The following is a 67,500-nucleotide window of genomic DNA, read 5'->3' as shown; positions in this document are numbered from 1 at the left end:
ATGGATTTTGTGCCTAATGGTAATAGCAAAAGTCTACTGAGTGTAAAATTTAAAACTGAGAGAATTTTACAGCACATGCAATCAGTAACTGATATGTTTATTATTTGAGTGCCAAATGGGTAAATATATCAACTTCACTGACTTACTTGCAGAGTCAATATTTACCCATGCTATAGAAAATATTCCACAAGTCATTCTAAAATTAATTATAAAGATAAACCATGACATGCACATGACCTAGTATCTATATCTCTAAATTTTGTGTCCAGGAAATGCTTATCTACATCTTTACTTGACAAATTGCCCAATGAGTTGCACATACATTGCTACTGCATGTAGATCTAAACAATAGTAATTTGTGAAGTAAGAATTTAATCCATGCTTTTCCTTCTTTGCATTTGAGAGTCAGTAACTTCTGCCACCTCGATGCAATAATCACATACACACAAACATGTTTACCTAATACTACGCATAAATGACTTCCGCACTGTAGAGTATGCACCATCACACCCCACAACAAGATCAGCCATATCATGAATTTCACCATCAGGACTAAACAAATCCAACTTAGATATATCTAATTATGTTGTCTCAGATAGCATCACAAAAAGTTGCTAATTACCTGGAAAATACCATTTGGCAATCAGTAAGATCCACTTTTAATAGTTTATGTTTGAACTCCAACACTATATCATCTTCCTGCTCCGCTTCTACATATGTATTCATGTAATAGCCAAATGTTACCAGTATGTGAACCAAAAATATGTCTAATAAAGAAGATCACTCACTGGAAAGCAATAATTCATTTAGTTTTCGACGATCAACAGACAACAGAAACTGTAAATATCAAACAGTGTGCTATATATGCATATATGTTTGATGCACATGCACACAGACATCGCAATACCTCATTGGGCTTTCCATAAGGTACAATTGTAGTTTGTCCACTATGTGAATGAAGCATCCTTCCATGCATTGGAATGCCAAATTTATTTACCACCTGTAAAACAAGCCAGTGCCAATAAACAAAGGTATGTGCTCTTGTCTGTGCTTCTGTCTGTTCTGTTGCGTTGTTTTTATGCTAGGTTTTGTGCTTTATGCTTGTGTGTGTGTGTGTGTGTGTGTGTGTGTGTGTGTGTGTGTGTGCACGCGTGCTTTGTGTGCTCTGTGCTGTGCTGTGCTGTGCTGTGTGTGTGTGTGTGTGTGTGTGTGTGTGTGTGTGTGTGTGTGTGTGTGTGTGTGTGTGTGTGCACATGCACACATGTCTGCACGCGTGTAAGTGTAGGGTATAGTGGCTAGGTATTGGTGGAATTCCAGGTTCCAGGTGTGTGTGCAGTGTGTGTGTGTGTGTGTGTGTGTGTGTGTGTGTGTGTGTGTGTGTGTGTGTGTGTGTGTGTGTGTGTGTGTGTGTGTGTGTGTGTGTGTCAATACATGCTTGCGCACATATGAAACATAATTCATTTGGTAGCCCATTTAAGTTTCCACTTCACATAGCCAAGCAACGAAAGTACAGCTGTGGCCAAAAGTTCTCAGACACCTGTCATGTTTTATGTAAATTGGTCATATTTGGTTAGAAATGCAGTTATAGTTCAGTAATAAATCCAATATAACAATTATAATTTGAGATCACAATATTTTTATTATAAATATCAATTATGCCCCAAAACTAACAAAACAGGATCATTAAATATATGGAGTAACATGTAACATAGGAAAAGACATCATTTGAGATAAGAATAACAGCAACAAATTAGCAATATCTCAGTAATAATTGCTAGTATTTTGTACACAGTCCCTTGGCACGGATCAGAGATGATATCCTTGTCGGCATGCTGTTCACCAGGTTCTGGCACCTCTCAGGAGCTATCCTCTGCCACTCGTCCTGGAGTACAGCCTTCAGCTGGGCCTTGCTGGCCGGCTGGTGACGTCGGACAGCTATTTTCAGGTCGCCCCACAGGTTCTCAATTGGGTTCATGTCTGGTGATTGCGGCGGCCAGTCCATCACCCTAACATTGTTGGTCTGGAACCATCGTCTTGTTGAGACTAAGGTGTGGCATGGAGCATTATTCTGCTGGAATGTGTAGTTCTGGCCATTCCGGAACATCTCACAAGCTGAAGGTAACATTGTATCACAGAGAATAGCCTGATACTTCTCAGAGTTGATTGTTCCGTCACAGACAGTCAGCCTTCCAACTCCAGAACTTGACATGCACCCCCAGACCATAACAGATCCAGAGCCATGCTTCACTGTGGAAACGATGCAGTCTTTGTTCCACTCTTCTCTGGGCCTTCTTCGTACCCTCACATTCCCTGGAGTTGCAAACAACTGGAAACTGGATTCGTCAGACCATAACACACGGTTCCGCTGTCTTTGAGTCAATTTTTTGTGCCTACGAGCCCAAGCCAGCCTCTTCCTCTTCTGGTCAGGTTTGATGAGGGGCTTCTTTCGGGCCTTGCATGACCTCAGACCATGGTCTAGCAACCTTCTGCGAGTTGTCCTGACGGAAGCAGTCACAGCACCACCATTAGTCCATTCTTGGTGCAATTTTACTGCTGTTTTCTTCCTGTCTCGCAAGCTCATCCTGCACAGGTTCCTGTCGTCTCGAGTGGTGGTGACCCGTGGCCGTCCAGTGCGACGCCTGTCCCTTATACTACCGGTTTGACGGAGTTTCTGGAGCAAGGCTGCAACGCCAGCAGGGGATTTACAAATCCTGCGAGCAATCTGGCGGCAGCTGAGACCTTCCTCATGCAGCACCTGGATCCTGATCCTCTCCGCCTCGGTGTAGTTCCTTGTCTTGGCCATCATGAGCGTCATATAAGTCAAATTGCTCAGAAACTTCTGCTAGACTTATAGCTACACTTGTGCAATAAAAATGTGGTTTTTAAATATAGTTTCATAGGCTATTCTCTAAATGACGACAAACACATCTGTAATGGAATACGTAGCTATTGGTCAAGTAATTGCTATACCAGGTTAAAGTAATTTTGTCATCCCTAAATCTGCTTAAATATTGGTGTATTATACTCTCTTTGAGTAAACAGGTCATAATGTTCAGTGCAAGTCCTGGCAAGAACCATATTTTTCACTTTAACTATATTTTTTAAGGTGTTCGAGAACTTTTGGCCACAGCTGTAAGTGACCATGGGGCACATGCCCCCAAATCTTCGTCACTAGCTGTCTGTGATAAGGTATGTTAGCCTAGTGACTGTCGTTTCAGTGTTAATCGCCGCTCAGAGAAAGTCTCTAAGTGTTTGAAAAATCATGTGCCCTTCTCTCCGCAAGGCTTCCTGTGCCAATGCTACACTTAAGTCATTGTGCCTTTCTGATGTCAGCTTCCTCATTCTATTCCATGTTCTTCACTCTTCGTTGTTGTGTAGGTTAGGTTTCTGATTTACATTTTCAACTTCTACTTTCCATTTGCAGTTTCCTATTTCCTTAATTCTTTCTTATTTCCGTTTTTCATTCCTACCGAGTTTTTGCTGTTCTTTTTCCCTAAAATGCATATGAATTATAGCCCAACATAGGTATAACTAAGCACACCATATTTAATTAAACTAATTTCAAAATTTAAAGGCTTTGATGCAGTTTGATGCAAATGGATGATAAACATTTACTCATTTTACCCATACACAGAATAACTCATATCAACCTTCACCCATAGAAATTACTAATGCAATGAGAAGCAACACACTGTCACAAAATGCCAGTACATGACTTCATTGACCTCAAATAATGATAGTTAGTGCACAAAAATTAGAATATCAAATTGCAACATACCTACAAGTAACTTACGTATAGAAACCAAAACAAGTCCACAACTGAAAGGACAAATCATGTACTGAACTCAATTTCGCAACCACGCCCCTGACAAACTCCAAACGAGAGTTATTGTTATTCACCTCATCTTCTAATCCGACTGTTCTCAATGCCTTTCTTCCACGTTCTGACAACGCTAAGTTAATGCTTCTCCCTGCAATTTGCTCCTCTTGACGCATATCTGAAACAAGATGAGTGCGCATGATCATGCATGGTCATGATGCTGCGAATTCGTTGCTACTACAGTACAAACCTGAACGACTTTCGTACACAGCAACACTGTAACCATTCCTTGCAAAGAAAATTGCATTTAGTGAACCTACCTGAACGTAGAATCGAATTAGTTCTACAGAATTTGAAGTTTGATGAATCCGTTTTCAGAGCTTCTGAAAACGTGAAAAACTTACTAGACCACCTCCAATAACAGCTACTCTATGTTTCCTTTCTGTGTCTCGTAGTTGCGACATCATTCCTCCACAGAAACGTTGTGTAGTCTCGCGTAGCCAGACCCTACCGCCGCGTTTAACCGTATCAAATTGTTAGCGCGCGCAGACGGAGTACATTTTCCCGACGCCCGGATATCCGAGCTAAGGATATAGTAGTCGTGACCAACGACCGTACGACCGTATTTATACTCGATTAGCGCAGATGCAAATGAAGCAATTCCACAAATAGACGAGAAGTGGTAACGACCAATAGACGAACGTGACGTCTCCACTTCTCTTTCGGCCATCGGGCGTCCATTATGTACATGGTGTTTAGTCCTTTACTGTACATAATTATAAAGGTTTAGCACATGATAGAAACAACACCTAGTCTAACATTTGCACGAGCATGTTTTCCCAGCAACAACCAGGCGTTTAGAGAGCGAAGATGCTGGCTTCAGGAGCCATGCGGTACGTGTAGCTGTACCTGACTTGTAACATTTTGCTTGTTCCACAGTGTTTCTGCATAATGGTTCTGCAGTCTGACAGCTTGAATTTTCGGTGTGCGTGGCTGAGCGGCTGCGATGTTGTTGCAAAAATCACTAATTTATAGTGTCGTCTTCAACAGAAATTTGGCGCTCCACGGGAATTTGCGAGGGGGCGTGCATTGTCTATGACAGCGCGTCTGTTTGTCGGACGAAGCGTCTGATTTGTAAGTACTCGAGTCTGGAGACGCTTTACACTTTGTTTAGCTAAACGAATGCATTGGAAACCTCAGCTGAAACGAGTGGATGGGCTACAACCTGAGTCCTCAGTATGCAAAACATTATCACGTCACGAGATATGTGATTACATACACCGACCAAAGGTTTAGCACTGTAATGTGCTTCTCTAATCATTACCCAATTATGTACTGTAGTACAGTGTACTGCATACACGTGGACCTCAACTGGTATCATACCATGTAGATTATGGGCCGGTCATTATGTCCGGGGGTCCGCATAGTTTGATATGTGACCCCTGCAAAATATGCCTGCTACAAACTTCTGGCGCCACTGTCTGTCGGTTAACTTTAGATGACCCCCATATACTATGTGCATATACATGCAGTATACATAATCACATATAGGTATGTACAATAGAACGTAGTCTGTTTCAGGGTTCTAAAGTGCGGCCTGAGGGTACAATTACTAAAGTTGGTCATTTCCATTCAACCCGCTGACAAAACAAGTAAAGCAAGAATTGCAGCTTTCAGCAATGCAAGTGTGAAAGCCCTAGCATTTAGAAATAAAGATATACTGATTTTGCATACAATTCTATAGCATAGACAGATAAAAACCCTAAAAATTATAATCCCCCATCAAAAGATGACCCAAATGCTTGGTGACCCCTGCAAACCACTGAATTTCAAACTTATGGCTCCTACAGCAAATTTGCCACCCCCACTCCCACGTGCACCTCCCAAACACCTAGTAATGACCGCGGCCCCTTAAGTTAACTTAATTAATGAGTTTGCTGCTAGAAAGTAGCTACACGGTAGTGTCTTGTAACGTTTAACTAATGAATCTGTCAAAATACAATACTAAAATTTCGTCTTGTTTGCACTGGAAATGTGACGAATTTCTTCCAAACGGACAACTATCTCGTGAAAATTGGGCCTGGAGTCGGTGTTGCACGCCCAACACTCACGCATTAACTCGACGTACGCGTTGTGCTCGCCCTGTGGTACGCATGGCCGAAGTCCACCAAGAATGGCTGCCTTCAAGTCCAGAACAGATCGAAGACCGCAATTCTCGTACGGGATTTGTCTCGACCAAATTTCCCACATCACAATACTGAAACTAAAAACACAGCAAAATTAAGTAATTTTTAATTACGTAATTAATTATGTTACAGTATATTATGTTAATTAATTAGTACATATTATTACGTATTAATTACATTAATTACACATTAATCTATTATTACCTCTATTACACACCAATTACAATAATTACAATAAATTGCAAATTAATTACATTAATCACATTAATTATATATTAATTACATCATTTACATCAATTAAAACCCCACCCCAAAACCTCAATGGCCCAACTAGGTACATCTATTAAATCTAAAATATCAATTAAATTGATTCTTTACTAAAACGTAGCCATACACCTGTAGACATCTGCAGGTGTCCCGTATCCTTGTCCACTTAGTATTTCCGGGGCACACCAACTCGGTGTCCCAATACCTAGCGATAACTGATAATCTGCCCGAAGGAGACGAGTTCTGATATCGAGAGGTGAGGCTCCTCGTACTACCTCCTGACTGATTCCCTCTTCCTTCACCAATCGAGCAGATCCAAAATCAGCCACCTTGACCACCCACTGTTGACTAACCAACAGATTACTGCTCTTTAAGTCGCGATGAACTCGAGGTGGACGTTGACTGTGGAGAAACCTCATTCCCTTCGCGGCATCAAGAGTAAAACCTATTTTTCGACTTTCATCCAACACTATTCTCCTATTTCTTAGGATATTTGTTAGTGATCCTCTCGGCATGTACTCTACTACCAAGAACGGACAACCATCGTCATGGTAACGACCGCCTCCAAGGAATAAAACAATGCTTGGGTGTCTGATGGTTTTCATCACCTCGATCTCTCTCTCAAAATCCATCTCGATACGATCGAGATCCTGATGTATTCCTTGCAGCTTTTTTACTGCCACAACGATTTCTCTATACTCTGCTTTGTATACCTCGCCGTATCCGCCCGGACAATCTCTATCTATTCGTCCTCGCAGGCTCAACTCTCTGGAGTCGATGTGAAAAGTGTTGGTCAGTTCCATTAGCTCGTGTTCTTTGTTTCTCAGTATGACGTGGTGGCGTTTTCTTGCCTTTCTGAAATTGGCGATCAACACAACGACGAGTACGAGAAGTGCGATTCCTGATATAAAGCCCGAGGCGGCGATATAGTATGTGGCCACGGTGCAGAGTCCTTTGTTGTCTTTAGTAAAGCCAAAAGCGCACTCACATGTGGGAGCCGGACCCAGCAACGTGACGTTGCACTTGCCGTAGCCACAATAATCAGCTACGCATCGGCTGCAGTTGTATTGGCTGGTGGAAGCTACGTGTTCTGTCGTCAGTCCTTCCGGACACGAAAAGCAAGGACGCCCAGTGGCAGAGAACTCACCGACAGAACAATTGTAGCACATTTGGGTTTTGAGATTTCCGCTCGTCGTGCCTGCAGGGCATCCCAGTTTCATAAGCAGGAAACCGTTCCAATCACCAGGAACTTGACCTGCTGCAATTGCTTGAGGTGGAAGTCCACCGAAAGACAGAATGAGGTCTCTCCAAATCAGACTGAAAGATCCCAATATGCTCGTATGATAGAGAGGTCGAGTGGTCAACTGTAACCAAACAGTCGAATTGGGATCATAAATCCATACACCGGACGCAACCGGATCCTCCTGGCATTCAATCTTGACAAGAAGAGTGTGCAGAATAATCCGTAATCTAAACCTATGACTGCAACCGCCTGTTAACACCATCTTGTCGCCAAACGCATATGCGTGATGAAAGCAGCGCCCTAACGGACCCTTGCCTTTGTACTGCGTTTGCGTCCACCCGCTGCCGTCTACGAGGTTGTACGTCCAAAACGAGTCTAGACAGCTGACGGATGTTTCAACTGCAATCGCTTTAGAAACGATGCCATTCCAAGATAGCTCTGTCTGCGACCCACCGTACATGTAGAGTCTGTTGCCGATAGCTACTAGTGACATTGCGTAAGATGTGTTGGGACTAGATCCGTTTACCACGTTCCACTTTGCTCCGTACCGTTGCTCCCTCAAGTTTATAACCGAATCGTTATTCAAGAGTGGTAAAGTGAAACTCCACATATCATGGAGAAGTTTCAACTTAGGTCGAAACCAGTGTCTAATTTCGCACTCGATTCCTCCGTAAACCACCATCGTTTGTGAATCGACGACCGCCGCTGCATGAAGCAATCTTGCTCGCGGCCGACGTTCTTCAGTCGAGTACTTCAACCACAACCTAGCAGTCTCCTGGTTGTAGTAACCCCAAGTGTCTTCCACGGTCGATAGTATGGAGTCTGAGAGGAAGCTCAGCTTGCTGGGAAACTTCACTCCTCCATAGACGACCAAAACAGAATCCAACAGCACGGTTGCCGTCGAGAATTCGGCAAAATGCAGAGTAGCTTCAGCACTGCTGCCAAGAATATCCTTCGACCATTGTAACGTTTTCAAATCTAATCGATGAAGGAAGTTGTCTGCATCAGACGTGTGGCTGTCTTCCAAGATGGTCACTCCGCCGTGAACGAGAATCTCTTGCTGCTTGCTCATCAGTCCACCGACGCTGAAATAGCGAGATTTGATGAGAGTCAACTTGGGTGGTAGAATTGGTGAAAAGTTCCAGAGAGATTCGTCCGACATATTGACGTACCACATTCGGTTTGGGGCCGCCATGGCTATGTATTGTCTGCCAAACACAATAGCTTTGTTTCCTACCTTGGTTACGATTATGTGCGATTCGACAAGTTCAGGTACACTCGTGCTGATGCTCGGTTGAAACCACACGTTTTCAGTCAGATTAAAGACATCGAGATGCCCAGAACAACACAAAACCAAAAAGTGTTGTGATCTCTCAGAATTTGAGAAGTAGATTGTTTGTCCACTACGTAGTTTGTGATTACTAGAGTTAGCGTGCCTCTTCCACGTCGCATTCGCCAAGCAGTAAGACCACACTTCGCCAGTGGCCCATCGCGAGGGCCCTCTGGTAAGAGAAAAACCATAAAAATAGACAATTGTGTTATTGAAAGCCGACGTGAGCGAGGGATAATAGAGTTTCGGTGGTGTGGGATCGAGGCGAAGCCACTCGTAGAGGCGTGAAGTGTCGTTTTTGCAAGTCAACAGCCACAAGTCGCCGAGAGGATGGCTCCTCCTCAATGTCCCCATGCTATGACGGTCTTCAAACCCGCTGTACATAATCATCGAGTCCTTACAAACGCACGAGCTGTTGTCTGAGCGGACGACGGTGGCGACGTGTCCGCAGCGAGGAGTAACGTAGACGTCGCCGTTTCGAGAATGAATTGTTGTGTCGACCCGCCGCCATTCCATCCGTGTCATTTCAAACATCCAAGTTTCGTTGCTGCAGACGTCGTTTCGTGATGACGTCGAATTTGAAAACCCGCCAAAGAGTAGAACCCGCGTTTTGCAGAGAGACACGAGCGTGTGATGAATTATACCTTCGGGTCCCGATCGTCTTCGGACAGCCTCCCACGAATTGGCTTCTGCGTCGTAAATCCACGTTCTATGGTCGGAGCTCGTGTCGTCTCCTCCGTAAATCAACATCATTTCTCTCCTCGTGCCGTCGAGCTTTGTGTAAAGTATTTCGGTCGCTGCTGCGTATTGTCTGGCTGGTGGACTGTTGGTGCTCCAACCATAGAACGGTTGCCATTTATTGGCAACTGATGTCTCCCAAGTAGAGGCGCTCTTGGCTTCCAATGGAGACGTGATGGCGTGGGCTCTATCAGTTCGGGAGGACACAGTCGTATATATAGGCAATATCAGTGTATAGCATATTGTTGCAGCAAAAGCAAAGGTCATCGTCTTGTATTCTGTCTCTATAACCACGCACTGCCAGTTTATCAGCGGAATTGATCCTAGGAAATGTAACTGACTCTTTGGCATTTGGCTCATTATCTCTGGTTTTATAAGTTAGTATCTGTTACCGGTATCTCTTTCCTACATCTTTGGCAGTGATGTATAGTCAAATTTCCTTTGATAAAGAGACGGAATGGAAACCGAAGTGCACTAAAATAGCGATTTCAATATATACTGCTACAGTGTATATACTGTAACACTACACACGTCTGCATAATGCTGACAAAAATCACATTCAGTGTAGTCGCAAACGCATGCAGTCAAAGAAATGAACAGACCATAATTCAATACTATACTGTACATAAAACAGGGTACATTCTTTCGAGATTTTATCGTATTGCATGTAAGGCCATGCACGTTCATGATCATATTCAAGCATAGCAGTCAGCTGATTCACATGCGTATGTTTAGATAGATGAACAATTAATACACGAACTCCGTACCTTGTCAATCACGCCGTAGTGTAACCTCAAGCGTCAACTAACGTTTGAAATCAAAAGTCAGACTACAGAAATGTTGCCAGGGGTGTTGTACACCTGATAATGATAACACATCTTCTCATTCAGTTTCCACAAGATTATTGTCGATCTCATGAATTATTAAGGACCGCCGAAACAAGATTTTGTCAATTTTCTGTTTCCGTTTTACCAGACGAAAAGATATTTAGACAACATGTAGCTTAATTAATTCATCATTTTAGAGTCCGTTCTGTGCTGTTTGATTGCTTTAGTTTTTTTAAATTTATCAATTTAGTAAGAAAAACTGTCCTAAGCACTTTCTTGAACGAATGATTTAGAACTAGGATGTACCCACTCAACAGCAGCACGCAGACAATCTGTACAATCAAGACACATCAAATATATTCGCAGCCATAGGTTTCAGTATCAGCTTGGTAGCTAGACAACTACATGCAGACATCTCTTGCAACGGTATAGTTATTATTGTTTATAGCTATAGTTACTTTGCCAATGCAGTGTCCTACACAGAAACGCTACAATACAAACATGCTGAAGCGTGGTTTTCGTTATCGATAATCGGTCACACCGACCGTTTGCCTCGAGCGTCCAGATCGTTAGTTGCGGGTACAGTACGCACCGACTAGACTATTGCCTGGTTCACAATATGACGCCGACGCTCAGTTGAGCGTCAAACTTCAAAGAAACCGCCTCGACGTCGGCGGCATCCTTTGATGTTGACGCCGACGTTGACGTCGGCGTCAATATTGTGAACCAGGCTTATCACTAGTACAGTACTAGCAATTTTCAGAGAATATGATCTAAAACAAATCCTCACGAATGCCAAAAGTTTTATGACACTGGCAAATGTAAAGGCCTAGTAAGCATGTGGCATCTCAGAAAGTCTCGTTACAAACAATAATTCTGTGTAGAATAGACTCAATCGATCGACAGGATCAGATCTGAATGACGTTGCAGGACCGGATCCAGAGGGAGTTAAGGGGGTTCAACCTCCTCTTTTCCAATAGGCGTGGTTCAATAATTTTATATAATTTCACTAGAAAGAGAAAATTAGTAATGCTATAAATAACTGCTACCAGGTGAACCCCCTCTTTCAAAACTTCCTGGATCCGGCCCTGCGTTGGGTATCGACAGACACTTTGCACTGACTCTGATATCATCAAAGAAAATGTAACCATACCAGCTATTTATAACGACACCTCACACGTCCTGTTTGTACATTAGAAGATGCTAGAAATTTCCAGACGTCTTGCAGCCTCGGAGTCTCAAACCATTGTCTTAACGCGCGTTAGCAACGATTCGGGTAACACGTAGCACATGGCCGACGAGGAGGTACCAGCAGTCGAAACAAATCAGCAGGAAGGCGAACAAGTCGTTGATGATAAAAATGTTGAAGGAGAAATAGAAGATCTAGGAGAGGACATCTCGACAGAACAAGACGGTGGTCTCTACAAGAAAATAATCAGAGAAGGCCACGGAATTACCGCGCCAGAAGGGAACGAGGTGATAGTTCATTATGTGGGCAAGTTGCTGGATGGAACTGTGTTTGACTCCAGCCGGGAGAGGAACGAGCGTTTTACTTTCAGACTAGGACAAGGTAAGATCCGTTTGTTCGTCTGGTGTATTCAATACATATTTAGGGTATACAACAGCTAAGCTGCTAACGTAGATAACTCGAATGTGTCCCAACTACTACAATACCATGCTAGAACACAAGACAATAGAAGAACAAATTAAACCTACACTATAAGCTGTCTGTCTGTCCCTCTGTCTGTCTGTCTGCATGTCTGTCTGTCTGTCTGTGTTTATCTGTCTGTCTGTCTGTGTTTATCTGTCTGTCTGTGTCTGTCTGTCTGCCTGCCTGTCTGTCTTATTGAAACACAAACCCGACATTATTTCTAACAGTAAAGGCAAACAAGTTACTGAGTTCAACTTCAGTTTAATGTAAGCTACTTTGATAGTCTTTATTGTATATGTTCTCATTTACTTTTCCAGGTAAGACACGAGTCAGATTGTGGAGGATGACTTTTGTGCTGTATTTGTACTAGAATACGCACACACTAATTCTACACCACCGAAGACCGACGATCTATTACTATAGACACACAGAACTATCACAGAACGCGGAACACCGACTCAACAATGCAATTGCCCTACTGCATATACTTATGGCTGTCATCATAACCCCACTCTTAACTAATTAGTACACAACAATACACCACAGTCCTCCCTCCTTAGTCTTGTCGGTATGTAGCAGGAGATCTCCTGTTGGGTCTCGCCGGATATCTTCTTTCTGCTTCTGGTGATAACTTGGCTGTTGATGTCGTTGGTGTTTTCTGGCTTGATTCACCTGGTTCAGCTGTTGTCTTCTCTTCAACTGCTGCTTTATCTCACTGTGTATTTTGATCCAGGGCCACTGAAATTGGTGTTTCTTCTGTCTCTGCCACTTGTGGCATACTCCTCATCGCTGGATCTTAGTTGGTCTACATGTACATATCTAGTACTTCCTCCGACATTGACCAAGTGCTTTGTGGGACCCAATTTCTGTACTATGGTACCACCTAACTAACCACTTCCCTCTACTGGCTTGTGTAGGATTCCAGACACTTACAGTTGATCCTGATTTGAGGTTTCTTGCTCGAGAGGTAGCATCTTGATATTGATTAGTCTGAAGATCTCAGATGTTGTTCCCTGTTTCAGGTAATAAAAGAGTTAGTCTAGTTCTCAATTCTCTCTTCAACATCAGCTCAGCCGGGGCCTTCCCTATTGTCGTGTTTGGTGTCATTCGATACCACAGTTAGAATGATGATAGCTGATGACTGATGGATCTCCCTGTTTGCCGACTCTTCAAACTTTTCTTGAGTTCTTGGACCAGTCTTTCAGCCTGCCCATTGGATGATGGATCATAGGGTGGTGTAACTGATGTCGAATTCCATTGGCCTTCATGAACATCTGAAACTCGTGTGACCTAAATTGTGGCCCGTTATCCGTCACAAACCTCCTGGGTAAGCCGTGATAACTGAAGGTCCATCTCATTGCATTCTAGTCTGCTCTGTGGTGGCATGAGTACCTAACTTTTGTGTACTTCCAGCCACTTTGAGAAAGCATCGATCATCAGCAAGTACTGTCTTCCGATAGTTTCGCAAAGTCAGCATGCACCCACTCCCAAGGCATCCTGGGAGATCCATGGGTGGGATGGTAAGATTCGTGCTGGTCTTCCTTGACTGCCACATCTCTTGGCCAAGTCTTCCTAATCTCTATCAAGATTGGGCCACCAGATTAAACTCCTCGCTAAAGCCTTCATCCTGACTACTTCAAGATGTTCATAATCAATTTCTTCTGCCACCGGCGTACGTAACGCTTTTGGTATAATTACTCTACTCTCCCAGAGGAGGCACCCATTATCGATTGACAATTCTGTGGATCGTCTGGCGTAAGGCTCTAAACACGGATCCACTGAAATTCTCCATTCCGTTCGGGTATATTCATAAGCCTTTCTAAGTATTGGATGTCTCTGGTTTTTGTCTGGATATTTCGGTTACCATCACTGGCAACTGATCGCAGTAGTCCACATGGTAATTCTCCTCATTTGGGTCAATCACTTGCATAGGTATTGGCAATCTAGACAACAAATCTGCTTCCTTGTTGTCTACTCCTGACTTGAACTTCAGCTCATAATTGTATGCACTGAGAAGCAGTGCCCAACGTTGTAACCGGACTGCTGCCAAAGTTGGGACGCCTTCATACAGTCCCAAGATCTTCATAAGAGGTCGATGGTCTGTAACCAACGTAAATTGTCTGCCCACTAGGTGCTTGTGAAATTGCTTCACTCCATATACTAATGCTAATGCCTCTTTTTCCAGTTAGGCGTACTTTTTCATCGCTGTCGATAGTGTTCTGGATGCAAAGGCTAGCGGTCTCTCTGTGCCATCTGGCATTATGTGTGTCAGACAGGCACCCACCCCATAAGACAATGCACCCCATAAGGTGATGCATCGCAACTCAGACTCACTGGCCTTTGCAGGATGTAATGTGTCAGGAATTCTGATTCCAGAAGATTCTGTTTCCCTTTCTGGAATGCTTCTCTTTCCTTAGATCCCCACTTACACGGTCGATTTTTGCCTAATAACGCATACAAGGGATGCAAGGTCGCTGACAAATTTGGTAAAACTGCCCGGAGTAATTGAGTAAGCCCAGGAAAGCCTTTAGCTCTGTAACGTTCGTCGGTTCTGACGCATCCCTTATTGCCTGGACCTTAGTGTCCAAGGTCGAGATGCCTTGCTCACTGATAATATGACCCAAGTATTCCACTCAAGGCTAATTAAATTTGCAGTTTTCCTGTTTCAGTTTCATACTAGCCTCATCCAATCGTCTCAGCACTGTTAACAACCTCTGCTCATGTTGTTCAGATGGCACCAGAACTGACAAGAGGCTGTCCATGGTTTGCTGCCAAATTCTAACATATTCCGAGAGTCATCCGATTAAACGTGAATAAACCGTCAATTGAATTAATCGTCAAATAACGTTGGCTATCTGGGGCAACACACATCTGTTGGTATGCCTATTTCAGATCCATGCACAAGAATCGTCTTCCTCCAGCCAAGGTTGCCAATGGATCTTGGGGTTTGGCATTGGATAACCGCCTATATCTATATAGGGGTTTATCGTGACCTTGTAGTCACCACACAGTCTCACTGCCCCATCCCCCTTTCAAATTACAACTACTGGAGTTGCCCAGTCATTCGTCTGTACTTGCCGTATCACTCCCTCACGTTGCATGCAATCTAGTTCCTGATTGACCTTTTCTTGCAGGGCATATGGCACCGGTCGAGGCCTGTGATTTCTCGGTCTAGCCTCTGCTGTCAGTGTAATTCTTGCCTCACGCCCTTGTACAGTACCCACACCAGGACTATAGACATACAGAACTATTGCAGAACGCGGAACACAGACTCAATAATGCAATTACCCTACCGCTATACTTATATCTGTCATCATAACTCCGCCCCTAACTAATTAGTACACAACAATACACCACAACTTTGTCTGTCTGTTTGTTTGTCTGTCTGTTTGTTTGTTTGTTTGTCTGTCTGTTGGCTTTTTTGTCGGTTCTGTTAGCATATGTCACGACACAATATTTAACACCAACTGCATGAAAATAGAATATTTATATCACTTGCTACAACATACCCTCAAACGTTTTTGTGACATACTTAGTTTAAGTTTAAGTTGAATTTTAATTTACTAATTGGAAATCGACTCTTGAGTAACTCATCCTATACAACATGACATTATAGATTGTTGATTAGCTGCATCTGTCTGTTTATTTACTTGTTCATCTCTTGATAACTATTGTCTGACTGTTTATTGTACCTGTCTCATTCCTCTTTCAACATTTTCATGTTCAGGACAAGTGATCAAAGGCTGGGATACTGGCGTCAAAACAATGAAAAAAGGAGAGCTTGCAATTCTCACGTGCTCACCCGAGTATGGATATGGAGAAAAGGGATCTCCTCCAAAGATTCCACCAAATTCTAAACTTGTATTTGAAGTGGAGGTGTTTGGCTGGAAAGGAGAGAATGTGACAGACGATGAAGGAGTTACAAAAGTGCAGTTGCAGAAGGGACTAGGGTATCAAAGTCCCAATGAGAAAGCAGAGATGACAGGTACTTCATGTTTTGCAGTATATGGCATGGCCACCCACATTCGTCCATTTGGTATTTTTTAAGTAGTTGTCGTCTATGTTTTCGGCATTTGCACAAGTGTACAGTGTGTATGCTCTTTCCTTCCTTCTTCATGAAAGCATACGATAAACTGTTGCTACTCTGCAACAGTACAAATTTCACATTTTAATTACACGGCATCTTGAATGAGCGTCTATCAACAACCCAACAAATATGTAGTTGCTCCTTTCTCACCTTCAGCATTGAACTACGTTGAAAGTATGCTGTTACCCTGAAAGTACTGCTTTTCTTGGTCCTTTCTCCATGCTGCCAGAGTTTCAGAGTATTTGTGATATATCTCAGTTGACTTTTTGTGGACTGCAGTGGCCATTTGAGGTGGGCACTTTTATATATACCAAACGTCATGCCAAGCACACCAACACACCCGGATGTGATAGCTAGAAACCAGGATATGCAAGAAGGCCCACTAGGAGGAGAGATAACATGTTAAAATGTTTAGTGTCAGTTTGTGAAGAACCAGCAGTTTCGTACCTGTAGTCAATAGAGTTTCTCATTAATACGCAAATCAGGCCCTGCGCATGCGCATCTTAGAAACATTTTTCAAAAGCATACGGCACATGCCATCCCCCTCTTCCTAGCGTACACTTTGTACGCTCGAGTGTACGCTCGTAAAAATGCCAAAAGTGGACGACCCCTAACTGTATCACAACTTCTGTTGCAGTTCATGTGGTCGGTTTCTACGATGATCGTGTGTTTGAGGATCGCGAAGTGACATTCAAGTTGGGAGAAGGAGAGGATCATGGTATTGTGGAAGGTGTTGAGTTGGCATTGGAGAAGATGAAGGAAGCAGAGAAAGCTGAAATCACGGTGAAACCACAATATGCTTATGGAGACAAAGGATCTGAAGAGCATAACATTCCTCCCAATGCCACTATACAATACAACATCGAGCTGAAGAAACTTACCAAGGTAACAGCTCTCCTACTCTGTTGATGTGGCTTATGTTTTTAAGTGCTATATTCTCATGAGGTTTTACTGTTGTTTAGGCTCGTGAGGCGTGGGCCATGGATGCAGGTGAGAAAATAGAAACTGCAAAATCAGCAAAGGAGCAAGGAACAGGATTTTTCAAGGTTTGTCGTAGACACAATTGAAAATTGACGAATACCTACTTGAAATTCCTGTGTGCTTAGAATGGCAGGTATTCTCGAGCTCTCAAAGAATACAAACGAATTCTCACTGCATTAGAAAATGTTGGGGAGGGAGGCAACGAAGAAGCTAAGCCGTTGCAGACAGCCGCCCACCTTAACAAGGCAGCATGCTATCTGAAGCTTAATGAACATTATGAAGCAGCCAAGTCATGTGAAGAGGCTCTCACGTTAGACGCAGACAATGTGAAAGGATATTTCAGGAGAGGGCAGGTTTGTCTTTTCTACACTAATATGCTTGAGTGACATTGGTGTGGGACTGCTAACAAAATCTGAGTTGATATCAAATTAATTGTGCATAGGCACGTATGGCTATGGAAGATTTCCAAGAAGCAAAATGTGACTTTCAAGAAGTTCTTAAACGGGAGCCTCGTAACAAAGCAGCTCGAGAACAAATAGCAGCCGCAAATAAACGATTGCAGCAAGTGAAGCTTAAGGAGATGAAGCTATACTCACATATGTTTGAAAAGTTTGCGGCTCAAGATGAGAAGGAAGGAGAACAAGGCACCAAGAATGAGCAGCAGGAAGCACAAGCCACAAATGGTCAAACTACTGATGAAGATAGCGAGGAGAAACAAGAAATGGCTAATGACACAAGGCACGAAGATGACACAAGGCAAGAAGATGACACAAAGCACGAAGATGGCACAAGGCAAGAAGATGACACAAGGCAAGAAGATGACACAAAGCACGAAGATGACACAAGGCAAGAAGATGATAGCAAGGGTGTAGAACCTGCCGTGGAGGCATAGTTGACAATTAAAGTGTAGTGCACTGGTAGGCAAACGTGGAACATTGCTTGAATTTGTTTTGACTCTGTAGTGTTTTGACTCTCTGTAGTGTTTTGACTCTCATTCTGTGCTACTTTTCTTGCTCACAGTACAGTATACCATTTAAGCTGCTGATGCATACCTATACAGTCCAAGATTTCTCACATAACTTCCTGAGTTCCAAACGTTTGTGTCAGTTAATTTCTAGTTCTCAATGACATCATAACTGTAGGATCAGCCCTGAAAGTTGTCTAGGACAAGTGGCCCCTGAAGGGTCAATGTGAGAAATGAGGATTGAGCAATAAGACCTAGTGGTCAAATGCTGGTAAAGACGCACCTAAGGACTTACTGCAATTGTATAGGTTGTACTTCTATGTAGATGCAGCATGGATTGGATGGCCTTTGTGTACAGAAAAAATTGTATAATCAATCAATCAAAAGTCGACATTATATATTAGTGAAAACATTGTCAGGATCAAAGTACAGCTCCCGGAAACTTAATATGGTACATGTGCATGCAGTGATACAACCTCGTTTTATTTCTTAGGCCAGTTCTTATGTGTATGTAGTCTAACCGTTTTTGATTGAATCTTCATCTTTGGCAAATTCTTCTTGTGATGCTCCTGCTCCATCTCTGGACGTAAGTTCTATCTCCGTTCTTGCGTTTTTGTTTTTCCACGTTTCTGCCTGCTGTAAAACCCGTAACCGACGAATTGAAGCTTGACTACGACGATACTGCTGCAAATCCGCGTCGTCCTTCCATGCCGCGTACTTTCCGTCAGGATCTGGGACATGACAACAGAGAAGCAGTCTTGCTATCCAGTGCTTCCACAACTTGATTTGAGCTGGAGTTCCCAATAAGAACAATGAAGAAATAAGAAAATATAGTAAAAGGACGATTCTTAGTGGAATCATTGTAGAAGTAACAGAATATTGAAGGAAATCTTGTGGACAATCATCTGTCACTTGCTTGCATTCAAAATATGACAACAAAGCGGCTGTTTTTCGATCAGAAAATGTCCAAAGATATGACATTGAACACGGCAAGTAAATTCCAACAGCACTTGACAACAAGCAAAGAGTTGAAAGTCTTTTCCCCAGTGATGTGATACCAGAGTTCTTGCTTTCATCCTGCATCAGCTTGAGACCCCTACTATCCTGATCACTCTAATAGTACAACAAACCTGTACTAATATTATGAGTACTAGTGTAACCAGTTAACCAGCCCTTAATTAAGTTAATTTGTTCAATAAACAACATTAGTTTAGTGAGTATGCAAATTTGCTGCCAGGGCTCAATTTGAGTGCAAAGTTTAGTTTACTACCCATGCAATGTTGCTGTCACTTCCGTATCAAGTGATATTAATTAATCTGTTAATTTGTTGATATATCAACTATAAATCTCATCTAGTTTCCTACACCAACGTAGTTTAGTGTCTCTTGTCATAAACGTTATAGCATTTGCATAACAAACACTTTACAGTTATAAATATTTTATATAATAATTTGTTTAGATAAACTAATTTGATGAGCGCAGACACTACAAATCTCTACATGCAGTGTGAGATCAAGAATCACCACATTACATGTATTCAATCACCACCTCCTACCTTAAAGAGAAATAGAGCTGTTAGAAAGAGTAGATTTGAGCCAATGCCAACAGACAGCTGAAGTGGAAGAATCAATAAATAGTAAGTCTTTGGTATGTCTGCCAGAATACATAGAAAGTAATCAGCACCAATCCAATCAAAGTATTTGCCATGATATGAATCAGAAAGTATGATAGCGATGGGCAGTATCGGTAACAGCCAGCAAAGGACAGATTGCATCAAATACGCTCGTTGATTAGAGAGAATCAAGTGGGGTTTGTTATGAACAACAACAACATAGATATTGAAGCAGTAGCAGAAATACCATAAGGATGAAAACAAGATGCCATACACTAAAATAATACCTGCAAATTACATGAAACCTAAAATTAAATCACCAAATATGACACGCACACACGCACACACGCACACACGCACGCACGCACACGCACACACACACACGCACACACACACACACACATACACACACACACACACACACACACACACACACACACACACACACACACACACACACACACACACACACACACACACACACACATTGTACAGTAGTGTGTTAATTTGCATTATATTACATTATATTATAGATACTGCTCAGAGGTCAATAGGCACAAATTAGAATAAAATAATTATGGATATGCCATACTGCAACACTAAGAAAGCCTGCAGCATATCTCCTGCCAACTAACTACTGAGTGTCTACATGTGGCCATATTCCCAAACCATAGCGAAAGTACCATACTGCCTAACACTCATCTAGACCACACAATGAGAGACTTGTAGCCACTGTTTGCAAAATGCATACAAACAACAAACTTAGTGCATGTCACTATATAAGTACATACTGCTCCTTACTACAGTCTCATCGCCAAATCACACAAACGAAACTATTATTATAAAATCATACAAACTATCAATCATTATCACTACTAATTTAGCAGTCACTTTATATCCCTTCAACAAATACAAAACTGTGATCTAATAATTAATATTATTTTATTGCTGATTGCTAAGATTACCTTATCACTATCACTATATAGCACATAAACAAAGTCAGGTACCTTGAATAAAGCAGTATGGTGTTTCACTGGTAGAGGTATCATTTTCGCAAAAAGCTGTCTCGATTGACAAAATACTTGGAAGGCTGAATACAATGACTAGGCAAAACTGAATTAAAACAGCAATAACATAATTATGTTAAAGTATGATAACTACCTATCACACCATATCCTCCCACAATGTAGAGTGGTATGACATGAGGAAAACATGACCTGACAAAACAATTAATCATTAATTCAGATTTTCTATCTACCATCAAATACCTGTATCAACAACTTACATAAATGGTAATGACATCCAAGTAGTAAACATAATTGTGGAACAAAACACAAAAATGATAATCGCTATGACACCATACGCTACTCTAAACGATGTAGCTGAATTGCTAAGCTGTGGTACGAGGCAAAGAGGATCACAGCGATATGTTTGAGGTATGGACTTGAGAGGATAATAGCATGGACGCTGCCAAAGATCCGTAGACAAGTTGTATTGACTGGCTAACAAAAAATTTAGTGTCAATCGCTACAGTTGTTACATCCAAAGTAACAACAGAGAGCGCACAACTGTGTAAATCACAATAACAAGTGCCAATACAATGCATCAACAGTGTAGTCAGTAAGACAAACCTACTTCCATACAGATGCATCCTCAATCTCTGCATTTTAGTGAAACTACAAGAACATTGTGTAGAGGCAGTCAAATATATGCATGTGTGTGTGTGTGTGTGTGTGTGTGTGTGTGTGTGTGTGTGTGTGTGTGTGTGTGTGCATGTGTGTGTGTGTGTGTGTGTGTGTGTGTGTGTGTGTGTGTGTGTGTGTGTGTGTGTGTGTGTGTGTGTGTGTGTGTGTGTGTGTGTGAATTAAGCCTGTAAAGTTTAATCAACAAACTTTAACCATAGTCACCATAATATCATTCTGAATCAGAATAAAAATATACATGCAAAGTATTATAAATGTGTTGATTGTCCCTTTCATCTATACCATCCATTAGTGTATACTAATGTATACATTCAGTGCCAGCATTCAAGTCTACGCTTAATGCATTTTCTATATCCTACTCAACTGCCTATTACTCATGCATGCAAATGAAATTGTATCATGGATATCAATAATTATAAACACATAAGCACTGCCAATGGTCAATTCTCTTAATGACATTTTGCAGGGCAATTAATTAGTGATTCTTACACTAGTTAGATTTGTTGCACGTGGCTTAATTAAGTAAACAAATAAATGCCTCCATCTACGTGATGACTAAAAGTTCAAAACTATTAATTAATACATCAACTTACTAAACCAGAATTATACTTACCAAACCGCTCAACAGTTATATAGTCAAAATCTGTGCAATTTTGAAGACGGGCTGTCAATGCTATCCTCTCATCAACCATGCCACTAGCTTCGAGATTCGTGGCAAAGAAACAGACTCCCACAAAAGTTTCCTCACTGACATTGCCACACAGTGTCTGATTCATTGAATAGTCACTTGATCGATGATTGCACTGATTCCAAATAGAAGATTGGTTAGGACTAAAATGCAGTTCACTCAATTACACGTAGCATTTCACTTTCTAAAGTAATACAATCATAAATACAACACTTTTTGACCAAATGTATACTTCATGTACCCTTAATCCGAACAATTTATAGCAAATATTCAAGTCAAAAAATAAATAATAAAGCAATAATATTTACCAATTCAGCACATTGCATTACCTTGTCAGTCAAAGATTTTAACAACATTCAAATCAAACTCTCTACTTGCATCAAAATGCGTGAGTTTGCAGGAAGAAATGCGGGATAATGCGAGAGTCTAACAATTTTTACACGCCTACAATAGCTTTATTATCAATAAATTATATCGTAATAAGTGTTAAATAATATGTAAACAGTACACCTAAATAAGCAAAGTGCAACAAATGTAAAACACTGAACTTGTAGGTACTGCTGCCTGCAAATAAAATCTAACCCTAGATTAAATGTAAGAACGAGGTATACACATTCTCGCTGCTAGTTGGGATGTTCTAGATTCTATTGTTTCCTGGCCTTCTTCAATCGCTTTTCCAGCAATATACAACTGATGTTACTCCATAGTATAGCCATCCCCTCCCCCTATCCACTTCCCGACAGTTTTGCCTGACCGACTTCTCCTTCTAGGTCAATGTTGGGCCCAGAGACTCTGATTGTGACTATAGTATTAATTAGGTTAATTAAGGGCTACATTTGTATGGTTACACAGAACAGGCTCACTCACCAATGGTCAGAATGCGGGAGATTTGATGCCAAATGCGGGTAGGCGGGAGAGCGGTCCCAAATGCGGAAGTCTCCAGCTCAATGCGGGAGATTTGGCAGCTCTGTATCTAGTCCTCTTACAACAAATTCAATGTATTTCTTACCTAGCAATCGTCTAGCTGCTACAAGCAAAACGTTAGTTCAGTTCAAGATCAAGCTTATAGTGCTTTCTCAATCAAGAACACTCTCATCAGAGTACATACTAAAAGCAGACGATTTACATCCGATAATCCGGGAGTTTGCAACTGGTTCCGGCTAAATTCCGGTTACGATCTGTCCGTTCTACTTATGTTTATTGACTGACCTGGCCTGCCTGTACGTGTAGTTACTGAGAGTCTCAGGCAAAACATAGAAGACTGTTGGTACAACAGCAATGCCCCACATAATGACAGTGACCACTGTACCAAAGATATAAATATAGAGATGACTGCGTCTCCTAGTTCGTTGCGGCATCGGCGACAACTACTAACTACAAGAGTTGTATCTTCGACTTGACACTGCAGTCTCTCTCCGCCCTCGTCATTCCCCGGATTGTCAAATTATCCTACGACTCTGTCATTCCCATGATTGTCAAGTACTTGCAAGTCGAGTAAAAGCTCTTGTAGGGAAACTCTCAGGTAACTAGTGCGTGGAAATGAGTCAAGCACTTTAGTTTCTTGTTTGATTCACCGGCACTTTTTGAACGATTTTATACGTTAATTAATTAATTAATTAACAATACTAATTACCAGGTCTAGGACAAATTCACTTTTACAACCAGTACAAAATGGTAAACAAACTTTTGATTAGGAACAATATCAACCTAGAACTGTATAGCATAAATAATTGTCTAGCAGCTGCGCAACTTTAGATGCACTGAACTATGGAAAAATTTAGGTGTGGATTCAAATTAATGTTAATTTTTATAATTAATATTAATATTAATATTAATTTTACCAACTCGCAAGCTACTGTCTATATTAGAGATCTAGTATTGTTGCCAATTGTACGACGTTGTGTCAATTGGCAATATACAGACTACTCAAGAGGTAGTCTGCGGCCTTGCATGGTGCTCTAAGTATTCCCATTTGTACTCTAGACAACTGTACATGTGCGATATAAATACGTAGATTTACTAATTAATTAGCAGCGTATCATCTCGTTACTGTATAATATATAAATCACTCTAGTAGACTAAACAAAAAATTTAAATAGCTGAGGAACCACGCCCATGAATTTTGGGTACACTTATTAGCAAGAATACTGAACCACCAAGAAACCCCATAGCTACGCCACTGTCTGAACATTCAAGCAGCTTGATCATCTTTGATTTGAATTCCTTCCACCAACAATTGTCTAATAGCACGTTGAACCACACGATTCGCTGCTGAAACAACACGCGGCGCTCAATATTTCTCCTTACCATGACCATCTGCACGAAGTACTAGCTGCATGCAGTTCATGCAACTGTGCATGCAAATGTACAATTCTTGTTAGACCTAATGTGTTTTGTCTAGTGATCAAAGTACCCAGAAAATTACCTTTCTAGCAAGTGACCGAAAGTACAAAAGAGAACTGGTGATGACGTGGCGCATGCATATATTGCAATCCTGCAAGTTGTAATTCTATGCAGATTATGGACTAGATAGATAGCCTTTCTACAATAGGTATAGTCGATATCTCATACATTTCGTATACATATCGTTTTAGTCAGACCTTTTATTTCGACACCCGATAGTCCAACACCCTCACTTTCTGGAGGTATACGTGAAACCACTTTACATGTATGGGTCACTGTGTATTTGTTGCCAAAAATCCTACAAGCGCGATAGTTCAACAGAAACCAGTGGGACAAACGTGGTCGCAATAACGAGGTCTGCACTAATAGGTCTGCACGTATATGTAATTTTTGAATGCGACACTGTGCTAGATTAATTTTTATATCTTTATCATTAATACAATAACTCATTTAAAATTAATAGAAACGTCTTCACAGAAAGTATACTGTAGTGTGCATGTAACGTGTGTGAGAACATAGGTGTACGTACTTCAGTCAAAATATTGCACATGTGCACGCCCGTTTTTCTTTCTCTGGTCAGTTCATGTAGTTTAACCGTTTTCGATTGAATTTTCATCTTTGGCAAGTTCTTCTTGTGATGCTCCTGCTCCATCTCTGGACGTAAGTTCTATCTCCGTTCTTGCGTTTTGTTTTTCCATGTTTCTGCCTGCTGTAAAACCCGTAAACGACGAATTGAAGCTTGACTACGATGATACTGCTGCAAATCCGCGTCGTTTTTCCATGCCGCGTACTTTCCGTCAGGATCCGGGACATGACAACAGAGAAGCAGTCTTGCTATCCAGTGCTTCCACAACTTGATTTGAGCTGGAGTTCCAAATAAGAACAATGAAGAAATAAGAAAATATAAACCAATGACGATTCTTAGTGGAATCATTATAGAAGTAACAGAATATTGAAGGAAATCTTGTGGACAATCATCTGTCACTTGCTTGCATTCAAAATATGACAACAAAGCGGCTTCTTTTGAATCAGAAAATGTCCAAAGATATGACATTGAACATGGCAAGTAAATTCCAACAGCACTTGACAACAAGCAAAGAGCTGAAAGTCTTTTCCCCAGTGATGTGATACCAGAGTTCTTGCTTGCATTCTGCATCAGCTTGAGACCTCTACTGTCCTCATCACTCTAATGGTACAACAAATGTGAATAATGATATAAGTGCAACCGATTAATTAATGATAACAACTTGGCGTAAATTAAAATAACAAACCATTACTTTGATTTGACAAATGCAACTTTACTCCAATACTAACTAACAAAAAACGAATCTAGACTAGATTACCGACATGTGACACCTGGAGTCAAACTTCTTAACTTGGCAAAAGTCCAGGTAATACGAGAATTTGTTCGATAAACAAAAATAGTTTAGTGAGAATGTAAATCTGCTGCCGTTGCTCAAATTTCAGTTAGACCCAATGTTGCTGTCACTTAATTGATATTAGTGATATATCAACTAAGCATCCCATTTTTTTCTCTACACCAATGCAGTTTTAATTATGAGTATTTTATCATAAACTCTATAGTCTAAACATGCAGCGTAAAAGGTGTGTACAAGTGTTCAATAGCAGATGTTCCCGATCATACTATTACATGTATTCAATTGCAACCACATACCTTAAACAGAAATAGCGCTGTGAGAAAGAGTATAGTTGAACCAATGCCAATCGTCAGCTGTAATGGTAGAATGAGAAAATAGTAACTCTTTGGTATGTCTGCCACAACACATAGAAAGTAATCGACACCAATCCAATCAAAGTATTTGCCACGATATGTATCAGAAAATATTATAGCAATGGATACTGTTGGTAACAACCAGCAAACAACGGATTGCATCAAGTACGCTCGTCGATTAGAGAGAATCAAGTGGGGTTTGTTGTGAACAACAACAAGGTAGATATTAAAGCAGAAGCAAAAATACCACAAAGATGAAAACAAGATGCCATACACCATTATAACACCTACAGATAACACAAAACAAAAATCAAATGATTACATACATATTGTATTAGGAAAATGCAAATTGTTATGTGTATGTATAGTTATTTAGTTATTTAGTTTCAATGTAACCAAGATTGATACTGATCCTAATAGGCTCTTTAATAAAACAGAAAAAGATATAAAACATTCAAATACAGTTTACTACTTTTTTAGAATTTCCATGATAGAAACTATGTGTTAATTTGTATTACATTTTTAGATTATCTTATAGCTAGATGCTGCCCAAAAGAGATTAATATGTACTAGAAAAACTTGCAGCATATTTACTGCCAACTAACTGCATGTCTATATGTGACCCAAACCATAAAGACAGAAAACACACTGCCAAACACTCATCTATGCCTACACAAAAAAGGACAGTCTTGTAGTTCTTGTTTGCATGCAACATGATTAGAGACAAAGGTAGGTGCATGTCACTACATTATTACAACACCATTCTAGATCTAGTACGTGTGACAAGTACTCTCCAGACAACAAGCAAAGAAAGAAACCACTGCTTCTTACTACAATCTCGCAGCCAAATCACTCAAACTAACAATTACTATAAAATCATATAAAATATTAATTATGTCATTACCATTGATAGCAATTATTTATATCATTTTATCAAATATAAATCAGTGCCTTAAAGACTTTTTTTTATTGTATTGCTGATTGCTATGATTACTCTATCATTATCACTATATAGCACATAAACAAAGCCACATACCTTGAATAAGGCAGTATGGTGATTCACTGGTAGAGGTCTCGTCTTCGCAAAATGCTGTTTCAATGGACAAAATATTTGGTAAGCTGAAAACGATGTCTAAGTAAAGCTAAATTAACAGCGATAACATAACGATGTTAACGTCTGGCAAATACCTATCACACCATATGTTCCTACAATGTAGAGTGGTATAACATGAGGAAAACACGACCTGACAAACAATCACCAATTTAGAATTTCCATTTAAAATCAAAGTAACATCAGCAACTTACATAAATGGTAACGATATCCAAGTAGTAAACATAATTGTACCACAAAACACGAAAATGACAATTGATAAAACACCAAGCATTCGCCTAAACAATTTAGCTGAATTGCTAAGCTCTGGTACGATGCAAGGAGGATCACAGCGATATGTTTGAGGTATGGACTTGAGTGGGTAATAACATGGACGCTGCCAAAGATCCGCAGACAAGTTGTATTCATTAGCTAACAACAGAATTGGTGTCAATCACTACAGTTGAGTTGCAACAATGTTGCATCCAAAGTAACAACAGAAAGTATACAACTTTGTTTATCACAACAATTAGTACTGATAAACTGTATACCAACAGTGTAGTCAGTAAAACAAATCTCGCCCCATACAGATGCATCCTCTGTGCATATTTTTAAAAACTTACAATAATACAACGTGCAGATGCAGTCAAATATATGCATGCATTCAATTAGACATAGCTGACCAAACCATAAACTGTGACAAAAGTCGCAACGCAATATAAGCTAAAATGCATGTACAACATAATGCTCGTCACCATAATAATAACTAAAGATTAGTCATTATCATGTTTGTCAAACCTGCATTTGTCACACAGTGTATATTAGTGAGACTAATTGTATATACCCATGCAAATGTAATCTTCAACCATAGTCACCATGATTTTATTCTGAATTGGATTACAAACGTATGTGTAGATTATTATAAATGTGCTGAGTAAGTTCATGCCTTGCATCTTCACCAGACTGTCTACACCATCTGCTAGTGTAAACTGCATGATAGCAGTCAAGCCCAAACTTAGTCCTCTTTTCAGATTACTCCTCAACCTACTTTCCTTTTCTTATCAGATTTTCTATATCACACGTATACAAATCTATTATTACAACATTGCAATTATACCCATACATTGCCCATAGTTAATTATCCTATTGACTCTTAGCAGTAAGACTCAAACAAGTCCAATACACACACACGCACGCACGCACGCACGCACACACACACACACACACACACACACACACACACACACACTTACCAAACCGTTCAACATCTGGATAGTTAAGATCTGTGCAATTTTGAAGACGTGCTGTCAATGCTCTCCTTTCATCAACCATGCCATTAGCTTCAAGATTTTTGGCAAAGAAACACACTCCTGCAAATGCTTCCTCACTGACATTTCCACACAGTGTCTGATTCATTGAATAGTCCGTTGCTCGATGACTGCACTGATTCCAAATAGAAGATTTGTTAGGACTAATTAAGAAACAGTTTACTCAATTACAAACTGTGTATTACATCAAATACAACAATTTTAATCAACCTACTTCATACTTCTAGACAATTACTCAAATCAAAAAATAAATAATAAATTTACAAATTTAGCACATTAAAAACTTTGTCAATCAAAGATTCTAACAGCATGTGGTAGATAATAATTCAAATCTTATGTAGTTGTTATCTAGACAGCAATTTCATCATCATATAGACAAATTAATTAAGCATCATAATCCGGGAGTTTGCAACAAGTTCCGGGTTGGGCTTCCTACGTTTACTCCTACGTCTAATAGCATTAGACTGTAACACTAGTTAACTAGTAGTTAAGTTGACCTGTACGTGTAGTTACTGAGAGTCTCAGGCCAAACATAGAAGAATGTCGGTACAGTAGCGACGCTCCACATAATGACAATGACTATTGTACCAAAGATATGGATATAGAGATGTCTCCTACTTCGTTGCAGCATCGGTGACAATGCCTACTAGACTACTACAAGAGCTAGGAAAATGTCAACGAATCACGTGACTAATTAAAGCACGTGATAAATAATTTAGAGCACGCGATGAATATATTATACGTAATATATATAAACATAATATATATTGCATATAATATATAATGTAAATAAAGTCTATTTAGGAACAAAATAAAACTACAGTACATTTACATCAAGTGGGTTTGTTGTGAACAACAACAAGCTAGATAGTGAAGCAGAAGCAAAAATACCATAAGGACGAAAACAAGACGCCATACACCATTATACAATATCTGCAAATTACATAACACCTTAAAATTAAATCACCAAATATGATTACGTGGCACTGTTAATTTGTACTCTAAACATGTACAAAACATTCAAATACGGTTTATTAATTTTTTAGTATTTTCATAATAGAAATTTAGTGTGTTAATTTGCATTATATTCTAGGGTGTTAATAGATGCTGCTCAGAGGTCAATATGTACAAGTTAGAATTAATATAATACAATACAGTAGTTATGGACAAGTCATACTGTGAAACTTGCAGCACATTCACTGCCAACTAACTACCACGTATCTACGTGTGGCCTTATTCGCAAACCATAGTCAAAATGCCACACTACCAAACACTTGTCAGTTCATACAATGAAAAACTTGTAGCCACTGTTTGCAACATGCCTATATATAGAAACAATAGACTTACTGCATGTAGTCTACTATACAAGAACATCGATGAAACACCATTCTATCTACTCTAGTAAGGCCACAACAAGTAGTGTTACAAACCTACTGACAAAATCTTACAGCTCCTACTACAGTCTCATCACAAAACGAACGATTATTATAATACCATACTACCAATCATTATCACTACTAGTTTAGCAGTCACTCTAGCTAGATCGTTTTACCAAATATATGACGGTGACCTATTATACGATTATTATTTTATTGCTGATCTAGCTAAGATTACCTTATCACTATTACTACAGTACATAACAAAGGCAGATACCTTGAAAAAACCAGTGTGGTGTCAGTGGCGTAGCTACGGAGGTTCTTGGGGGGTTCTGTACCCCAAAAGTTATGGGCGTGGTTGCTCATCTATTTTTGCAGTCTAATAGAGTGATTTTATGTACATAATTATACAGTACCGAAATTATACGTTGTTAGTTTGTAAATCTATACGTTTAGATATACATATACAGTTCTTTGGGTTACAACGGAGATATCAATTATAGCATTCCTACTAGTTGATATGAATTATGTCCCGAAGCGTCCTTGACTTTGCTATCTTTCTGGAGAGCAAAACGGTAAGGTAGTCTTAGTCTACTAGTCATCAGTTATGCAGACGCTAGAATTTGCTGTTTGATAAGGTCTTCTGCTGGCACTAATGAGTCAGACTCAACAATCTGACTCTAGGTCTCACTCGGAGTTGCAAACGCATGTAACCACTCTTAAGCGCTCCAAAGAAACTGCAGACAAAGATGGTGCGGTTGATGGAAAATCTAGTGCTGATTCTGAACAACCGCAGAGTCAGACTACGTCTTAATTAAGTATATAATGTTCAAATTAATATTTATTAATATTGAACCCCAAAGGTATTGCTCTGGCTACGCCGCTGGTGGTGTTTTACTGGTAGAGGTATCGTTTCTGTCTCGTTTGACAAAAAACTTGGCAAGATAATTAGGAGCAATGACTAGGCAAAACTGAAGTAACACCACTAACATATTATGCTAGAGCATAATAACTACCTATTACACCATGTGCTCCCACGATGTAGAGTGGTATATAACATGAGGAAAACACAACCTGCAAAACAGTCATTAATTCGGTTTTTCTATTTAAAATCAAAAAATTCTTTATCAGCAACTTACATAAATGGTAATGACATCCAAGTAGTGAACATAATTGTGCCACAAAACACTAAAATGACAATCGACATGACACCAAGCAAAAGCAAACGATTTAAGATGCAAGGAGGAGCACAGCGGACAATAACATAGACGTTGCAAAAGATCCGCAGACAAGTTGTATTTGTTAGCTAACAACAGAATCAGTGTTAACTACAGTTGTTGTTGCATCCAAAGTAACAACAGAAACTATACTGTCTACAACCGTTATTGTCACGACAATCAGGACCAATTAACACACTGCACCAACCTATACTTCTATACCATATATAGTATACAGCTGCATTCTCTGTGCAAGAACACTACAGTCAAATATGTGTATGCATGCACGTGAGTCCATGTGCGTGCGTGCGTGCGTGCGTGCGTGCGTGCATGGTTGTGTGTGAGTGTGAGTGTGTGTGTGTGTGTGTGTGTGTGCGCGTGTGTGTGTGCGTGAGTGTGTGTGTGTGTGTGTGTGTGTGTGTGTGTGTGTGTGTGTGTGTGTGTGTGTGTGTGTGTGTGTGTGTGTAAGCGGTGTATCTGCGGTTCCAGAAGTATTGCTGTTTCCAGACCATATATGAGGGTGGAAAGAACTACAGGGACAAAGATGTTCAGTTTGGTGGTAGACTTGATTTTCCTCTGGTGCCAAAGAATGCGGTTAAGTGACCCATATGACTGAGATGCTTTGGTGATCCGTGTTGATATCTCAACATCCAAGGTGCAATTGTTAGAAAGATAACTTCCAAGGTACTCAAAGGATGGTACCACCTCAATGGAATCACAATCAGGATGCAGAGAAATGGGAGATGGAGAATGGGCATTAGCTCCAGATAGGACAGCTAGAAGCTTGGTCTTCTTATAGTTGATGGTAAGCCCCATGTGATGGCAAGACGAATCCAGAGACTTCAGCAAGGAGGATAGACTTTCATAAGAATCAGATATCAATGCCACATCATCAGCATATTCAATGTCTGACACTGACACCTCTGGTGTAAGCTTCTTCCTGTTTCCTACCAGGTCAGCATCCAGAAGATATGACAAGCACACACCTACATCTGGTTGGTGATCAGTAATGACAAGTCGAATCACAGAGTCAAAGTAGAGATTGAATAAGGTTGGAGCAAGTACACAACCCTGTTTGACACCACTAGATACAGAGAAATGATCTGAGATTTTACCATAGGTCCTGACAGCGGCAGAAGTGTTACTGTGCAATGCTCCATCGATTTTGAGCAGCTTAGATGGCAAGTGGTAACAATACTGAAAAACAGACCAGAGAGCTGCTCTATTGATTGAATCGTAGGCCTTACGGACGTCTACAAAACAGATGTATAAAGGACGATGGTACTCCCTGGCTTTTTCCATCAACACCCTGAGAGAAAAGAGTTGGTCGATGCACCCTTTGCCCTTGTGGAAACCACACTGCTTCTCACGCAAGAGGGCCTCCGCTCTGGGTTTGATCCTGTTCAATATAACACGAGTAAAAACCTTGCTGGGAATGCTCAAGAGGGCAATGCCTCTATAGTTGTCGCACTCGGAACGACTTCCCTTCTTGTGAAGAGGGATAATGAGGTGGTTCAACCATTCTGAGGGGATACTCTCGCTGCTCCAGATAAAATTGAACAGTGAAGTGAGCCAGCAGATGGTTTCGCCTCCTCCCAACTTCAGCAACTCAGCAGATATGCCGTCATCTCCTGGAGCCTTACCATCTCTGAGCTGTGCGATAGCTACCTGAATCTCGTCTTCAGATATGGGTTGGGACAAGTTTTCATCATCTGGGAATAGTTCTCTGTAAGATGGTGTGGCAGCAATGATGTCTGGTAGTGCATCAGTATCGAACTGGCAGCTTGATGAGCAACAATTAGACACTTCTGCAAAGTGTTCTGCCCAACGTTGAAGCTTGTCGATGTCACTTGAGAGAATGGATCTATTCTTTGCTAGGATGTTGGATGATGAAGGTTTGGATGCCTGTATCTTAAGTAGCCTGAGCTCTTTGACTACGCTCCCACTACAACCTAGTTGTTGTAACATGTTTGTTTTCTTTTCAGCTTCTACTGCTCTAGCACTCCACCAGGCATTCCTTGCTTTGTCAGCAGCCACCTTGGTTAAACTTCTCAGTCTGCGATACTCTGCCAAGGCATTTGGATGTTGCTGGTCATTAATACTAGATATGTTCCGCAGGTGTAGCCACGCTTCTTTCTTCTTCCTGAAGAGATTTCTCACTTCTTCTGTGATCCAATCAGCCTCCTTCTTCTTTGGCAAGGGTGGTAGGTTGCCACTGGCTTCCTGGATGGCTGACTTGAAGGAGGCCCACTCATCCTCAATACAAGGTGAACATGGACTAGGGGTAGCATGGTGGCTGACATAAGCATCCGCGAGAGATGCACGAAAGGCTAATATTGTGTCCGATGGTAAAAACTTGGTCTGTCGAGGAGGAGGATGATGATACTGACAACGCTTTGTTTTAATCTTGAATCGAAAGGTGGAGACGACGAGCTCGTGGTCTGATTGATGGGAAACTCCGTGGTAAACACGCGTGTCCATAACGGAAAAACGATGCTTGGCACTAACTAGTATACAGTCTATAACATGACAAGGGTTGGAACGGTCACCATTGCGATGCAAAGTACACTGATGTTGTAACTTGTGCCGAAACCAGGTGTTAGTAATAAGAAGTTTGTTGGTGACACAAAAACCCAACAACCGTTCGCCGTTTTCGTTAACTTCACCTACCCCATGAGGACCAAGAACTGTATGCCAAGTGTTGGTGTGTTCCTATTCGAGCATTAAAATCCCCTAGAATAGTGACCATGTTTGTTGCTGGAATGATTGCCATTGCAGAATGCAATTCGTTGTAGAAATCCTCAGACGGTTGATTGGCTTCAGTTGTTGAGGTGACAGGATTAATCGGAGCATAGATAGCAAAACTGTGATGTAGGAGAGATGTGATTTCAAACGGATATATATATAATTCTCCCATTGATGGGCTTGAAAATACTTCCAGCTGCTTCCCAAGCTACTCGAGCACGGGGAGATACGACAATGGCAACTCCACCAGAGTGTGAAGAGTCAGAGCCCGAGTCAAGAATGGTGTAAGACTGCATTGAAGTAGTGCCATGACCCCGCCAGCGTGACTCAGAGAGAGCCAGCAAGTCAATACGTTTGTCAAACATTGTTCTAACAATTTGACGAAGCTTTGAGAACTAAGAGAACCCGCAGATTGAACATTCCAACAAGCCAGTCTAGTCTTGCCTTTTGCGTGAAGAAAGGCATATACGACTTAGACTTTGTAGTGAGCTTTGTTTTGAAGGCTGCTGTTTCTGTTCATCACAAAATGAACACGGAACAGATTGGGACGCCAATCCAATTGACCCACGTCGTGCCATTAGCAGGGCCTTAATAACCCAGTATCCGGGGATTACCAACGAGGAGGTTGCACGACAGAATCCCCAGAGAAATTGCAATCTTGATGGGGTTTGGAGGATACTAGCAGAAGATAGGAATGAGTAGAGGAATCAAATCTGGGCTGCCACACAGGGAGTAAATTTCAAGAAGGAAGAACAAGAGAAATACCGCAAGGATGAGCAGAAACGTCGCCGCGAAGCATGGCAAACGACATCAGAGTTTGCTTTACACTGCAGCTCTGATGGTTGTGGATTTACTGCTGTAAATCATGCCGGCCTTGTAAATCACCAGAGACAGAAACATGGTCAGTCCCTGACTAGTAAATGTCAGTACTGTCACCAAACACTCCGCCAACAAGGTCTTCACAACCACAAGCATTTCTGCTGTCAGAGAACATCCACTCCTCCGATATAACCTATGGTGACCTTGGCCTTCATCGTTTCTCATTGGAATGAACGCAGCGTGAAGTGAAGTGTGTGTGTGTGTGTGTGTGTGTGTGTGTGTGTGTGTGTGTGTGTGTGTGTGTGTGTGTGTGTGTGTGTGTGTGTGTGTGTGTTAAAATCGGTTAGAGAGCACATTCAAAACTATTATTCCAATTAATATATCAATTAACAAGCCGAAATTCTACTAACCAAACCGCTCAACAGTTACATAGTTAAAAATCAGTGCAATTTAATTAAAGACGTGCTGTCAATGCTATCCTTTCATCAACCATGCCACTAACTTCGAGTTTAATGTCAAAAAACACTCCCACAAATGTTTCCTCACAGACATTGTCACACAGTGTCTGATTCATTGTATTGTTAGTTGCTCTATGACTGCACTGATTTCAAAGAGAAGTTTGGTTAGGACAAAAATGCAGAAATAGTACACAAGTTTACTTTCTAACACATCGAATACAGCACTTTTAATTAAACCAAACGTACTTCATACCTTCAAAATTAAATTATAGCAAATATTCAAGTCCAAAAAATAAAACAATAAAATTTACAAATTCAGCATATTGAAATACTTTGTCAATCAAAGGTTCTAACAACAAACTCTTATTTATTTGTCTAATTAATAATTTTTACAATAATGTACATGTAGTCTCGCGTACGCCAAACCCCGCTCCTTTTGATATCAAGTAATGCGAATCAAAAGTTAGCTTTTTGAAGAGGGCAGTAAGGTCTACGAACAAACTAACAACGGGGATGGGGGTGGTGTGAATATAAAATGTCGAATATGTTGTGGTATTGGTCTTTTTGTGTATGTCATATTGCTCTACATGTAGTGTATGTATGTATGAGCCCTGAGTGGGAACTGCAATATGTGCGATAACAATAACTAGCATTCATTCATTCATTCCTAACAATAATGCATTTCCTACTAGTAGTAGCTAGCAATCGCGTCTGGTACAAGAAAACGTTTATCAAGCTTTCTATTGATTTCCTAGTCAAGGACAGCGCTCTCGTCAGTGTACATACTAAAAGCAGAGAAATTCATATTCCATAATCCGGGAGTTTGCAACTAACTCCAGCTAAATTCCAGTTACAATCTGTCCTTTCTACTTACGTTTATTGACTGACCTGACCTGCCTGTACGTGTAGTTACTGAGAGTCTCAGGCCAAACATAGAAGACTGTTGGTACAACAGCAATGCCCCACATAATGATAGTGACCAATGTACCAAAGATATAAATATAGAGATGACTGCGTCTCCTACTTCGTTGCGGCATCGGCGCAGCGACAACTACTGTAGTATCCGGGTGCTGGTCATCCGGGGGTTTAATCCTGGTAGTAGATCTTTCAATAGCGAACCACGAGATATTACACTGGCGACGAGGATGGCGATGTTTGGGCGATTAGCAGAATTCGATGAAGCCAAAGACAACTGGCGGCAGTACGCCGAACAGATGCAGCAGTTCTTCGTGGCTAACGAGATAGAAGATGACGCCAGAAAGCGCGCCATTTTTTTGAGTAGCGTGGGAGCTCGTACGTATACACTGTTGAGAAGCTTGTTACATCCGGACAAGCCAGGAGAAAAGCCGTTTGCAAACATCTGTGCCACGTTGGAGGTCATTTTCCACCCAAAGCCTTCTACTACGATGCAACGTTTCAAATTCAACAGCAGAAGCCGCCAGCCAGGTGAGTCAGTGGCGAATTACGTAGGCTGGCCGAATATTGTGAGTTTGGAGATTTGTTGAGTCATTTGCTGCGAGATAGACTGGTTGTGGGAGTTCAAGATGAGAGGATTCAGAGACGGTAGTTGTCAGAAAGAGATCTGAAATTCCAGAAAGCGTACGTGGTGGCTTAAGCGATGGAGTTGGCAGCTAAGAATGCTGAACAGTTGAGTGCTAGCGCAAGTGGGGATGTCAAACCTGAGACACTACCAGTGGTTGTACAAATGTAAACAGCCAGAAAACTACTCTGTCAAGCTGCTATTGATGCGGCTATAAGGGCCATGTTCCATCAAGCTGCCGTTTTAAGTCAGCAACTTGTCACGGGTGCAAAAAGATGGGGCACATACTTAGAGCATGCAAGGCCAAAGGGAAGGGTGGCAAGCAAGAACAGCGAGCAGCGGTAGTGGAACAGGAATGGGAGTTACCTGAGGATGATGAACAGTCACAACAGTATCATCACTATATGACTCACAAAGTGAGTAAAGAGGAGATAGTAAATTTTTTGGAGTCAAACCAGAAGCCTTGGTTCACTCCAGTGATGATAGAAAGGAAAAAGCTTGACATGGAAATCGACACTGGTGCATCAGTGTCACTGATCAGTGAAGCTGTTTGTAGGCAGCTGTGGAAAAAGCAGCGCCCTGCATTGCGTAATACAGCCATTGTCCTGAAGACCTATACAGGAGAGAAATTCCTTTGCTGGGGAGGATCATCGTCAAGGCAAGCACCCCTCAAACCAGAAAGGGGATAGAGCTACCATTACTAGTCGTAAAAGGGAGTGGCCCTAGTTTGTGTGGGCGTAACTGGCTGAGTGAGCTGAAAATGAACTGGCAGGCATCCCACCAGGTTTTGCGACTGGATAGAGAGGAGCTGAATGGTATCCTGGAGCAGTATGAGGAGGAATTTAGAGATGAACTAGGGCTCCTGAAGGGTGTGGAAGTTAAGATCCACGTAGACACTCAGGCAACTCCCCGTTTCTATCGTGCAAGAAATGTACCACATGCAATCAGAGAACAAGTGGAAGAAGCTCTTTGCAAACTGGTGGACGCAGGAATTGTCGAACCTGTACGGCACTCTGAATGGGCAGCACCAATAGTCCCAATTTTGAAGGCAGATGGCTCTATTAGAGTTTGCGGGGATTATAAAATGACAGTCAATCAAGTAGCAAAACCTGATAGCTATCCCCTGCCACGAATAAATGACCTTCCTGCACGATTGGGTGGAGCAAAGGTTTTTAGCAAACTCGACATGTCACAAGCGTACCAACAGCTGGCACTGGACGAGCAGTCAAAACCCTTTGTCACTATAAACATCCACAAGGGGTTATTTCAATATAATCGATTACCCTTTGGTGTGTCTGCGGCTCCAGCCATATTTCAACGCACAATGGAGAATCTGTTACAAGGTATTGATGGGGTGGTAGTATATCTTGATGATATCCTAGTGACTGGGAAGTGTCAGGATCAGCATTTACAGCGGTTATTTGGCTACCATTACACTTTCAGGCATAAACCAGGAATCATGAATGGTAATGCCGATGGATTGAGCAGATTTCCATTAAGAGGACAGCCAGATGTTTAGAGGAGTCGCTACCACCCGAAGTTGTTAGTCTCTTGCATCAGTTGGAAGCTCTCAAAAGTCCTGTATCCGCAGACGAAATCAAACGGTGGACACGTGAAGATCATGTACTAGCGAGAGTGTTGAAATACGTGCTGCAAGGATGGCCCTCTACCTTGCTAGGTGATTTTGCAGACGCAATGAAGCCGTACAAGTCTAAGGCAAATGAATTGTCAGTGCAAGACGGTTGTGTTCTGTGGGGTGCCCGCGTGTTAGTGCCTGAGAAAGGAAGGCAGGCAGTGCTCACACAACTGCATGATGGGCACCCAGGCTGTTCAAGAATGAAAGGGATTGCAAGAACCATAGTTTGGTGGCCAGGAATTGATTCTGAAATAGAAGGAACTGTTCGGAAGTGTCTTACATGCCAGCAGCAAGCGAGAGCACCGCCATTAGCTCCACTGTGTGCATGGGAATGGCCAGAAAAGCCATGGTGTAGATTGCATGTCGACTATGCAGGGCCGTTTATGGGAGCATACTTTTTGTCATTGTGGATGCTCGCACCAAATGGATGGATATTCACTACACGGGCAATTCTTGTACATCAGCCATCACAATAGAGAAACTACGTGACTCTTTCGCCACTCATGGGTTGCCGGATACATTAGTGTCTGACAATGGACCTTGTTTTGTGTCACAGGAGTTTGAAGGATTTATGAAGGGCAGTGGTATTAGGCATGTGCGGACAGCACCCTATCATCCCGCCTCTAATGGCCTTGCAGAGAGGGCAGTACAGTCGTTTAAAGCTGGCATGCGGAAGCAATCATCAGGGTCTGTAAAGACCAAGTTGGCAAAAGTTTTACTCAACTGTCGTACCACTCCGCATACAACCACTGGAGTGGCACCAGCGCAACTATTAATGGGGCGAAGGCTGACAGCTTCCATAGACAGGCTGTTCCCGGATGTTTCTAGGAAAGTGGTCCAAAAACAGTTACAACAGAAGAATTACCATGACAAGCATATTACATACCGGCCATTTCAGGTGCAAGACAGAGTATTTATCAGGAACTATGCAAATGGCCCAATATATGTACCTGGGGTGATATTAGCCGCCACGGGTCCACTGTCTTATGAGTGTCAATTAGTCGATGGACGTCGAGTACGCCGACACCAAGATCAGTTGCGGAAGAGGGAAGTAGAGGTAACACCTCCAGTAGTTAGGAAAGGACTGACTTGTGGTGAAGGACTACCGGAGATGGTGGACAGTTTTCAGAAGGCACCAGACCCTGTGGTTGCTGGTGGTCCTTTCGATCTAACACTAGAGGATTCTCTAGTTACACCAGAAGAGCCAGTGATCCGGGCACCGATGTCAAGTCCACCTACAGCAAGTGAAAGGGAACTGTCACCTGAGCCAATGCCAACGCCGAAATCGGTAGCACCAAGACGATCGACAAGGATTCGGAAGGAACCGAACCGTTTAGACTTGTGACTGTAAATTGATAGTTGTTATTGTGTTGCGTAGTTAGCTAAAGGTAGTGGGAAGGGTTGTAGTATCCGGGTGCTGGTCATTCGGGGGTTTAATCCTGGTAGTAGATCTTTCAATAGCGAACCACGAGACATTACAACTACTATAACAACAAGAGATCTTCGACTCGACCCAGTCTCTCTCGCCCTCGTCATTCCCCAGATTGTTAGCAAGACCGACCTTCTCACCGCCCACCCTCGGCATTCCCCTGATTGTCAAGTCGACTAAAACTCTTGTACACTGGCGTAGGAACCGGGGTTCTGGAGGGCTTAATCTCCCCGGTCACTGTAGGAATTGAAATTTTTTGTGCTACTGACTTTTGCAAATCTGTTTAGGATCTGGCAAGCGAGTTAATTTTTGCTTACTCATGATGACATCCAGGGTACACGTACAGCCCCCGCTCGTTCTCGAGATCTCTGTAATGAGTTCTCTGTAACAACTCGAGATCTCTGTAATGAGTTCTGAGAGGTTGGGTTCAGATGCGTTTGGATAGAGCGACGCCCCTGTTATCGGACACCATCAATCATCGGACAGCCGTGCAAGAAGTAAACGAAGTAAGACTGAGCTTTGTTAAAGCCTACAGTAAGAAGGATTAGTAAAGACTGTGATTCCAGACGCGGGACTTCCAAAGGCTTGAAACGGTTATGCTAGGACAGTAAACGTGATCCTCCTCTGCGACCCTGTTCATTGGACACCACCATCATTCACCGGACACGACCTCCCCCATAAAAACGCAAACGCAATTCTGCAACTTCGCACGTGAGATAGGTTTATAGGTGACTAGCTAACACCGCAACACTATCACTGTCTCTGTTTACTACTCTCCGGGAGAGATAGCGCACGCTCATTGAGTCGAGGTAACGTCCCTTTCGTCGGACAGTCGTTTTCACTTTGCAGCAGCAGTCTGCAGGTAATAATGTCATGAGAGAGAGTTGGAAGGAAGTATCGTACGGCCCCAATTCTTTTGACCTTTGTTTGATTCAGCAACGGTTATTAGCAAAAACTGCTGAATTTTCTCTTCTGACAAGCTCACTCTGTTGGCATCTACTAGCCCTCCGATACTGTCTAGTCTTCCCAGCGTAAGAATTTGAACTCCTGAGTGTCTTGCAGCACAAATGCACAGGCTTGATGCACACGGATGTAGCAGACGATTCACGTCATCCATGTTCAAGCCTTGCGGTGAGCACATTCTCTCAACTCGCACAGGAACAGCTCGTGCTTTCCTTTCAAGGCCCCTAAATTGTTACTTGGCTCTGAATAGGACGTTTGCAGGTGTTTCTATCTCAGTTTGATATCTACCTTTGCCTGACCTTGCACCGTCACGAAGTGCAGGACGTCATCGTTGGTACAACCAGCTGTACCGACAGCAGGAACTTTGTCTAGTATCAGAGCAGCTAGAATCTTCACCCCTGCTTCTCCTAGGTAAAGTTGAATTAGTTAGCGTCAAGTCCTTGTCAACGCGCGCAACGCGGCGATCGACTTTGTTTGCAAGGATAAAAGAGCGTTTTAGCACTTCAATCCTACCCTCTTATCGGTTTCCGTTGTCGTCTTTTTTGTTGAACGGCTAGTTCGTTCAAGAGACATCTTTTACACGTCCTAGTGGGGGCGTGGTTGCAGGAGAAATGACTCAGAATTGCCATCAAGCACTCTAGGCAAGTGTTCTGCGTTCTGCTGCGTTTCAGATAGCTGAATTTAATCAACTGCAGTTATTTGAAACCTAGAGCTGTTGCTAAGAAGGTAGGAAGGCAAGAAAATGGGTGTCCGACGATTGGGGCTGTTACCACGGGCGTTTGACTGACTGTAACTCGTACAGATCTTGGCTGACATACAGGGTAACAACACAATTTGTAGGTAAAGAGTTGTTGATTAGCGACATATCAGTTACTAGGCTGAAGGATGGGTGTGTGCAATATAAACGCTACTGTCCGGTGAACGATGCGTTTGTCCGATGAACGGGGTATGCAAGGCTCCGCACAGTCTCAATCTCACTCTAAGTAGAGAAGAGGTACAATGCTCTTTTTTGGTATGCTCAATTACAACTTGGATACCTACATTTATGATGTGTTAGGGACTGCGTTCAAAAACGGATAACTGAGAACTCGCGTCCGGAATATGATGGTGTCCGAGGAACGGGGCTGCGCTCTACCCGAATAATCCTTTCCCCATACATGACGAATGCCGACTCTCGCCATTTCGACAGTCCCGTTGAGCGTCGTCTCTTCGAAGACGTTGCTGGCGTTTCGGGGAACAAGTGCATTAAACACGGCAGTTCTTCGACGGTCGTAGACTGGCAAACGACTGTGGACGTATTTTTTCAAGACCCGGATATCAGCAAAGATATCTTCCCTTTGCCGACGTCGCCGGCAAGAAACGACACGATCGGCGCCTACCGTCCGACGTCGAGAACGGGCAGTCTAAATTCGGCGGAGATACGATGCGCCGTTCCGGAGATATTCGCGCGCGAGCGAAAGCGAGTGCGATAGGCAGGAAATCGCGTCGTCGTGGGAAAATTCAGGAAGACGACCACAGTCTCACTTTCGACCCGAATGAATTCGGCGTGCGCGAACCAAATTCGGCTGAGATCGGACTCGCTGTTTTTGAGAAACCTTCTTAAGGACGGACAGACAGACAGACAGACCCCGGATGTGGATGGCGGGTCAACGTATTTGAATCTCTTGTTCGTTATTCCTAGTTTCTCGCTTCGACTTGCTTTTTTTGCTCAATCCTTTTCGAACGTCGCTTCTCTTGAGAAGACAGCTTGTCTTAGCTGTTTAGCGTTGCTTCTTTTGGGATTCTAGTCGCATGCGGTTTTCTCTTACTGATTTGGCTATGTCTCAATCATCTCAAGAAGAAGAACAATGCCCTATCTCTAATTGCGTCTTCACTGGAGCTCTGAGACAGGTTTTAGATCACTTACGTCAACATCTTGACTTTACGGCCATACCGTCATCGTTCATTACGAATCACGACCTCATCCAGTGTCCCAAATGCTGCTGTTGGTTCAAACGCCTTCAACAACATTATTATAAATGTAGCAATGCCTATGGAGCCTCTTCTCATCAGACCAATGCTGATTCTCAGCCACTTCCGCAAATGAATTGCATCACCTCCAGAAGTGATGGCGAGCTTCCGGCGTCTTGCCGTACTGCTCTGTCGACGAATAGCTTCTCAAAGAAACAGCAGAAGATATCTAAAGAAGCTGAAGCTTGGGATTTGATTTCTGGCCTGTCGATTGACACCATTCTACGTGCAAAACCACCCAGAACAGTCCAAAAAATATCAGCTAATCTAAGATGTACATGTCGAATAGTCAATTGCCCTGATGATGAATGCGCTTGGAAGTTACTATTATTACTACCGAGAATGATTCTACAACCTCTAAGGAGAGGTGGAAAATCAAAGAAACGTGAAATTTTATCAATCTATGAAAAATTCTTAGATTACAAATGGGAAGAATTGCTACAGTTCAACACTCCAGTCAACAAGAAGGTTTTACATCAAAATCAAAGATCTTCACGGAAGAATGCAGCTACTTGACTAATAAGATGTGGTGAAATATCAAGAGCAGCAAAGATCCTTACGAGTCCTGGTTTAGCTCCAACATCACTTGATACCAGAGACAAGCTTGCAGCTAAGCATCCGTGTCGGTCTGGAGATCTGGATGATAACATCAGTTCGAATGAAACTTTATTTCAGTTGTCGAAAAAAGATTTGTTCAGCTCAATTCGCGGGTCTCCGCGAGGATCTGGATGAGGTCCATCAGGTTGGAGATATGAACACATTCGCCTCTTACTGAGGGCATGCCCTGTCAGTGATCATCTTTACAAAGCTTGCGCAGTCATTGCTAGGGGTCATTTACCTCATTCAATATCATCTCTTCTCTCAGCTTCCAGACTCATAGCAATACCCAAGAAAAATGGAGATGTACGGCCAATTGCTGTTGGTGAAGTTTTTCGTCGGATAACAGCTAAAGTCATATGCACTCAGCTAAAGAGCAATTTTTCTGATCATTTTTCACCACTTCAGCATGGTGTGGCAGTAGAGGGAGGATCAGAAATGTTGGTTCATCACATCCAATTAGCCCTTGAATCTAATCCCAGTTGGGCATTACTCAAAACTGATATGTCAAATGCATTCAATTCCGTTAATAGATCAAACCTACTACAGCAAGTAGAGTCATCTTTTCCTGAAATATTAAATCATGTCAAACAGATGTATGCAAACGTTGGTCATCTTGTTTACCAAATGGAAGAAGAAACAGTCCTCATCAATTCAGAAGAAAGAGTCCACCAAGGAGACCCGTTAGGTCCAGTTCTTTTTTCCCTCACAATACATCCTGTCTTGAAGCAGTTACAACTAAAGCACAACAAAGTTCAAGTATTAGCATATCTAGATGACATTTTTCTACTTGGTGAATCCGATGCAACCGTCAATGCAGCCTTACATCTGAAGTCATCTCTTACTCCTCTTGGCTTATCAATATGTGATCAAAAATGTGAGCTGTTCACTCCTGACCCACTTAATACCAAACATTGCCCATTCCAAGTGACGAATGATGGGACTATGGTCTTAGGCATTCCCGTGGTAAGTTCTTCCTTTGTCCTTTCCAAGTTTGAAGACATAGCTCACTCTGGTCAATCACTTTGCTCTGCTTTGTCTCAATTAGAATATCCTCAGTCAGAATGCCTTCTACTACGTCATTGCCATGTTCCCAAGTTAAATTACTTGGCTAGGGCCTGTGTGGCAAGACGATGAAATTGTAAATGCATGGAGCACTTGTCTACATAATTAAAGATTCATCACGAGAAAGAACCTCGACATCGTTACTCTGGAAATGAGAATAGACCAGACATAGTTGTGTATGACTCTGGGTGTAGCTATGACCTTGATGTGGCTATGGCTCATCCTTTCAGCCAAGACGCTCTAAAGCAGGCCGCTCTAGAGAAAGGTTTTGCTGCAGCAAGAAGGGAGGAAAGGAAGATGATCAAATACGAAAAACAACAACTTGCTGGCAATACATCAAGCCTCAATTTCACTCCTCTGGTATTTGAACATTTTGGAACATGGGGATCAGAAGCTACCAACTATCTAAACAAACTAGCCAGAAGATCAAGGGACATTGAAGGCTATACAAATGAAGCTGACTTTAGAGGTTTTTGGAGAGGAAAATTCTCAATAATATTACAACGCTGCAACGCTAGAGTCATCCTCCGCAAGCTGACACGTGTCTTCCCAGGAGAAGATGAGAACATACACAATAGAGACTACCAAAGTAGTTTGCATTAAACTAAAGTTGAACTCAGTAGATTTCTTGTATTTAGTGTTAGAAATGTAACGTAGAGTTTGTGTTTCAATAAATGAAATTGACAGACAGACGGACGGACGAACGGACAGACAGACAGACAGACAACTCTGCTTTATATATATAGATATCATTTTATATAGTCAGACCTCTTATTCCGACACCCTCACTTTCTGAAGGTATGTGTTGTTGCCAAAAATCCAACAAGCGCGATAGTCCAAAAAAACCAGTGAGACAAACGTGGTCGGAATAACGAGGTCTGCACTGTATAGGTCTACTATACAGCACGTACATGTAATATTTTGAATGCGACACTGCGCTAGATTAAGTTTTATATCTTTATCATTAAATACAATAACTCATTTCCAGAAAGTACTGTAGTGTGCATGTATCTAGAACGTGTGTGAGAACGTGGGTGTAAATCAGTCAAAAAAATATTGCACATGTGCACGCCCGTTTTTCTTTCTCTGGTCAGTTCTTATGTCTATGTAGTTTAATTAACCGTTTTCGATTGAATCTTCTTTGGCAAGTTCTTCTTGTGATGCTCCTGCTCCATCTCTGGACGTAAGTTCTATCTCGGTTTTTGCGTTTTTGTTTTTCCATGTTTCTGCCTGCTGTAAAACCCGTAACCGACGAATTGAAGCTTGACTACGACGATACTGCTGCAAATCCGCGTCGTCCTTCCATGCCGCGTACTTTCCGTCAGGATCTGGGACATGACAACAGAGAAGCAGTCTTGCTATCCAGTGCTTCCACAACTTGATTTGAGCTGGAGTTCCAAATAAGAACAATGAAGAAATAAGAAAATATAAACCAATGACGATTCTTAGTGGAATCATTATAGAAGTAACAGAATATTGAAGGAAATCTTGTGGACAATCATCTGTCACTTGCTTGCATTCAAAATATGACAACAAAGCGGCTGTTTTTCGATCAGAAAATGTCCAATGATATGACACTGAACACGGCAAGTAAATTCCAACAGCACTTGACAACAAGCAAAGAGCTGAAAGTCTTTTCCCCAGTGATGTGATACCAGAGTTCTTGCTTGCATCCTGCATCAGCTTGAGACCCCTACTGTCCTGATCACTCTAATGGTACAACAAATGTGTATAATGATATCAGTGCAACTGATTAATTAATGATAACAACTTGGCGTAAAGTGAAATAACAAACCATTACTTTGATTTGACAAATGCAACTTTACTCTAATACTAACAAAAAACAAATCTAAACTAGATTACCGACATGTGACACCAGGAAGTTAACAGAACTTCTTAGTTAACGTGATTAGATTATTAGTTAAATTAATTCATCAATAAGATTGGCCAACTTGCCAAAAGTCCAGATAATACGAGAATTTGTTCAATAAACAAAAATAGTTTAGTGAGTACGTAAATCTGCTGCCGTTGCTCAAATTTTAATTAGACCCAATGTTGCTGTCACTTAATTGATATTAGTGATACATCAACTAAACACCCCATTTATTTTTCTACACCAATGCAGTTTTAATTATGAGTATTTTATCATAAACGTTATAGTCTACACATGCAGCATGAGAGGTGCGTACAAGTGTTCAGTAGCAGATGTTCCCGATCATACAATGCATTACATGCATTCAATTGCAACCACATACCTTAAACAGAAATAGCGCTGTTAGAAAGAGTAGAGTCGAACCAATGCCAATCGTCAGCTGTAATGGTAGAATGAGAAAATAGTAACTCTTTGGTATGTCTGCCACAACACATAGAAAGTAATCGGCACCAATCCAATCAAAGTATTTGCCACGATATGTATCAGAAAATATTATAGCAATGGATACTGTTGGTAACAACCAGCAAACAACGGATTGCATCAAGTACGCTCGTCGATTAGAGAGAATCAAGTGGGGTTTGTTGTGAACAACAACAAGATAGATATTGAAGCAGAAGCAGAAATACCACAAAGATGAAAACAAGATGACATACACCATTATAACACCTACAGATAACACAAAACAAAAATCAAATGATTACATACATAATGTATTAAAATGCAAATTGTTATGTGTATATATAGTTATTTAGTAATTTAGTTTCGATGTAACCAAGATTGATACTGATCCTAATAGGTTCTTTTGATAAAACAGAAAAGATATAAAACATTCAAATACAGTTTACTACTTTTTTAGAATTTCCATGATAGAAACTATGTGTTAATTTGCATTACATTTTTAGATTATCTTATAGCTAGATGCTGCCCAAAAGAGATTAATATGTACTAGGAAGCTTGCAGCATATTTACAGCCAACTAACTGCATGTCTATATGTGACCTTATTCCCAAACCATAGAGACAGAAAACACACTGCCAAACACTCATCTATACCTACACAAAAAAGGACAGTCTTGTAGCCCTTGTTTGCATGCAACATGATTAGAGACAAAGCTAGGTGCCTTTCACTACATTATTACAACACCATTCTAGATCTAGTACGTGTGACAAGTACTCTCCAGACAACAAGAAAGAAACCACTGCTTCTTACTACAGTCTCGCAGCCAAATCACTCAAACTAACAATTACTATAAAATCATACAAGATATCAATTATTGTCATTACCATTGATAGCAATTATTTATATCACTTTAACAACTATAAATCAGTGCCTTAAAGACTTTTTATTGTATTGCTGATTGCTACGATTACTCTATCATTATCACTATATAGCACATAAACAAAGGCAGATACCTTGAATAAGGCAGTACGGTGATTCACTGGTAGAGGTATCGTCTTTGCAAAATGCTGTTTCAATGGACAAAATATTTGGTAAGCCAAAAACAATGTCTAAGTAAAGCTAAATTAACAGCGATAACATAACGATGTTAACGTCTGGCAAATACCTATCACACCATATGCTCCTACAATGTAGAGTGGTATAACATGAGGAAAACACGACCTGACAAACAATCACCAATTTAGAATTTCCATTTTAATTCAAAGAAACATCAGCAACTTACATAAATGGTAACGACATCCAAGTAGTAAACATAATTGTACCACAAAACACGAAACTGACAATTGATAGGACACCAAGCGTTTGCCTAAACAATTTAGCTGAATTGCTAAGCTCTGGTACAATGCAAGGAGGATCACAGCGATATGTTTGAGGTATGGACTTGAGTGGGTAATAACATGGACGCTGCCAAAGATCCGCAGATAAGTTGTATTTGTTAGCTAACAACAGAATTAGTGTCAATTACTACAGTTGAGTTGCAATGTTGCATCCAAAGTAACAACAGAAAGTATACAACTGTGTTTATCACAACAGTTAGTACTGATAAATTGTATACCAACAGTGCAGTCAGTAAAACAAATCTACCTCCATACAGATGCATCCTCTGTGCATATTTTTAAAAACTTACAATAATACAACGTGCAGATGCAGTCAAATATGTGCATGCATTCAATTAGACATAGCAGACCAAACCCAACCAAACCATAAACTGTGACAAAAGTCGCATAGCAATATAAGCTAAAATGCATGTACAACATAATGCTCGTCATAATAATTAAAGATAGGTCATTATCGTGTTTGTCAAACCTGCATTTGTCACACAGTGTATATTAGTGAGACTACTTCTATATACCCATGCAAATGTAATCTTCAACCATGGTCCCATAATTTCATTCTGAATTGGATTACAAACGTATGTGCAGATTATTATAAATGTGTTGAATAAGCTCATGCCTTGCGTCTTCACCAGACTGTTTACACCATCTGCTAGTGTAAACTGCATGATAACAGTCAAGCCCAAACTTAATCCTCTTTTCAAATTACTCCTCAACCTACTTCCTTTACCTTATCAGATTTTCTATAGCACAAGCATACAAATCTATTATCACAACATTGTAATTATAGTCATACATTGCTAGTTAAACATATAAGCTTGCCAATAGTTAATGTGTGTGTGTGTGTGTGTGTGTGTGTGTGTGTGTGTGTGTGTGTGTGTGTGTGTCTCTGTGTGTCTGTGTGTGTCTGTGTGTGTGTGTGTGTGTGTGTGTCTGTGTGTGTGTCTGTGTGTGTGTCTGTGTGTGTGTGTGTGTGTGTGTGTCTGTGTGTGTGTCTGTGTGTGTGTCTGTGTGTGTGTGTGTGTGTGTGTGTGTGTGTGTGTGTGTCTGTGTGTGTGTGTGTGTGTGTGTGTGTGTCTGTGTGTGTGTCTGTGTGTGTGTCTGTGTGTGTGTGTGTGTGTGTGTGTGTGTGTCTGTGTGTGTGTCTGTGTGTGTGTCTGTGTGTGTGTGTGTGTGTGTGTGTGTGTGTGTGTGTGTGTGTGTGTGTGTGTGTGTCTGTGTCTGTGTGTGTGTGTGTGTGTGTCTGTGTCTGTGTGTCTGTGTCTGTGTCTGTGTCTGTGTGTGTGTGTGTGTGTGTGTGTGTGTGTGTGTGTGTGTGTGTCTGTGTGTCTGTGTGTGTCTGTGTGTGTGTGTGTGTGTGTGTGTGTGTGTGTGTCTGTGTGTGTGTGTGTGTCTGTGTGTGTGTGTCTGTGTGTGTGTGTGTCTGTGTGTGTGTGTCTGTGTGTGTGTGTGTGTGTCTGTGTGTGTGTGTGTGTGTGTGTGTGTGTGTGTGTGTGTGTGTGTCTCTGTGTGTGTGTGTGTGTGTGTGTGTGTGTGTGTGTGTGTGTGTGTGTGTGTGTGTGTGTGCTTACCAAACCGTTCAACATCTGGATAGTTAAACTCTGTGCAATTTTGAAGACGTGCTGTCAATGCTCTCCTTTCATCAACCATGCCATTAGCTTCGAGATTTTTGGCAAAGAAACACACTCCTGCAAATGCGTCCTCACTGACATTGTCACACAGTGTCTGATTCATTGAATAGTCCGTTGCTCGATGACTGCACTGATTCCAAATAGAAGATTTGTTAGGACTATTTAAGAAACAGTTCACTCAATTACAAACTGTGTAGTACATCAAATACAACAATTTTAATCAACGTACTTCATATTTCTAGACAATTACTCAAATCAAAAAATAAATAATAAATTTACAAAGTTAGCACATTAAAAACCTTGTCAATCAAATATTGTAACAGCATGTGGTAGATAATAATTCAAATCTTATGTAGTTGTTATCTAGACAGCACTGTCATCAGCATATAGACAAAATTAAGTAACATAATCCGGGAGTTTGCAACAAGTTCCGGGTTGGGACTCTGTCCTTCTCACGTTTACTCCTACGTCTAATAGCATTGGACTGTAACACTAGTTAACTAGTAGTTAATTAAGTTTACCTGTACGTGTAGATACTGAGAGTCTCAGGCCAAACATAGAAGAATGTCGGTACCGCAGCGACGCTCCACATAATGACAATAACTATTGTACCAATGATATGGATAAAGAGATGTTTCCTAGTTCGTTGCAGCATCGGTGACAATGCCTACTAGACTACTACAAGGGCTAGGTAGAGCGTCAACCAATCACGTGACTAATTTAAAGCACGTGATACATAATTTAGAGCACGTGATGAATATATTATACATAATACTAGTTGTACGGTATCCGTAGGCGTCTCGCGTTCGTGAGTAACACGTCCAACGGAGTTTTCAGACCGTCTACTGGAACGCCGAGTCCTAGCTATACAATACGTAATTGTTGAAACCCTAGCTGTCATGGAAGTAAACATGCAAACTTCCTAGTAGTTTAGATTACGTATCTAAGCCTGGTATAGGTAGTCGTCGTTTTGCGATCGTGATCAAGACAACTGAAATGTACAGTCTAGGTATGCACTCAGTTCCCTTGTAACGACAGTGGTAGGGTATTTACTGACATAGAAATTAATATCAGCAAACATTGACTATCAACAGTGTTAGATGCAGCACAGTGTAGTAAAGGATTAATTGTATGGGACGTGTGAATAGTTGACTGTAGGTGGCATTCAACTCCTGAAGGTGTTTCTTGGTTGTCACGTACACACACTCCTTAGCTACAATAGAAAAGGATGGGGCGACGGAACTTCATGAAGCATTTTCTTCGTCGTTTGGTCACTTGCACGAATCGTACTTAGACTCATCTGTAGTCGGACACGGAAACGATTTTTTAAGGTAGGTCCTATCATGAAACGTGGCCGTGGGAGGAGAAATTTGAGATTTGTGTACACACACACACACACACACACACACACACACACACACACACACACACACACACACACACACACACACACACACACACACACACACACACACACACACACACACACACACACACACACACACACACACACACACACACACACACACACACACACACACACACACACACACATATTTGTAAACGAACAGATAACTGTTCGTGAAATTGCCTGGAAGCTTGGCCCAGAGACAAGCCAGATGATAGAAGAGACTTCTTTACAATTGATCTCAACACCTCCAGACTATGTACAGCCCATACTCCGTATGATTCCACCACAAGAGGGTAGAACAAACAGCCATAACTTGAAACGTTAGCAAGATGGCGTTCATCTTTGTCCACTTCCCCAGCCTCAGCAGCAGCACCAGCTTCTAGGGCAGCATTAGTAAGGTGAGAGGGAGTGAACTAATTCTTCACGGAAATGTCGAAATAAGCAGCCTTGCCTAGGGAAAAGTCGGGATGGAATACGTCACCTAGTCTTGTCATAGAATGAGAGGAACAGCGTTGTTCTCGACGTACATTGGAGTTGTCTAAGAGCAACCAGTGGAAGATGACGTCACATAAGGCATCATGTCGCTTAATCCGAAGAGGACCACAGCCAAGAGCATGGTCACCAAAAATGTCCAATTCATGACCGCACACACAACGGACTGAGTGTGGGGTGCTGGAAAAATCAGAATTCCCAAACGCAAACGCAAAGAAGTCACAAATTCACGCGGAGACATGGCCAGGCGTAGACTTGAGTTGTGGATTGCCCTCAACCAAGCCCCGCATGAGGATATGCGACAGCACTGAAACGTGCCTGTTCTCGCAGACTAACGAGGCTGACTTTAATACTGGATCTCAAAGCATCATTCAGAGCCTTGAAAGAATGTTGTGTAGAAGAAACAAAGGACGAGACAGAACTAGCAGGTGGTAAAAGACTTGCAAGACGTTGCTGGCATTTTTTGCACTTCACCAGGCAAAAAGAAGAATGCCGAGTCCAATCATTTTCTTCATGTACCGGCACGAACGCTGAGTCGTTAAGAAAACGGAGAGACAACTGCCGAGAAGAGTTGCAGCCGCCAACGAAAGCTGCAGATGGAGATCTAGAGGCCTCACGAAGACCTAGACCATCCAAATGAACTGGAAGAGTTGTCTGTTTCCATGCCAGGTCAGAGACCGAAGAAGAGGATAAAGCCTCTAAACTGTGATGAAGACCACTGTCAGACTGTATCAATACATCATTGATCTTGAAGCCAGGAACCGTTCTAATGATGTGATTCAGCTTGCAAAGGCTCAAACAGCTGCGGAGAAGATGAAGCGCCACCTGAGGATCCTCTAAAGCTGTCAAACGGTCCTGCCAATCCAAAATCTTGTCCACTCGTTGGGAAACAAATTCAGTAACATATGAGGAAGATCCATATACAGGACAACCAAGGAAATCAACACCACCATGAACCTGAACACTGCGCTGAATTTAGTAGCAAATTTGGGAAAATTCTGATCTCAGAGGGCCAAAAGACCTCGCATTTGTTCAAATTGATATGAAGACCAAAGGAGGGACCCTTTGCTAGCAAGACATCCAAGAGACAAGCAACTGAAGCCCGCTGGCCAAGGAAAGAGCCATCGTCCAAATACCATAACTTCAGCTTCAAATCTGGCAATAGACCCAGGTCATCCAAAAACTCCTTAGGAACGAGGGAGAATAGTAGGGGACCAAGGGGATCCCCTTGTTGCACTCCTGCAAATGACTTGATCCAAGAATTCCCAAAATGCAACATGCCTTCACAATGGTAATACCACGAGGACCACCCAAACAAGGCTGGGAACTCTTTACGTAGACGACTCAAAAAGAAGCTCGAGAGCATTCGTTAAAGACATTTGTCATATTAATTTTCAGGCAACACAAGTTGGGATCAGATCCATATCGAGCAATACAAGCTGATAGTGTGTGCACAGCAGCGTCTAAACCTCCTGGAACACCGATACCAACCTGGCCATAAAACAAAAAGGTGTCAGGTAAGTCCTCTTTCACAGCAGAACAGCACAGACGGCTGACACGTCGACGTAGGACCTCACCGACAGCTATAGGACGGACACCACCATGCTTCTTCAATAGAGCAGTGAGACGTGCTCCACATAACCAAGGGGCTATCCTAGGGTCAGCACGACCAGACAAAGAAAAATTTACGAAACAGATCAAGTTCTCCAAACTCTGCTTGGCTGAAGGAGTTGTAGTACCAAGAATAGCATCAAACAAATGCTGAGAATTCAATTGAGAAGCACCAGGGCTGGATGCGCGAGGAAAAGCTTGAAGTGAAGCCAAAACTGAATCCATACTGACAGATAGTGAACGACAGATATCACCAGAAACAGTTAGCAAGACATGCTCTGGGTGGCGTTGATAGATTTCTTCAAGAACCTTGCTGTCATGAGGGCTGGCTGTACGCAGAAGGCCAAGGCACCGCATGGCATCTCTGTAACGACCTTTCCTGGCCTAAGCAAGCGCTCGTTTTCGATTAATCTGATCTACAGGCGAAGACTTGCAATTAGAAGACTGTTTACAATCAGCATCCAGTTTAGCCTCAAACCAAAGAGACTGAATATCACCAGAAGTCCACCGTTCTAGACGGGATAATAACAAGGATTCGACAACAAATATATATATATATATATATATATATACCAAAAGCTCGGTAGAGAGCCATATAGGACCACGCCCATTTCTGTTGTGCGACCCGGATTAGAAGCCTCGCTACGCTCGGCAATAATGTAAATAAAGTCTTTTTAGAAACAAAATAAAACTACAGTACATTTACATCGAGTGGGTTTGTTGTGAACAACAAGCTATAGATATTGAAGCGGAAGCAGAAATACCATAAGGACAAAAACAAGACGTCATACACCATTATATAACACCTTAAAATTAAATTACCAAAATACAACACTTTTAATTGATTAATTAAACCAAACGTACTTTACACCTCCGGACATTAAAACAAATTATTCAAGTACTAGGAAGACTGACTGAAAAGTTCGTCAGTAAACTGTCACAGAAGGAGCAAATTTTATAAATATAATAGCAGCAACTTTAGATTTAGCGCATTGAGCATTTATACAGAGTAAAACTATTAGCTGTTTCAGATTAGACGTAGAACAGTGCATGTCGGTCGGGTATGCGTTGTAATATTCGATTTGAACAAATATTTGCAATTGTTAATTGATAGGCAAATTTATTTGAAAAGATACTAAATATATGCGATTCCATCTAAAATATATATGTTTATTGTTTGAACATTTATTCGATTTCGCTAGCCGAAATATATGCAAATTTTTCATAATTTGCAATTTTATTTTTGTATACCCATTTATTTATTTATTTCTGTCACGAATATATGCGATTGCCTCGATTACATTCCATTGATACAAGGGATCCGGTGTGACCATTTTAGGCGAGTCCCAGCAATACGTTTTTGAAACGTATAGCATATGTTCTGCATGCGATTCTGTGCTCAAATCTATGTGATGTAAATAGATGTAATGATTCTGGTGCAAATGTTGTGATCCTCATTTGCAAGCGGCAGAAGTGTTAGTTGCTCCGGAAGTGACCATGATGATGATGATGGCTAGACAAACGCTACATAAAAGTTACATTTTTTCACAGTTGTGTTAGTGACCAGCCCTTCCTTCTGACTTGTGCCACTTGCCATAAAGTAATGTCTTTCCTGCAGCATATCTGCACGATGTGCTAGACGCACTGCCAAGTGCATCTCAGATTTTGCAAACTGTTGACGATCTTGGATCAGAGTCTCTTCTTGAACGATCAGCTGTTTTCCTACAAGCTATTACCACGAGTCTGACGTTTTGTGTACGCTAACCTGTTTGTTCGCCCGCCTAGTTGCACATTTTAAAAACGTGATACAGCGAGGACTGTATGACTAAGACGATATGTTGAGTATGCAACGTTTGGCGTTCGATCCCTAGATAGGGAGTGCACGATGTTAATTAGTTAATTAATGCGACTCAACCACGTGATGAATTTGCTCTTGTGCTAATTTTGCATGCAGTCCCTCTATGTTAAGTAACAGCTACGATCTGCGTCAACGCTGTACAAAACGACGCTACAAAAAGCCAGAATGTGGCCGTAGTACTACATAAATACCAACGTACAAGGTTACCATTACGTGTGCACGATCTAATTAACATTTCAGCGATTAGTAATTACGCATAGCGATTACGTCATTTTGCTTACCTAGCTAGCATATTTGCAGGCTCCGCCTCTCACTGCTCACGTTAGAAACACACTTGCTTACTCACTGCGATCATTCGATTGCAGAACCTGCCAACAAACGTTTTAGTTGGCACAAGAAAGCAATCAATAAAGCAGGTGATTGTACATTTGTCTAGAAGAACGAGATGCGTATGCAGGGTATTCTCTAGGTAGCTAACTGATTCTGCGTATGTTACAGATCTCACCCAGACCCGCGAGCTCTAGACCGTTGCCGACTGCAAAGCAGCGTCGTGATCGTTGGACTAACAAAGAAAATCCAACAAGAACTTGCTGACCAGGTGATTACATGCTGCACGTGATCTCAAAAACATATGGCATCAGCAAGAAAGAAAGAACCAATAGTTGGCACTAGCAGAGACGCCGCTTGGTTTCCAGGTGCCAAGGTTGTAACGCTGAACTGTAACGGGCCAACGCAAAAAGGCTTCTCTGCGCTGCGGCACGAAAACGTGGAGCGAATACTTTGCCTAGCGACGAGAAATGCAGTAGACTTTATTCTCGTGCAAGAACTGAAGGGACTGACAGGGAGACGAGCCGTCGAAGCAGCTCGAAGTTACTTACCCGTGCAACATGTGGGATCAAACACAGACGCCAACATTTTCTACAACTCGGCAAAGTATGAAGCGATGCCATTCAATCTCAGAAAGTACTGGGACGCTCTACGGTATACGCCTGGCTCTGTTGCTGAGATTGGCGTAAGTAGAATGTCGGTCGGGTTTTTCAAATACCGTGCAAGCAATCCCGCTTCTGCTAGAGCAAAGGATTACTACATTATGGTTGTCAGCTGGCATGGACCACAGTCAAAGGCAAAGAACCTTGAGAAAAAGAGAGAGTACTTTGAGAATCTCATGATAACTATCGATACGTTTCGTTTGCGTTTTGCTAGAGAGAATAAGCTGTTTTATGACGACGTACCGGTTATTCTCGGAGGCGATTTTAACATAGAGAAGAAAGCAGTTTGGCCTATGAAGGTCACCATATCACGTGACCTAAAGTTTATTACACGCTGGCCAGATTATGAAGCAAGTCCTAGACGCAAAGTCAAAAGGGTGGGATTTCAAAGAATCGATGAAATTCTTTTCATGAGATCGACAAAGAGAGCAGACTTGCCGGTTTATGTACAATCTTTGTATCTTGAAGATCCGAAACCCATCGAAGGCTATATTTCTGACTCAAAACTCACGCGAGACGATATGGCTTGGTTGAAAGAAAAGAAGGAAAATTACAAGAGTCTAGATCATGATCCTGTGTTTGCTGTGATTGGAAAAGCTAAGACACGATCAGATCATTTTTGGTAAATTGTCATGAAGACTGCGTATCAAGAGACATCAATTTTATAAAAACTGAATGAGAATTTTGTAGCAATTTTTTACAAAAAAACATTTACTATAATTGGCAACTTTATAGCTTTACCAAGCAATATCAAACTGGCAGTATAATAGCTAGGTGTAATTTTAAAATGTTTAATTGCTTTATTTTTAAACATAGAGTCCCGGATCTAATCTCGTTCACTCGTTCTCTAGAAAATAGCCGTGGCGTAACTCAGCTGCTATGCTAGCGTCATAGTCCTACTGGATAGCAACTAGGTAGAGCAGGTTACATCAGCAATCGACGTAACCTTGCTGCTCTAGAACTCGAAAACCAATCGCACCTATTCTCGGTCACAGAGCATCATATATCTCGGTCAGTGCCTGCCATCTCGTTTCTACAACTCCGTTTGAGACGTAAGTCATCTCTATCGATAGGCTCATCCTAGGGCTTTCTTTTATCAAATTGTTGGTTTTGTCTTGTCAACGTCTACTCTTGCAGACAACGAGGAAGACGGATGACTCACGGGACATAATCTAGGTCACCTGATCTCGAGCGCTTTCTCCCTTTCAGACGAAGATTTGAGGCGTTCTTCTTGACTAACGTAATAGTCCTCACCTCTAGCTACTATACCTACCGGGTGAAGTCAACGTTCATCGTGATGTAGCTACGGCAGAACGTGAATTCTGAGGAACAAATACTTGGGCATTCGGGATCATATCTCGGGCAGTTGCTCTCATCGCTTTTCTACATTACGGATTGAGACATTAGTTATGTTTATTGAAAGGGTTATCTTATGGCTTGCTTTCGCTCAGTTGCTTGGCTTTGTCGTGCGAGTGGTTGTTGTCACAGAGCTGTGAGAAATCCAAGTGGTGTGCGGACATTATCTAGGTCACACGCTAGTGCACTTTCGTTGGGTTCGAAAGCTTTCATCTAAGTCGTCTTACTTATATCGGCATTTCACTTACGGTGACACCGGACTGAGGCTGATTAGAAAAGGTTTTGTATTGAATTATATTTCTAACAGATTCTATATCTAGATCTAGCAATAATGACTAGATGATGCAAACCATAATTAATTAGTTGTTCTATCTAAAATAAGTCTGTTAGTAAGAATTGAGATAACGTTTTCATTAGTACATCTGGTTTAGTGCTAATTAACATTAAGTTGAAATTACTCTAGATTTTAGCAAGTAGAACTATAACTAGCTTGAACTGCAATGAATGCAGCAGAAAGGTTCAGCAGTTTGCTTTGCACAATCATTGTGCCAGGCATGGTGGCAGTTGTAGCAAATGATCCAGTCTTCTGATCTGGGATGGGTGCATATGCCTAGCTCACATATTGACAGTGCTGGGTCTAGTCTTCCTCCTATTTCAATTGAGATTGATTACGTAGTGAAATGTAACTATTGACAATGCAATGACTTACCTCTCTTTTTCCTTTGTTTGCCATGTGCCGTGCTCTGACACTGCTGATGAACAGGTTCTGCACAGTGAACAAGTGAATTGCACTTTGAAACATATATTCAGTCAAATTGATCAGATCACAAACTTTGCAAGGATTTCTCAGATGGTTTTCTTTTTGTTGGCTTTGGTTTGGTGGTTGGCACAGGTGTAGGTAGTGCTTCTTCTTGCATTGTTTGTTGTTTTGCTGATTTCTCCTTTTTCTCTCTAGCTTTCTTCTCTCTTTTCTCGTCTTTGCTGATTTTCTCTAGTCTCTTTCTCTTTCTTCTGTGTCTTCTTTTGGAGTTCTGTTAGATTCTCTTCACTTGTCAGCACTTTGCTTTTGGGAGATTGGCGGATCTTGGAAGCTTGCAGGAAGTTTTACTTCTTGCTCAAGGTTGTAGAAACAAACTGTACTTTCAAAGGCGTGGTAGCTTGACGAGCTTGAGCAATGACCGTCTTATCGGGGTGTGCTTCTTGGACCCGTGTGTTATATCGGTCATCGTGAAGCAGATCGTACCCATTTTTGTATCTTGTTTGGAATAATGCCAACTCGCTTTCTGTGTAGAAGTCTGTAATCCTCGTCTGCTGTGTTTGACTCTTCAGCTCCATGATTGGATGTTATGTCATATGTGGATCAACTTGACTGTGACTAGATACATTTCCTTGGTCTGTCATTGGATTTTCAGCAAAGAAGGGAAGGTATCTAACTGGTTTTCTCTCTGTTGATTGTTTCTCGTCTGAGGTAGTGTTGCATTCACCTGGTAGAGCAATGGCAAGCTTATTAAATGGTTGAATTCCTGTTGTTTTGAAGCTTGCAAAGATGTTTTCATTGTCATTCTTCTCATCCAAGTCAGTCTAAATACCTGACAGAATTGCTCTCGTCTGATTACTTTACCTGGATGCTGTTGCATGTAACTGTGGCATTCTTCGTTCCAGAACTGCTTGACTGCACCAAAGCACACTCTGTCTAGTGGCTGCATTAGATGGGTGGTGTTTGGTGGTAGGCAGAATATAATGATGTTCTTAATTTGCTTGATTACAGCAGGGTTATAATGGGAAGAGTGACCATCTAATATCTAATAGCAGAAGGATTGGACGAGCAGCAGGAATAAACTTTAAAAACAGTTGATTAAACCACCCATCAAACAAGTCACTGTCAATCCAACCAGACTCATTTAGGCCATACCTAGTCCCAGGGACTTCTCCTTGTGTCCAGTCTGGATTTAATCCTTTTCTGTCAAAAATGACCATTGATGGCATAGAATATCCAGCAGCACAGATGCAAGCCATTACAGTTATTTGTGTTTTTCTGCCTGATCTTACAGAGTAGGTATGAGGTTGGCCCTTTCGAGTAGCAATGTATCCTGGCTTAGGATTTAGGGAAAATCCCGACTCATCATAATTGAAAATTTGACCTGGCTTGTTTAAAAGATCATTCTTTGTCAGTGTTTCATGAAGATGGCCAAAGTACTTGTCTAAGACTTTTGGTGTAGAACTCTGCATTCTTGCCTGCGACAAACTTTCACTTTTCGTGCACGTAATTCTTGGGTGTCGTTGTTTGTAGCCTTTCTACCATCCTCTAGACAGGGTTTTCATTATTCCTTTTTGCTCTAGCATCCTAACTTTAGCATGACGAGTAACTCTAGCATCTAGCAGTAACCTGCACCGTTTATTGAAAGGAGGCCTCAGTTTTGAGTGTCGTCCGCTGAACGTTGCTCTCTCGGCACAAATCGACTTCAAATAAATTGGACGGGAGGTAAAGTGATTAACATTTTTATTTATTTTAATTACTATTTTTTGCGATTAAATAAAAAATTTTCAATTTTTTGTGAGCGCATTTGCTACGCACATTATTAATTAACTGGATTGAATTGTGCGTCAATATTTACATTGTGGCGTGCACTGCATACATCAAATTGTGTACTATTTATTGCAAGTTTATTTTCAGTGTCCAATTAAATAATATGCAATTAATTAATTACCAATGCAATTAGAACAGTGTAAAGTACTCAGGCAATTTAATTCTATTTCACAGATACTCCTACAAAAGATTTATTAACAGATAAACACTATACAATTAAAATGACAGCATACGATATGTGTGTGTACACAATATTTATTAATTAATCATTATCTAGTTGGTATAAACACGTACATGAAATAGTCTATAAACACTTCAATACTCATTACAAATCAGATCATTTAATGCAAACCACATAATAAGTACTAATGCATACAATCATTGTAGATGGATGACGACGACATATTCATAACTCTGCTGGTTGTTACACAGCTACAGTATTATTGAGGTAGTGTGTGTTTAGAGCTAGCATTGGTTTCAATTTAATTAAGTTAATTAATTTAAGTTCAGTTACTTAAGTTGATGGTATTAGTCATTGCGTTGTTTACACTTCACTTATAGGTATGCGTTGTATATGCTTTTTGCCACCTGGTATTGTATAGATGGTTAGTGACGTGAATGACAGTTATATAATTAGTATACTGGTGTGTGTGTGTGTGTGTGTGTGTGTGTGTGTGTGTGTGTGTGTGTGTGTGTGTGTGTGTGTGTTTGAACAACAAATTTTTGTATATCATTAACTAACACATGTACAATCCAAGAGAGATGACATCTGTCTTTTTTTGATGATTTAATTATGTGTCGTTACGATTTTTGTTTTTGCTTGTTTTTGTTTTTGTTTGTTGGAATGAAAAGTTTAAACCACTATCTGTACATTGCTTCTGCACTCTTGTAAAGAACATTCTCTTTTTACGAGTTTCCAGATCATTCAAAATTTAGTACACTTTTGAGCTAGTTAGTAACTTGATTCCGTATTCCAAAACTTAATTGTCTGCATTGGCAAAGGCAACAAGTAGGCAACTCAAGAGAGTCACTTGGACAAGGCAAAACTGTGAACGTAGCAGTAAAGGTTTAATGGAGGGATGTCGCTAGTAGCGTGGAACAGCATGTGCAGTATGATCGAGTCAGTTCTCTCATTACTAGCAATGGAACTAGAAATGGTTGCCAATTCTTGGGCAACATTTCTGCTATATGTTGCTAAAAAAAGTCACCAAGATTTCTATTATACTGCAAATAATTAATAATTCACCCTTTTATAAAACCAAGATCAGTCGGTCTGTGAATCAACACAATCATTCTCTCGAATTCATGGCCAGCACAAAGCCCTAATTTAAATTCTGTTGTTCGTGCTATTGTCTCCTGTCTGTTTGCCTGTCTGTCTGTCTGTCTGTCTTTCTGTCTGTCTGTCTGTCTATCTGTTTGTTTGTCTGTCTGTCTGTCTGTCTGTCAGGATATTATGAAGAGGACTAGCAAGGAAAATGGTCTTGCTGCCACGACAAGAGAAGAAAAGAAATGAAAAATATTCAGAAGAGCTTGTTTTAGGAGGATATGTATCAAGATGTGTTCCTCTTGTGATAGAACATTTTGGGAGGTGGGGCACAAAGGCAGAGAATTTTTGCAGCATTTGTCACAACAGTCAGTAAATCCAGAAGCCAATGTTAATGCCTCATGGTCCATGTTCGTGTCGTACTGAAGAAAAAGATTTTCTACAATTCTACAAAGATGCAATGCTGAAGTTATCCTCAGAAAACTTTCAAAACTGTCACCTAATCATGGTGATTTAGATAGATTATTTGATTTTGACATTCAAGGCCAAGTCCATTAGTTAATCTATGACTTTGTTGTTTGCAAGGACTAGTTTGCTTTCACAAATTCCTAGCATATGTACAAGTAGAGTCTATATGAAAATAAAGTATCTGTCTGTCTGTCAATCGCATATATTTGAACTTATATCTATGATACATTTTGCAATGCAGGGTACTATGTACTGTCCAACTACTAGTTGTGTTCACCAACTAAACTAAGCTAAATTGAAACTCGTGTCTGTCCGTCTGTCTGTCTGTCTGTCTGTCTGTCTGTCTGTCTGTCTGTCTGTCTGTCTGTCTGTCTGTCAAATAAATATATTTTCATAAATCGGAACTATTACAGGCTAAATCAGAACTATTCCAATCTAAATCAAACTACGCAACTCTTAACTAAAAGTCTAATACACGATACACTACAGTTGACCCTGACAGGGTCTTACAATGACTATTTATTAACTCTGTCTGTCTGTCTGTCCGTTTGTTTGTCTGTATTGCTAATTAAGTATGACACGAGATCTACTAAATCATACGGGAATAAACGAGATCAAATTATCTACTCAATCATGTTGTACTAAAGTGTTGACGGTATCTACCCAGCTTATGCATCTGCTGTGCTCAACAACTGAACAAAGTACCCACCGTTAAATGTCCGTTAAATGTATATACATTCATATTGCATCTAACACTTTCATTACAACATGATTGAGTAAATACTTTGATCACATTTATTCCTATATGATTTGGTAGATATTTTACCATACTTAGCAGTACATCTACAGACAGGCAAACAACAGACAGACAGACAGACACAACTACAGACAGACAGACAGACAGACAGACAGATAGACGGACGATGGTTAAGATGGGAAAAACTTCTGGAAAGGCTAGCCAAGAAGTCACGTGATGAACTTGGTCAACCTAATGCTGCTGAGTTTCTAGACATCTGGAGAAAGAGGTTCTCAACTCAACTTCAAAAGAGCAATGCCAAGGTAATAATGAGAAAAATCTCAGCTCTCAAAAGTGACATTGACTGTATGGTAGATTGCTCTACCCAGTTTTCAGCCGCTAAGTTGGCTCCGGATAGTCTGCATTGTTCTATTTTAAGTGTTACATGTTTGTTTGTTTTCTAAATGTAGTCCTAGTGAACTCTCGTAGTTGTGGAACTCTACATAGTTACCTTGCTAGCATTGTATTATAGATGTATATGTTTGAAATAAATGTTACTTGACAGACAGACAGGCAGACAGACAGGCAGACAGACAGACAGACAGACAGACAAACAAAAAGACAAACAGATAGGCAAACAGACCGTAGACAATAGGACGGACAAACATAATTTAAAGTAGGGTTTTATGCTGGCCATGCAGTCAAGAGAATGATTTTGTTGATTCTCAGACTGAATTATCTTGGTTTTATAAACAAGTGAATTATTATTTGCAGTATAATAGGGATCTTGGCGATTTTTTCAGCAACATATAGCAGAAATGTTGCTCAAGAATTGGCAACCATTTCTAGTAACATTGATAGTAATGAGAAAGTTGACTCGATCATACTGCACATGCTGTCCCTTGCTACTATTTTCCTTGTCCAAGTGACTCTCTTGAGTTGTCTACTTGTTGCCTTTGCCAGTACAGACAATTAAGTTTTGGAATACGGAATCAAGTTACTAACTAGGTCAAAAGTGTACTAAATTTTGAATGATCTGGAAACTCGTAAAAAGAGAATGTTCTTTGCGAGAGTCCAGAAGCAATGTACAGATACAGTGGCTTAAACTTTTCACTCCAACAAACAAACCAAAACAAGCAAAAACAAAACTTGTAAGGACACATAGTTAAATCATCAAAAAAAGACAGACGTCATCTCTCTTGGATTGTACATGTGTTCGTTAATGTCAAAATATTTCATCACTTTACGAAGAGGCATATATATATGTACAAATATTTGCTGTTCAAATACACACACACACACACACACACACACACACACACACACACACACACACACACACACACACACACACACACACACACACACACACACACACACACACACACACCAGTATACTAATTATATAACTGTCATTCACGTCACCAACCATATAACAATGCCATAATAATTATATAGTTTGCAATACAATACCAGTTGGCAAAAGGCATATACAACATATACCTACAAGTGTCAACAACGCAATGAATGATACCATCAACTTAAGTAACTAAACTTAAATTAATTAACTTAATTTAATTAAAACCAATTATAGCTCTAAACACACATTACCTCAATAATACTGTAGCTGTGTGACAACCAGCAGAGTTATGAATATGTCGTCGTCATCCATGCATCTACAATGATTGTATGCATTAGTAATTATTTTTATGTGGTTTGCATTAGATGATCTGATTTGTAGTGAGTATTAAAGTGTCAATAGTCTAGTCTATAGTATACTCTATAGTACAGTGTCTATATTAACGTCTCAGCTTAACAGCGTGTCAGTGACATAATAGCGATTACCCGAGGCAGGCGCGTGCTACGCGTGCTAAAGAGACGACGTCAGGCGTTAGTCATTCCTTTTCCTTTCCCAATTATCTGCTGGATTTGAACAGACCCTCTTTCGCGTGCGGGCACCGCCCCCTCTCCGCTCCTCGCGCGCGCGTTAAGAGGGGCTGTGCAAGAGACTAGGTTTGTCCCACGATTAACGTTGCAGGTGGCACAATAAAGCATGTTGCTTACTTAGACCAACAGAACAGAAGTGGCTACGGTTCATTTTGCAGAGAGTACTTCCATTCTTGCGTACGCTAGTTACCTGCCTTGTTCGCGCGAAAATTATGGCGGCTGCTGATATCTACTCAAGAGTGCATGAAGTCTGCTTTGGTCCCGATCCACACCGTGATGTCATCGATTTCATGCAGCGTGAGGACTTATTTCAAGGCAAGAACAATGCAACAACGGTCATGGTGTGGCCATGGCAGTAAAATCATTTCAAAGATGCAAGGACGGCTATATTTGGAGATGTCCTGAAAAACACCGCAGAATGCAACGGTAATTTTTAAGTTTGCAAGATGTGGTACCCTAAAAACAATATAATTATAAACAGAAATTCTGCATTATATATATATATATATATATATATTATAGTTCAGTTTGACGTGATTCATTTTTTAACAATCAAATGTTCCTTTGACAACTTGGTTACTTGTAATCTACCACTGGTGTTTTGAGACACCTGTGTCTCAAATAAAGGATGTTTGCAAAGTATCTCTAGTCACTGGCATCCAGATGTAGCAGTACCTAAGAGATGTGTGCTCGTGGAAGCTCCAACATGTTACTAGACTTGGTGGCATTGGTCCAGTTCAGTCCAGCGTTGTTGAAATAGACGAATCCTGTTTTTCCCACAAACCGAAGGTAATTGCATTGAACATTACAGTGTAGACTGTTAGAGTTATCCTGTGAAATTATACAGCACCACAGAGGAAGAGCACCACGTGACCCAGTGTGGGTTTTTGGAATTGTTGATGTAACACAGCAGCCAGCACTGGGTTACATGGAAATAGTTCCAAGAAGAGATGCTGCGACACTTTTACCAATCATATCACAACACGTACTGCCTGGCACAATAGTACATTCTGACGAATGGAGAGCCTACAATCGGATTAACACACTCCCCCTGGTGGCAGCTCACAGGACAGTTGATCATTCTGTAAATTTTGTGGACCCTGGCACTGGAGTACACACTCAACATATCGAATCCTATCGGAATCGAGTTAAAATAAAACTGAAAAAATGAAAGGGTGCCATCGCCACATGCTGCCGTCATATTTGGATGAATTCATGTGACGAGCCCGTCATGGTGTAACTCACGCGGCAGCCTTTGCCGCCATCACGTTCGATATCAGCCATTGGTATCGAGTACCCTAACTAGGTGTCTCTCAACTTCTTCATGTTCAGCGTTGAAGTTTAACCTAAACAGTTGTGTTGTATTGATTAACAAGTTCAACTTGTCTTATAACAGTAGTAGCTAGGTAAAAAGCTGACAAACCTTGTTCTTGCAAATGCATAGTCACCCGGATTGAATTAATATAAATTGATAGAGGTTGGGTTGCAACTTCGTTCTTGCCTTGAAATAAGTCCTCAACGCTGCATGAAATCGATGATATCATGGTGTGGAACGAGACCAAAGCAGACTTCATGCACTTCTGCGTAATTACATATCAGCAGCCGCCATAATTTTCGCGCGAGTAAGACAGGTAACTAGCGTACGCAAGAACTAGCCTCGCCCCAGACGCATTGTGGATTGCAGCCCCGGATGCGCTGCCATCACCACCACTAGTCTGTTATACGGAAGCCTACGGAAGCTGACTGGTGCGCATTTATATCAACGCGCACTGGCCACTGCTAGGGGTTTGGTACGTACGGAAGCCGACAGGTGCGTATTTATATCAACGCGCACTTCTTGGCCACTGCGAAAGGTGCGCGTTGATATAAACAATCTCAAAAGGCAGCGCGCGCTACTAAATTATAAGACACGTGCACACCCCACACTTCTATTTCGATACGTTTACTAGAACTGCCACTTCTTCAATTGGGCACCGGTTTACACACTTCACACAGTAGCGATTCGACTCTCTTGCTTGTTGTAAATACAGTTCAATGGAGTTGTCTGAGGATGGTGTTGGTTTCGCGCGTAATGGTAAGGCTTCGTGTCACGTGTCAATGCACGTGCTGTGCGTGTACTGTACACCTACGGGTTTGTAGTATAGGTTCGTTAGCGCACGCAAGCATTATACGGGTGTGTGGATCGGGGACGTGTCACTATAGTACGGAAGCCGACAGGTGCGCATTTATATCAACGCGCACTTCTCGGCCACTGCTATCGGCCGAAAGGTGCGCGTTGATATAAACAATCTCAAAAGGCAGCGCGCGCTACTAAATTATAACGCACTTTAAAATTTGTGTTGTTTAATATCAATTTAACATTATAACGTGCGTTATTTCATATTCGATAGTCGCGTTACAGCCCTAGATTCTTGTTGTATTCTAAATGACGGAAGTGTGGAACGTGCGTGCGCTCTTCGATCAGTAACTGCAATGCTTGTTTCAAAGGGGTCCCCGTTTTGGGATCGTTGTCTACTACAAGTCGTGCGAACGGCACGAATCGACTTTCCAGGGCACTGGATACGAGTAATGGGTTTCTGAGGCCATACTCTTACGATGTGACGATTGCTCGTGCGTTGAAAGCATTTTGGTATGTTTATATAATTCATTAATTGATTGATTGATTTTTTATAATAATTAACAAACCTACACACACTTGTACAGGCTGATTGCTGTTTTCAGTAATTATGTTATTGTAATTGTAGAGTTTTATAGATTTATACTTTGCACAAATTTCCAAAAGATATTTTCAAAATTAATATACCCAGCTGAAGAAGGACCTTGGATTGAAATATTGTGTGAATTCATGCTATTTCGTTATGCTGTGTATGAAAGCTCTACAATAACCGATATATCATCATATCATATATGTGCATGCACG

The 67,500-nt window shown here is 41.2% G+C and overlaps 7 protein-coding genes across 9 annotated transcripts in view; 3 read left to right on the top strand and 4 right to left on the bottom strand.

The window, feature by feature from the left end:
* The window catches only part of LOC134196984 (kynurenine 3-monooxygenase-like), a 13,060-nt gene extending 8,732 nt beyond the window's left edge, over window positions 1-4,328 (bottom strand). The window contains exons 1-7 of the mRNA XM_062666211.1: window positions 4,225-4,328; window positions 4,071-4,140; window positions 3,901-3,998; window positions 908-1,000; window positions 789-837; window positions 623-710; window positions 460-552 (exon numbers count right to left, since the gene is read on the bottom strand). Of these exons, the coding sequence (XP_062522195.1) occupies window positions 460-552; window positions 623-710; window positions 789-837; window positions 908-1,000; window positions 3,901-3,998; window positions 4,071-4,140; window positions 4,225-4,287 (554 nt within the window). The 5' untranslated portion in view covers window positions 4,288-4,328. The remainder of the gene's footprint in view (window positions 1-459; window positions 553-622; window positions 711-788; window positions 838-907; window positions 1,001-3,900; window positions 3,999-4,070; window positions 4,141-4,224) is intronic.
* A 7,353-nt stretch (window positions 4,329-11,681) lies between these two features.
* On the top strand, window positions 11,682-18,175 carry LOC134196982 (peptidyl-prolyl cis-trans isomerase FKBP4-like). The gene is made up of 6 exons (XM_062666210.1): window positions 11,682-11,981; window positions 15,790-16,047; window positions 16,787-17,034; window positions 17,112-17,195; window positions 17,256-17,483; window positions 17,573-18,175. Exons 1-6 carry the CDS (start codon window positions 11,702-11,704, stop codon window positions 18,020-18,022), a joined length of 1,548 nt encoding a protein of 515 aa, XP_062522194.1. The 5' UTR covers window positions 11,682-11,701; the 3' UTR covers window positions 18,023-18,175.
* Window positions 18,176-18,447: 272 nt separating this feature from the next.
* LOC134197399 (uncharacterized) lies at window positions 18,448-23,424 on the bottom strand. 2 transcript variants are annotated; one of them, XM_062666719.1, is made up of 7 exons: window positions 23,307-23,424; window positions 22,023-22,212; window positions 20,992-21,208; window positions 20,868-20,923; window positions 20,714-20,809; window positions 19,650-19,993; window positions 18,448-19,207 (listed from the first exon to the last, which is right to left on the bottom strand). In XM_062666719.1, exons 2-7 carry the CDS (start codon window positions 22,183-22,185, stop codon window positions 18,611-18,613), a joined length of 1,473 nt encoding a protein of 490 aa, XP_062522703.1. In that variant the 5' UTR covers window positions 22,186-22,212; window positions 23,307-23,424; the 3' UTR covers window positions 18,448-18,610. The 2 variants fall into 2 exon arrangements, with proteins under 2 accessions (XP_062522703.1, XP_062522702.1); XM_062666718.1 differs by lacking the exon at window positions 23,307-23,424 and adding an exon at window positions 22,965-23,179 and having other exon boundaries at window positions 22,023-22,240.
* Window positions 23,425-24,961: 1,537 nt separating this feature from the next.
* Window positions 24,962-27,654, bottom strand: LOC134197592 (uncharacterized). The gene is made up of 5 exons (XM_062666939.1): window positions 27,538-27,654; window positions 27,421-27,476; window positions 27,269-27,364; window positions 26,176-26,519; window positions 24,962-25,686 (listed from the first exon to the last, which is right to left on the bottom strand). Exons 1-5 carry the CDS (start codon window positions 27,615-27,617, stop codon window positions 25,168-25,170), a joined length of 1,095 nt encoding a protein of 364 aa, XP_062522923.1. The 5' UTR covers window positions 27,618-27,654; the 3' UTR covers window positions 24,962-25,167.
* A 9,426-nt stretch (window positions 27,655-37,080) lies between these two features.
* Window positions 37,081-40,050, top strand: LOC134197721 (uncharacterized protein K02A2.6-like). The gene is made up of 5 exons (XM_062667069.1): window positions 37,081-37,463; window positions 37,532-38,271; window positions 38,325-38,887; window positions 38,998-39,729; window positions 39,820-40,050. The coding sequence occupies exons 1-5, from the start codon at window positions 37,081-37,083 to the stop codon at window positions 40,048-40,050; spliced, it is 2,649 nt and encodes an 882-aa protein (XP_062523053.1).
* Window positions 40,051-45,386: 5,336 nt separating this feature from the next.
* LOC134197156 (uncharacterized) lies at window positions 45,387-55,598 on the bottom strand. 2 transcript variants are annotated; one of them, XM_062666427.1, is made up of 7 exons: window positions 55,515-55,598; window positions 49,802-50,019; window positions 48,119-48,335; window positions 48,002-48,057; window positions 47,850-47,945; window positions 46,761-47,104; window positions 45,387-46,215 (listed from the first exon to the last, which is right to left on the bottom strand). In XM_062666427.1, exons 1-7 carry the CDS (start codon window positions 55,523-55,525, stop codon window positions 45,622-45,624), a joined length of 1,536 nt encoding a protein of 511 aa, XP_062522411.1. In that variant the 5' UTR covers window positions 55,526-55,598; the 3' UTR covers window positions 45,387-45,621. The 2 variants fall into 2 exon arrangements, with proteins under 2 accessions (XP_062522411.1, XP_062522410.1); XM_062666426.1 differs by lacking the exon at window positions 55,515-55,598 and adding an exon at window positions 50,383-50,504.
* Window positions 55,561-57,040, top strand: LOC134197157 (uncharacterized). Its single transcript, XM_062666428.1, has 2 exons — window positions 55,561-55,649; window positions 55,732-57,040. Exon 2 carries the CDS (start codon window positions 55,865-55,867, stop codon window positions 56,846-56,848), a length of 984 nt encoding a protein of 327 aa, XP_062522412.1. The 5' UTR covers window positions 55,561-55,649; window positions 55,732-55,864; the 3' UTR covers window positions 56,849-57,040.
* The last annotated feature ends 10,460 nt before the right edge of the window (window positions 57,041-67,500 follow it).

This window comes from Corticium candelabrum, chromosome 22 (assembly GCF_963422355.1).
Source record: "Corticium candelabrum chromosome 22, ooCorCand1.1, whole genome shotgun sequence".
In the NCBI taxonomy this organism is placed as follows: domain Eukaryota; kingdom Metazoa; phylum Porifera; class Homoscleromorpha; order Homosclerophorida; family Plakinidae; genus Corticium; species Corticium candelabrum.
Note: the sequence above shows the minus strand (reverse complement) of the source record. Positions and strands in the feature narration are given on the sequence as shown.

Coding starts and splice junctions, on each gene's coding strand:
- LOC134196982 (XM_062666210.1), top strand. CDS start 11,702: ATGGCCGACGAGGAGGTACCAGCAGTCGAAACAAATCAGCAGGAAGGC. Junction 16,048..16,786: donor TGAGAAAGCAGAGATGACAG/GTACTTCATGTT, acceptor CTTCTGTTGCAG/TTCATGTGGTCGGTTTCTAC. Junction 17,035..17,111: donor AGCTGAAGAAACTTACCAAG/GTAACAGCTCTC, acceptor ACTGTTGTTTAG/GCTCGTGAGGCGTGGGCCAT.
- LOC134197399 (XM_062666719.1), bottom strand. CDS start 22,185: ATGAATCAGACACTGTGTGGCAATGTCAGTGAGGAAACTTTTGTGGGA. Junction 19,994..20,713: donor ACCATACTGCTTTATTCAAG/GTACCTGACTTT, acceptor TGTAATTTGCAG/GTATTATTTTAGTGTATGGC. Junction 19,208..19,649: donor CAGCTCTATTTCTCTTTAAG/GTAGGAGGTGGT, acceptor TTGTACTATTAG/AGTGATCAGGATAGTAGGGG.
- LOC134197592 (XM_062666939.1), bottom strand. CDS start 27,617: ATGCTTGGTGTTTTATCAATTGTCATTTTCGTGTTTTGTGGTACAATT. Junction 27,365..27,420: donor AGGAACATATGGTGTGATAG/GTATTTGCCAGA, acceptor AGCTTTACTTAG/ACATCGTTTTCAGCTTACCA. Junction 25,687..26,175: donor CAGCGCTATTTCTGTTTAAG/GTATGTGGTTGC, acceptor TTGTACCATTAG/AGTGATGAGGACAGTAGAGG.
- LOC134197721 (XM_062667069.1), top strand. CDS start 37,081: ATGGGGCACATACTTAGAGCATGCAAGGCCAAAGGGAAGGGTGGCAAG. Junction 37,464..37,531: donor TGGGGAGGATCATCGTCAAG/GCAAGCACCCCT, acceptor GAGTGGCCCTAG/TTTGTGTGGGCGTAACTGGC. Junction 38,272..38,324: donor TAAACCAGGAATCATGAATG/GTAATGCCGATG, acceptor CCAGATGTTTAG/AGGAGTCGCTACCACCCGAA.
- LOC134197156 (XM_062666426.1), bottom strand. CDS start 50,453: ATGTGGAGCGTCGCTGCGGTACCGACATTCTTCTATGTTTGGCCTGAG. Junction 48,336..49,801: donor TCCAGATGTTGAACGGTTTG/GTAAGCACACAC, acceptor TTCTGTTGTTAG/CTAACAAATACAACTTATCT. Junction 47,105..47,849: donor ACCGTACTGCCTTATTCAAG/GTATCTGCCTTT, acceptor TGTTATCTGTAG/GTGTTATAATGGTGTATGTC.
- LOC134197157 (XM_062666428.1), top strand. CDS start 55,865: ATGGCATCAGCAAGAAAGAAAGAACCAATAGTTGGCACTAGCAGAGAC.